Here is a 72,089-nt window from a genome sequence, read left to right as displayed (position 1 = left end):
GTCATGTTGAGATCTTAGTGGTTAAGTGCTTTTCTTGATTTTGGAGTTAAAAAGTAGCACTAGTTGTTCTTGATGATTCATGGTATGATTTGAGCTTGGTTTAAATGGTTTAAAGTGGTTGATGAGTGATATGGTCATATGGTTGTATTGGGATTGATTGGTGATGATTTGGTGTTGAATTGGTTGGTAAAATTTTGGGAAATCGCGTAAACATAGCCGTCGTAATGTCCGACTTACTTTAGGCTGTTTTTGTTCTTAACATTAGGACCCATGAACTCACTGCTAGGTTTCGACCATTGCCATGATTAGATAGTTCATGTTATGAGCTTCTTTTTGATATGTAGTTCGTTTGATTCCGATGTACGGTTTAGGAGAAACGACCGTTTTAAGTAACGGTGTTTCGCGACCGAACCATTACCCCTCGCCTTACTTTGAAACATAGGTTAAAGACCTTAAATGACTAATTGGGGTATGTAACAATTATGTTAAGTGGATTAGGCAGTTGGTAAGGTACTCGCGAAAGAATTGCCTTAAAACCCGTAATGGTTAATTTATTAAAAATGGTGGAGCCGAGAGTACTCGAGCGACTTAAGTGAATCGTTAAGCGCGAAAGCGAACGTTAGGACTCTAAATGGTTAAAGTCTAGTTTCTTAAGCGACCGGGGTTTAATTCCGACTTATGTTGTTGTTCATAGGTTATCAGACCCACTCTAAGCTTAAGTCTATCCGGGAGTACTCAGGCAAGTTTTCTACCCGCTATACTGTTGTTGTGATGTACATATGTAGATGCATTGTCTTGTGATAAATGCATGTTGGTTAATTAGCAAATTATTGCGATATATTGTAGCATGTGATATGGTATATATGCATACTTGGTTCGTAATCTTGATACATATATATGTTGATTCAGTTGCATAATACCTATGATAGAGATAAGCGGTATTTGAGTTTACCCTTAGTATAGTGGATCAAAAGGTGAACATATTTCTAAACCGGGAGTCGATGTTCCCGAGTATATTATATATATATATATTTATATATATGGATATAGTTTTTAAAAACTATTAATCGAATAAGGTTTAGTCGATAACTTTATTTTAGTTATTGAATATTATTTGAATATTCATTCGAGGACTTATGACTCTGTTTATTCCATTTAATAATTATTAATTGGATATTCATTTGAGGATGTATGACTCACTTTATTTTATTTAATGAATATTATTTATAATATTCATTCGAGGTATTATGACTCCGCTTATTATTTAATAATATTCTTTATTTTATTAAAGAATAATGTTTCGATAATCAAACTTATTTTCGATTATTCAAATAAAGATAGTACTTTCATATAAGTATATCTTTGGTTATTTAATATCCATTTCAAGTATGAGTTTTAAAACTTCTACTTCGAATATTTTTATAAGTATTATCTTTATGAGAATATTATTTAAATAATAATATTCAGATATTTCTAATATATCGGGACTGATTTATTTTAATAAATCAGCAATACTCCAAACATTCTTAAAAATGTTTTCGAGTCTTCAAAATGATTTTTAAAGTTAGAGTGGACCCCAAAACTCATTTTTATATTTAAGATCTTCCTTTCAAAGGGGATTTAAATACTCGCTCAAAACCTGGGGGATCCAGCTCTGTGGTGTATTTTACATTCGCAACGTGGTTGCTGTTTTGAGAAAACAATTTGATTACTTGCCCAACGTTCGGGAAGTAAGTCCATCTAATTGAGTCGGCATAAGCGACAGGCCGGGGTACGGTCTATCAAAGTTTAAGTGGCTGGGTGGCAGTCCATCAACGCGTAAGAGGCCGGGTGGCGGTCCAGCACAAGGTCCTTATGTGGCCAGGGTGATGACCGGTGGGGGATTCATCCATCTACTAGTAGAAAAGGTTACTTATTGGTATCTTTGCCTGATCAGCAAGATATCAGGTTTATGCCAAAATTCTTTTCTTTCCAAATTCATTGGATATTGCAACTCTGTTTATAATTTTCATAACAGAGGTTTTCAAGGAGTGTATGAAATGTATATATATATATAGGTGTATATATATATCTGGACTTAATGAAGTATCTTGTAACTTCATTATTTATAATGATGTTCAAAGATTGAATCTATTCAAATCTTGTCTTGTAGTCTCATCTATGTGATGAACTTTTGAAACTAATTATAACTTGAACGGTGGTAGTTCAAGTAGTATTTGGAAAAGATATAAGTATATTGGAGTATCTTGTAACTTCATCTTTTAAACTTATATCTAGTAAATGATTAGCTTATGCATGTCAAAGATTTCAGAAAAATGTTGAGACAAGGTTAGATATATGAGATCACCTTGCAACGGTAGTTTTATACAGTTATAAACTGGAACTCTGTATATATTATGCATGGAAGAGGACTTCCAAGATTTTGAAAAGTATATATGTATATATACTGAATATTTTGCGATTTCATCACATTAAGATATCAAACTTGGTTCATTTCTTTTGACCAAGACTTTCATGAGTACTATGAGAAGGCTCATATATTGTTAATCATTATACATATTATTTTGGTGGGCTTGCTGCTCACCCTTGCTTTCTTCTTTCATCACACAACAACAGATAGAAAAGATGAACAGGACCAAGCTCCCAATTCGCGAGCGGATAGGAAACGTTCTGCAGTTTCCTATAGGCATTGATGTCGCTGTAGCTGAGGTAGGAACTACCAATAGGCTATGCTTCAACTTTTGATGTACCAGATTTATGTATATTTATGAATTGTAATAATGGCAAAGAAATGTAAATTTATTCAGAAACCTTTTAAGGTGTATTGGCAGATAATTGTGGAATAAAATGACTTGTGATTATTTTTGGATATTCATCTCTGAGACTATAACTTGTGGTGTGTGTGTTATTGTGGGGTCACAGTACAGAGTAGTTGATTATTTATTAAGATTGGGCGTTATTAAGGGAAATGGAACTCGTGACAACCCGGATCCCCGACCCCGGATTTGGGGGTGTTACAGAAGTGGTATCAGAGCTAAGCGTTATAAACCTCAGAGATGATGTGACGTTAAGATAATAAGTTCACTAAGATAATAAGAACTCTTGCCAAGTTCATAGTCGGGCTACCTAATGTAGTACTGACAGTTAAAACCCTTATGGGAACCCTTATAAATATCGTGATAGAATCGTAGTTCGTTATCGTATATGGTAGCGGGACTCCGAACCCTGAGGTTGAGGAGCAACAACGCGATGATGTTTTATTACTTATTGGAGATCAGATTATGGATCCAATAGAGCGTCCTAATGCGGGATCGGATAATGTTCATATTGAGGATGTTGTCCTAGAAGGGATAGTTGCTGAGGAGGATCCCATGGAGGATCCTGACAAGAATGAATAAAGGACCACTGATGAATTGATGACCATGGTTAGGTCGACTACCAGAGGTAGGATTGGTCGGTCACTAACGGAGGTTCGTTCAAGTTTGTAAAGATAGTAGCCCCCTTTAACGCGGCTTACTCGTAAGACTGAAAAGTTCAAATGGACAGAGAAATGCGAGAACAGCTTTCAAGAACTGAAGCTAAGGTTGGTGACGGCTCCTATGTTGGCGTTGCCGGATGGAAAAGGAGATTTTGTGATTTGTAGTGACGCTTCGCATAAGGAATTAGGGTGCTTCTTATACAGCACAACAAGGTAATCGCGTACGCGTCAAGACAATTAAGGGAATATAAAATTCGATATCCCCACCCATGAGCTTGGGCTCGTGGCAATAATTTTGCCCTAAATATTGGAGGCACTACTTGTATGGGGAGAAGTGCGAGATTTATACAAACCATAGGAGCTCTAGTACATTTTTACGTAGAAAGAGCTCAACATATGCCAGAGGAGGCGGTTAGAGCTAATCAAGAATTATGATTGGGAGATTCTTTATCATTCGGGGAAAGCCAATGTGGTGGACTGATGCCCTTAGTAAAAAGGAGAGACTTAAGATGATAATGTCTTTGGGAAAGTTTATAAGAGATTTTGATAAAATGGAAATAGAAGTGAAGGTAACCGGAGCCGGTACCGAAAAGCTGTTTGAGATTGCAATACAGTCCGAATTATCGAAAAAGATCAAATTGTGCTAGAAAAAGTGATGAATGAAGGCAGAGAGCCAACAAATAGATATGAGATTAATACCAAGAAAGATGATAAGGGAATAATGAGGTATTCCTATAGAATTTGGGTTCCAAATGTTCAAGAGCTTAAAGATGAGATCTTAGATGAAAGTCATAGTTCAAGGAATAAGATTTAGGGCAAACCCTGAATGTGATAGTCAGGGAGGTCGCCATCAAGAAAGAAAGAACCCATAACATAATGAAATGGGAAACAAGGATTTTAACGTATAAGATGACCCTGATTATGGGAGAAGGATGAAACATTTCATACTGAGAAAACAGAAGTCGAGTAAGGAAATGAGACCCGAGACGGTACTCCTATACGGCAATTCATGGATCTGTCTAAAAAGAACTTAGACTATTATCCCCAACCACCACCTTGAGGAAACAATATGGTAGGAAATTCTTTCAGGACCTTTAAGTCTCTAAGCTCTCAGAGTTCCAAGGAACAGGTTGACCCAGTCGAGGCAAGAGCCTGGCTAAAGGAAATATAGGAATCATTTGAAATTCTAAATGATTGACGAATCACAAAAGACTGTTTTGTCACTTACCCTCCTAAGAGAGAGGCCACCCGCTGGTGAAAGGCCAAGGAAGGCACGGAGCAAGAGATTATAATAAACTGATTTAAGTTCAGTCAATTATTTTCAGGAAAGTACTTCCCAAGGTTATGGAGATAGTGTAAAAGCTTTAGAGCCTGAACAAAGGCAGACGAGTATGATGAATTATGAATCTAAGTTGTAAAAGTTATCGAGATTCGTTCTGAGGACACGAATCCAGAATGACGGGATGTTTGAAATCAATGCTTATGTTGTGTTGGTTCATGAAATAATGATAAGAGAAAGGAAAATAGAAAGAAACTGAAGTGGAAAGGAATATAAAGGCAATAGAGTTTGAGGTATGATGAAGGAGTTGGGTATGAGGAAACCCTAAAGACTCGTAGCAATAGAAATAGAAAAGTATGCTATCGTCAGGATGAGGGTGATTCACCATGAGTTAAAATTGATGGTTGAGGACATAAGAGATACATATTTTTTATCCCCTGTAAGTTGGGAGGATTCGAGGAAACCTTGAGATAATTCGAAGGATAAATAATGAGACGCGGATAGACTGAGGAGACAAGGAAGTAAGAAATTAGGAAAATTGGATGAAGGAAGTGACCTTCAAGAATGTGAAGTGTAAGATCGGTGGCTCGATACCCAGAAAGGGAGACGCCAGGTATGAAAGATATCCCAACATTGAGGTGACTGTTGAGATAAATAACAAAAGTAAATAAGGAATTATTAAGAAGAGGTTCACGTTGAACACGACCAATATCTTCCAGAACATCCTTGTTATCATTACCAAATTAGGCAAGAAAAGCGGATAACCGTTGTTATCTTTTGGAGGCCATATTGATCGACCTCATTTTGAATACAGATGTTATTGTGAAATTAGGCATATACTATCGAGGTGGGAATGATTGAATAAGACACCCTTATCAGGGATATATGACTTAATTTATCCATGGAAGGATGCATGTACCTTTTTAAAGGTGGAATTAAGGATAGAACATCGGTAACTTAAAACGAATCTTAGGGGAATGCATAAAGGTTGGCATTTCACCCTTAATAGGGATAGTATGAGTTTTGACAGTATGAATTGGAAAGTATTAAGGTAATAACAACCTTTAAGAATCAGTGGAGAATTTTTTTCAGAAGTATATAGTCAATGATTCTGGTATTAAGAAATGATATCTTGATATGCCATGTATCTAGGGAATACATGAGGAACGATTTAAGGATAACCTTAGAGGTTTTACAAGGAGAAAGGTAATATTCAAAATTCTCAAGAATAGAAATGTTGATAAAGGAAATATGACGTAATTATAATGATGCCAAGTGGGGCACGTGTTAAACCACGAGAAAGTATGGATCGAACCAGTAATGGTCGAAATTGTTCAGGGCAATTAGGACTTAAGATAAAAAGATGTTCTAAGTATGATTGAGAGTCAGTCGTGACAGTGATTAACCTCTAAAGACTGAGGCAATAACTTATGGAAAAATGGTGATATTTTTTTTTACTCATCAGATTTGAAGGAAAACATCTTCACATAAGCTGTGATTGAAATGAGGTAGAAAATTTATTTGGAGGTGGTTAAAATGACATTGACTGTAAGAAAATTTTACTATCAGGAAAGGCCAAAGAGGTGGCCGACACTTTAAAGGTATGAGGATAATTATAGGCGCTTGTGCCAAAGGAGTACAGTGATGATGGTTAAAGCTGAAGGTTGTATTATGGTTTGGAAGATTGACATTCCTTCTGATGACTGTACAATACCCAACTGTAATAGTAGTTGGTAAAGGTTTAATTCGTGTAATCACCATGAGCGGGCTTTCTATCTCAAAAGAGACTATCTTGAGATAAGCCAGGACCATGTTTAAAAAGGACTAAACGAACCTTTGAGTTAAGTCTTCTATCGAAGGCATATGATTAAGAATGGTATTAACCTGCTATCGTTGCTTTGATTGAAACTCTTCTGCAATTTTATCTGCTTCATGTCATGTATGTATGTCAGGATCAGGAGTGTTCTTCATGAATCATGAATGGTGATTATGTTACCTCCTTAGAAGGATTTGATACGACATGTATGGACTCCGTATGGTTAGATATTAAGATTTCATGGAAAGTGAATGACGACAGTAGGTCAGTGGTGGACCATAGTAATGCAGCAATGACTCTGCGAGTAATGAGTCAATTACAACCGTGAGAGTTGTATTGGATTGGATGCTGAGATTGAGTACCACTAATCGGGTCGTGGTGGTGTATAAGTTACCATTGAATAGACTAATTAAGTAAATTATTTACCTATTGAATATTTATTCCTCCTTATCAATAGAGGGTCGTATGACTATACAAGAAAGGTTGCGATGCAAGCATAGAATTCTAGTAACGATGATATCTAGAATGAAATCCCAAATTCGATTTTCGATGTCGAGGGAGCTTCAAAGGTGATTGTGTATATGCTCGAGGAAGAGCAAGGGTCCATAGAATGATGGACGGAATAGCAAAAATATTTAAGCATGTGAAATGCGATGCGATAATACTTGATATATATACACATATGTTTTATTCTCCTATGACAAACCTCTATAGTTCAGAGGTAGGTTCCAAGCCAGATATTTTGTGGCAGTATATTTTTTTTCATATATATAATTCTCTTCAATTCGTTCTTTTCTCTTCTTTTCATTTCATGTAAGCTGAGAAGAACAACCCTTCCAGAAGGGGAGGTATTGCCGAATGACTATCTATCTGTGTGATAGAAGCCTAGTAGGATACCACATGTTGTTTAAATTGCTTGTCAAGTACTAAAGGCTGGCCACCTTATGTACTAACTATGCAATAGAACAATTGTTCATGATCACAGTGATCTCTCAACAAATTCCTTTACTTTTATATGATTGATCAAATTTTGGAAAATGGAAACAGCTGAAAAAGGAGTAGTAAAGTTATGGTGGTATTCAGAATGGAAGCACATTCGTGATGCTAAGGTTGACGTGGTTATTAAAAGGTTATAGAACACTAACAAGCAAAAGTATAACCAGTATAATATTAGGAACGGAAGGTAGTAGCGATTACGAACTAGAAAAGAATGGGTATTGAGAAGCAAAAGCTCTAATGCTAAAAGCTATAATGAGAGTCTGTGCAATAGACTTGAAAGAATTTGGAATGATCACTTAACACGGATTGAGTTTTCTTACGACAATAGATCATATGTCAGTATTGATATATCGCCTTATGAGATCCTTGAGGGAAGACAATGTCGATATCCCTTATGTTAGGATGAAGTTGTAGAGCGCAAGATGCTCGGACCCGCAGTAGCCCAAAGGGCCAGGGATATAATAGATCTAATCAGAGGACGGCTGGTAGTAACCCAAGATGGACATAAGAGGTATCCTGATTTGACTCGAAAGGACAAAGAGTATGAAATAGGGGACCTAGTAATGTTATAGGTATCCCTTGGAAAGGATTGATGAGGTTCGGAAAGAAAGGAAAGCTAAGTCCACCAATTATTGGACCCTTGGATATATTAAAACGTTTTGGGAAGTTAGCATATGAGCTAGCCTTACCCCCGAACATGTAGCAAGTCATAACGTGTTCCACGTATCAATGTTAAGGAAGTGTAATTCGGATGCCAGATAAATAGGGGCATATGAGCGCATAGACATGCAACCCGACGTAAACTATATGGAGCAACCAGGAAGGGTTATAGAGTGAAAAGGAACAAGTGCTTAGGAGAAGGGTTATCAAACTATTCAGAGTTTGATGAAAGAACCACAATGTGGGAAAATTTACTCGAGAGTTAGAAAGTGCAATGTTAAGAGAGTATCCCTATTCATTTTCTATCTGATTCCGGGACGGAATCCTTTTAAGGAGGGGAGACTGTAATAACCCCAAATTTTGGAATTTTTGAAACCCTTATGAATAGTGATTTTACAGATTATGCTGAATGAGAAAACTTTTCATGCCACACTATGTAGGGGTTCTTCTATTGTTATTCTGAGATCTTATTAGTACTTTATATGGGATATAAGTGTATGCAAAGATCGTCAGAATCCAAATCCGAACACTTTGATTTTTCCTGAAAATCCACCAGATACCGAAAGAATTGAGTATAAGGTAACATGATAAAAAGGATTTAAATTCAAGGATTATAAGAGAGGATCATAAAAGGGATATAATGTATTGAGAAAGGTTAAGGGAACCCAAGTAATAAGATCTCGGGTATGATCCCTCAAACGAGAAACGAGAACGAAAGTTAAGCGAACCATATAATAGATCAGCGGTCATTAGGCAAACAATTAGGAGTTAATCAAGGAGGTTAGGGATGATGAGGTCATCCAACCAATAAGAAGAGGGCAAGTAAGGGATGATGACATCACAAGGTGACATAAGCATGACATAGGGGGGAAGGATGTGTGGATGAATGATAACCACACAAAGTTCAAGGTTAATAAGGTAATTAACCAAAATCAAAACAAAAACAACCAAGGCAAATCAAAACAAATCACAAAGAACACAAAACACTCCATTTTCTTCATGAAGCTCTCAGCTTCTTTCTTAGCAAAAGGGAAGTCCAAGCTCCTCTACTTGCTAATTTACAAGGTAATTATCCTAGCTTCTCCTAGTTAAGTTACATACTTCCTAGAAATCTTAGCTTCAAAATCCTTTCCTAGCATTTCCTATAAATCATTCAAGAAGATGGTGAATAGTACTTTCTTGAAATTAATTTTTGTGTTCTTGATTTCTTTGAAAGAACAAGCTTGTAGGAGGTTAGATTAAGGCTTCCATGGGCATTCCAAGGATCTTTCATGGATTAAAAGCTTCAAGGAAGGTATAACTCTTCATTATCTTAGCATTTAGTTGTTTGGTATAAATGATTATGATGATGGAATGAGAGATTAAGTGTAGTAGTTGTTTTGTCATGTTGAGATCTTATTGGTTAAGTGCTTTGTTGATTTTGGAGTTAAAAAGTAGCACTAGTTGTTCTTGATGATTCATGGTATGATTTGAGCTTGGTTTAAATGGTTTAAAGTGGTTGATGAGTGATATGGTCATATGGTTGTATTGGGATTGATTGGTGATGATTTGGTATTGAATTGGTTGGTAAAATTTTGGGAAATCGCGTAAACATAGCCGTCGTAATGTCCGATTTACTTTAGGCTGTTTTTGTTCTTAACATTAGGACCCGTGAACTCACTGCTAGGTTTTGACCATTACCATGATTAGATAGTTCATGTTATGAGCTTCGTTTTGATATGTAGTTCGTTTGATTCCGATGTACGGTTTAGGAGAAACGACCGTTTTAAGTAACGGTGTTTCGCGACCGAACCATTACCCCTTGCCTTACTTTGAAACATAGGTTAAAGACCTTAAAGGACTAATTGGGGTATGTAACAATTATGTTAAGTGGATTAGGCAGTTGGTAAGGTATTCGCGAAAGAATTGCCATAAAACCCGTAATGGTTAATTTATTAAAAATGGTGGAGCCGAGAGTACTCGAGCGACTTAAGTGAATCGTTAAGCGCGAAAGCGAACGTTAGGACTCTAAATGGTTAAAGTCTAGTTTCATAAGCGACCGGGGTTTAATTCTGACTTATGTTGTTGTTCATAGGTTATCGGTCCCACTCTAAGCTTAAGTCTATCCGGGAGCATTCAGGCAAGTTTTCTACCCGCTATACTGTTGTTGTGATGTACATATGTAGATGCATTGTCTTGTGATAAATGCATGTTGGTTAATTAGCAAATTATTGCGATATATTGTAGCATGTGATATGGTATATATGCATACTTGGTTCGTAATCTTAATACATATATCTGTTGATTCAGTTGCATAATAACTATGTTAGAGATAAGCGGTATTTGAGTTTACCCTTAGTATAGGGGATCAAAAGGTGAACATATTTTTAAACCGGGAGTCGATGTTCCAGAGTATATTATATATATATATATATTTATTTATATATATGGATATAGTTTTTAAAAACTATTAATCGAATAAGGTTTATTCGATAACTTTATTTTAGTTATTGAATATTATTTGAATATTCATTCGAGGACTTATGACTCTGTTTATTCCATTTAATGATTATTAATTGGATATTCATTTGAGGATGTATGACTCACTTTATTTTATTTAATGAATATTATTTATAATATTCATTCGAGGTATTATGACTCCGCTTATTATTTAATAATATTCTATATTTTATTAAAGAATAATGTTTCGATAATCAAACTTATTTTCGATTATTCAAATAAAGATAGTACTTTCATATAAGTATATCTTTGGTTATTTAATATCCATTTCAAGTATGAGTTTTAAAACTTCTACTTCGAATATTTTTATAAGGATTATCTTTATGAGAATATTATTTAAATAATAATATTCAGATATTTCTAATATATCGGGACTGATTTATTTTAATAAATCAGCAATACTCCAAACATTCTTAAAAATGTTTTCGAGTCTTCAAAATGATTTTTAAAGTTAGAGTGGACCCCAAAACTCATTTTTATATTTAAGATCTTCCTTTCAAAGGGGATTTAAATACTCGCTCAAAACCTGGGGGATCCAGCTCTGTGGTGTATTTTACATTCGCGACGTGGTTGCTGTTTTGAGAAAACAATTTGATTACTTGCCCAATGTTCGGGAAGTAAGTCCATCTAATTGAGCCGGCATAAGCGACAGGCCGGGGTACGGTCTATCAAAGTGTAAGTGGCTGGGTGGCAGTCCATCAACGCGTAAGAGGCCGGGTGGCGGTCCAGCACAAGGTCCTTATGTGGCCAGGGTGATGACCGGTGGGGGATTCATCCATCTACTAGTAGAAAAGGTTACTTATTGGTATCTTTGCCTGATCATCAAGATATCAGGTTTATGCCAAAATTCTTTTCTTTCCAAATTCATTGGATATTGCAACTCTGTTTATAATTTCATAACAGAGGTTTTCAGGGAGTGTATGAAATGTATATATATATATAGGTGTGTATATATATCGGGACTTAATGAAGTATCTCGTAACTTCATTATTTATAATGATGTTCAAAGATTGAATCTATTCAAATCTTGTCTTTTAGTCTCATCTATGTGATGAACTTTTAAAACTAATTATAACTTGAACGGTGTTAGTTCAAGTAGTATTTGGAAAAGATATAAGTATATTGGAGTATCTTGTAACTTCATCTTTTAAACTTATATCTAGTAAATGATTATCTTATGCATGTCAAAGATTTCAGAAAAACGTTGAGACAAGGTTAGATATATGAGATCACCTTGCAACGGTAGTTTTATACAGTTATAAACTGGAACTCTGTGTATATTATGCATGGAAGAGGACTTCCAAGATTTTTAAAAGTATATATGTATATATACTGAATATTTTGCGACTTCATCGCATTAAGATATCAAACTTGGTTCATTTCTTTTGACCAAGACTTTCATGAGTACTATGAGAAGGCTCATATATTGTTAATCATTATACATATTATTTTGGTGGGCTTGCTGCTCACCCTTGCTTTCTTCTTTCATCACACAACAACAGATAGAAAAGATGAACAGGACCAAGCCCAATTCGCGAGCGGATAGGAAACGTTCCACAGTTTCCTATAGGCATTGATGTCGCTGTAGCTGAGGTAGGAACTACCAATAGGCGAGGCTTCAACTTTTGATGTACCAGATTTATGTATATTTATGAATTGTAATAATGGCAAAGAAATGTAAATTTATTCAGAAACCTTTTAAGGTGTATTGGCAGATAATTGTGGAATAAAACGACTTGTGATTATTTTTGGATATTCATCTCTGAGACTATAACTTGTGGTGTGTGTGTTATTGTGGGGTCACAGTACAGAGTAGTTGATTATTTATTAAGATTGGGCGTTATTAAGGGAAATGGAACTCGTGACAACCCGGATCCCCGACCCCGGATTTGGGGGTGTTACAGCATTGTTCCTTCTAGTGAAATTCTGATACAAAGTCTGATAGTGTAAATGCTGATAAGAAAAATGTTAACATAAACTCTGATGCTAAATCCGCTGCAAATGTTAACAAACTTAATAAGGCCAAAGAATCCAAGCTAGTCTGGGTCCTTAAAACTAATCATTAGTGGTCTTTGTGATTACAGGGCAACAGGAAAAACATCCTAGTTCTAGACAGTGGATGCTCAGGACATATGACTGGAAATAAAGCCCTGCTATCAGACTTTGTGGAGAAAGCTGGCCCAAGTGTTTCTTTTGGAGATGGCAACATTAGAAAACACTAGGATATGGCAATATCAATCTTGGGAATGTCATCATTGAGAAAGTAGCACTGGTCTCAGGACTTAAACACAATCTGCTCAGTGTTAATCAAATGTGTGACAGAGGTTATCATATGGATTTCTTTGAAGAACACTGTGAAGTTGTAAGCAAATCTACAGGCAAAGTTGTTCTGAAAGGATACAGGCATGGTAACATTAATGAAGCCAAGCTTTCAACAAGTACTGATGGTTCTGCAATCTGTCTATTTTAGTAGAGCATCAATTGAAGAAAGCTGGAATTGGCATAAGAAACTCTCTCATTTAAATTTCAACAACATAAATGAACTAGTCAAGAAAGATCTTGTGAGAGGACTGCCAAAATCAGTATTTGCTCCTGATGGCCTTTGTGACTCATGTCAGAAGGCAAAACAAAGAAAATCTTCGTTCAAGAGCAAGACTGAATCATCAATTCTTGAACCTTATCACCTACTACATGTTGATCTATTTGGTCCAGTGAATGTCATGTCTATTGCAAAGAAGAAATATGCTATGGTCATAGTGGATGAGTTCACCAGATACACGTGGGTGTATTTCTTGCACACAAAAAGTGAAACTGCATCTATCTTGATTGATCATGTCAAGCAACTGGATAAATTGGTCAAAGATTCTGTGAAGATCACAAGAAGTGATAATGGCACTGAGTTCAAGAATTTAATCATGGAAGAGTTCTGCAAAGACCATGGAATCAAGCAGGAATTTTCTGCCCCTAGAACTCCACAGCAAAATGGAGTTGTTGAAAGAAAGAATAAAACTCTTATAGAAGCTGCACGAACTATGCTTGATGAAGCAAAGCTACCAACCTATTTTTGGGCTGAAGCTGTGCAGACCGCTTGTTTTACACAGAATGCTACACTCATTAACAAGCATGGAAAGACACCATATGAGATGGTGAAGAAAAAGAAGCCAAATCTGAAGTATTTTCATATATTTGGATGCAAGTGTTTTGTTCTTAAGACTCATCCTGAACAGCTATTCAAATTTGATTTAAAAGCTGATGAAGGAATTTTTGTTGGATATCCACTTTCCACAAAAGCCGTCAGAGTCTACAATTTAAGAACAAGGTTTGTCATGGAATCTATCAATGTCTTCTTTGATGATAAGGAGATTACTGGACTTGAAGATTTCGATGATCATGATCAGCTGAGATTTGAAAATGAAGATTTAAATTCTGATACTGAAAATCCTAACAGTCTAAATCCTGATACTGCAAACTCTGATGTTATTGAAACTGTGGTAACTACGCCAAATAAAGATGCACCTGTGCAGGGGGAGCATACTGAAGATACAACCACATCTCAAGAAGCATCAGAATCTAAAACTGGCTCTTCAAGTTCAGATTCATCAGGTTCTGATGAGCCAAGTTCTGATAAGTCTGGAAACTCAAATTCTGAAGGATCCAACTCAGAGAGCATAGTTTCAGGGGGAGCATCAGAAAATGTTGATGAAGATAACATGGATCATGGGAGAGCATCCAGTTCTAGAGAAAACCTTCCATCTGCAAGGAAGTGGACTAAATCACATACACCTGACTTAATTATTGGAAATCCTGATGTAGGTGTCAGAACTAGAACAGCTACATCAAATGAATGTCTCTATAATTCTTTTCTTTCTCAAACTGAACCAAAGAAAGTGGAAGAAGCTCTTCAAGATGCTGATTGGGTGCAAGCAATGCAGGAAGAGTTAAATGAATTTGAAAGAAATAAAGTCTGGACCCTAGTGTCAAGACCTAAGAACAGATCTGTTGTTGGTACAAAGTGGGTGTTCAGAAACAAAACTGATAGTGATGGCATAATAACAAGGAATAAAGCAAGGCTGGTTGCAAAAGGATATTCTCAACAAGAGGAAATTGATTATGATGAAACATTTGCACCAGTTGCTAGATTGGAAGCCATAAGGATATTTTTGGCGTATGCTGCTCACAAAAGTTTACAGTCTTTCAAATGGATGTGAAAAGTGTTTTTCTCAATGGAGAATTGGAAGAGGAAGTATATGTTGAACAACCTCCAGGCTTTGTAGATTCCAAATTTCCAAATCATGTCCACAGGCTTGATAAAGCACTTTATGGCCTTAAGCAAGCTCCAAGAGCATGGTATGAGACTTTAGCTCTATTTCTTCTAGAAAGTGGATTTAGCAGAGGAACTATTGACAAAAACACTGTTCTAGCTCAACCATGGAAAGGACTTACTTTTGGTGCAGATATATGTTGATGATATCATTTTTGGTTCTACAAATGACAGACTTTGCAAGAAGTTTGCCAAACTGATGCAGTCAAAATATCAAATGAGTATGATGGGGGAACTTAGCTATTTTTTGGGCCTTCAAGTCAAGCAGAATGAAGAAGGTACTTTTATTTGTCAATCCAAGAACACCAGAAATTTGCTGAAGAAATTTGGAATGTAAGATTTTTCAAGTGCATCCACTCCCATGGCCACTACAACAAAATTGGATAAGGATACTGGTATATCAGTAGATATTACTGATTACAGAGGTATGATTGGCTCACTACTCTATCTAACTGCTAGTAGACCTGATATCATGTATGATACCTGTCTTTGTGCAAGATTTCAAGCAGATCCAAGAGAACCTCACTTTACAGCTGTGAAAAGAATTTTCAAGTATCTTAAGGGAACAGCTGATCTGGGATTGTGGTATCCTAGAAAATCAGACTTTAAACTAATAGGTTACTCAGATGCAGATTTTGCAGGATGCAAAATTGACAGGAAAAGCACAAGTGGAAGCTGCCAATTTCTTGGAGGCAGATTGGTTTCTTGGTTTAGCAAGAAACAAAAGTCAATTTCCACATCATCTGCAGATGCAGAGTACATTGCTGCAGGAAGCTGTTGTGCACAAATTCTTTGGATGAAGAATCAGTTGCTGGATTATGGGTTGACATATTTTAAAATCCCTATTTACTGTGATAATCAAAGTGCTATTTCAATGACAGGTAGGAGAATGGTTCGTTTCAACTTGCTCCTGAACTATGACACTTTTACTATCAAGTTGAGTTGTGCTGATTGGCGGCAGGAGTGGCATGTAACTGTCATTCCTGATGAAATCTGGGACTCAGTTCCCCAAGAGGTCCTCACAGACCTCTTATTCTTCTATATGGACTATCATCGCCATTGTGAGCGTCTGGAAGAGGAAAGGAGAGTAGTTCTTTGTCAGCAAGAACGGATCATTCATCTTGCTGTTCTCTTTGTTGAAAGTAGGAAGAAGAATTAATTGTTATCCATCCGTTTCTCTTCACCGTCAACTTTGTCAGGCTTCTTAGCTTAGGACTAAAGCTGTTGATGTTAGGGTTTGTAGCTTAGGACAATCTTGTAATGTTAAGCATGTAATTTAAATTTCACAAAATGTATTTGCTTAATACATTAATGAAATTTTATCTTTTTGCAAGATTTTGTCTCTGAGTCGTTTCATATTCTGATGATATTTTAAATCCTGATACTAGCCATATCCTGATGACCTTTTTAGCTTTGATACAAATCAAGTTCTGATTCTGACGTGGCAGTATTTATTTACTTGGTTTATTTATGGTCATTATCTCACTGCTTATATTTTTACTGGATATTGGTAAAGCAGTAATAATAATTTATTTAGTGGGAACAGTTTTAAAATTTAAAATAAAATTGAACGTCCTTGATTATTGGGATTACTTGGTAAGTGGAACGGTTTTTCTCCTTGAAAAACTGCATGTGATAAATAATGATTACTGAATACCCATGCACATTAATTATCTTTTACAGCTGCATGTCTGACAGGTGTCACAACGGTTATTTTTTTTTCATGTATAAGTAAAAGAGAGAAAAGATTGTAAAATCTTTTATTTACTTTCATATTTTATCTCTCTCTTTTTACTTTTATTCTCTCTCATCTACTGACGATTTTTCATACAGACGTTTTATCAAACACCTTACAGGCAATTTTCTTTCTCACGTATTTCTCATGGCACCCAAGGACATAATTTTTTATGGAGCTACGTTTGTTCCTAATAACTTCACCGCTATTCTTAGCAAGTGAGAAGCCTCATTTGAACTTCCCTTCATTCAGGACTTTCTTGCTAGTTCTGATATTGGGTATGCTCTGACCGAACCCGAAGTAGTCTCTGATACTCAAGTACTGGAGTTCTGGAGAACCGGAGTATATGATGATGGTTGTAATAACTCCAAAAATTTTGAACTTTTTGTAACCCTTATGAATAGTGATTATGCTGAGTAAGAAAACTTTTCATGCCACACTTTGTAGAGGTTCTTTTATTGTTATTCTGAGATTTTATTAGTACTCTATATGGTATATAAGTGTATGTAAAGATCGTCAAAATCCAAATTAGAACACTTTGATTTTTCCCGAAAATCCACCAGATACCGAAAGAATTGAATATAAGGTAACAGAATAAAAAAGATTTAAATTCAAGGATTATAAGAGAGGATCATAAAAGGAATATAATGTATTGAGAAAGGTTAAGGGAACCCAAGTAATAAGATCCCGGGTATGATCCCTCAAACGATAAACGAGAACGAAAGTTAAGCGAACCGTATAACAGATCAGCGGTCATTAGCCAAGAAATTAGGAGTTAATCAAGCAAGAAGCTCTCGGCCCTTTTCTCTTTTCCAAGAAGAAAAAATCCAAATTCAAGTTCCAAGCTTTGATAATTTGTGAGGTAATTATCCAAGGTTCCTTAAGCATAGATATAGTTATCCTATGAATCTAAGCTTCCATTTCCTTTACAATCTCTTCCAATAATTCATGGAAGAAGAGGGTGAATAGTGTTTTCAAGATCTTAAAAGTTTTGATCTTGTGTTTTTGTTTAGATATAGCTTTGGTAAGGATTTTCAAGGGTGATTCCAAGCTCCTTAGTTACTTTTACTCACAAAGGAAGGTATAATCTCATACCCTAGCCCTACTTTTGTATATTTAGAGTTTTTATGATTGATATGGTTCATGAGAAGCATGATTCTTGTACTCTTAGAGTGTGGTTGGATTTGTAATACGTTTGAAGTTGTAAATCTTGATTATTGGTTAATGAACTTAAGTATAGCTTTTAGTTCATGATTGAGAGTAGTATAAATTGGAAATCTTGAGATGTTGGGGCTGTTGTAGTAAAGTATGGATGGAGTTTAGGTTGCAGTAATGATTGTGGGTTGATTGTGGATTGATTTGGAGTGGTATAAATTTGGTAATCGCGTAAACATAGCCGTTGTAATGCCCGATATACCTTAGACTGCTTTTGTTCTTAACATCAGAACCCGTGAACTCACTGTTAGGTTTTGACCATTGCCATGATTAGATAGTTCATGTTGCGAGCTTCGTTTTGATATGTTGTTCGCTTGAATCTGATGTACAGTTTAGGAGAAACGACCGTTTTAAGTAACGGTGCTTCGCGAACGAACCATTACCCCTCGCCTTACTCTGAAACCTTGGTTAAGTCCCTTAAATGACTAATTGGAGTATGAAACAATTATGTATAGTGGGTTAGGCAGTTGATAGGGTATTCGCGAAAGAATCTCCTTAAAATTCTTAGTGGTTAAATTATTAAAAATGGTGGAGCCGAGGGTACTCGAACGACTTAAGTGAATCGTTAAGCGCAAAAGCGAACGTTAGGGTCTAATTGGTTAAAGTATAGATTCTTAAGCGACTTTGGTTTAATTCCAACTTATATGATGTTTATAGGTTACCAGACTCGTCCCAGGCCTTTTATCACCCCCAGTCGCTCAGGCAAGTTTTCTACCCGTTATACTGTTGTTGTGATGTATATATGTATATGCATTATCTTGTGATAGATGCATGATGGTTATTAGCAAATCTTGCGATATATTGGAGCATGCTGATATGGTTTATATGCATGCATGTTTCATAATTTTGATATCTAATTGTTGATTCAAATGCTTATAAGTTGCATAATACCTATGCTAGAGATAAACAGTAGTTGCGTACACCCTTGGTATAGGGGACCCAAAGGTGAACATTTTTCTAAACCGGGAGACCATGTTCCCGAGTATATGATATATATATATATATAAATAGTTTCCAAAACTATTAATTGAATAAGGTTTATTCGATAACTTTATTTTATTTAATGAATATTATTTTGAATATTCATTCGAGGACTTATGATTGCGCTTATTTTGTTTAATGAATATTATTTTGAATATTCATTCGAGGACTTATGACTCCGCTTATTTATTAAATAATATTCTTTACTTTATTAAAGAATGATGTTTTGATAATCAAACTTATTTTCGATTATTCAAATAAAGATCGTACTTTCGTATAAGTATATCTTTGGTTATTTATTACTCATTTCAAGTATGAGTTTTAAAACTTGTACTTCAAATTATTTTTATAAAGATTATCCTTATGCGAATATTATTTAAATAATATTATTCATATATTTTCAATATATCGGGACTGATTTATTTCCTTAAATCAGCATTACTCCAAACATTCTTAAAAATGTTTTCGAGTCTTCAAAATGATTTTTAAAAGTTAGAGCGGATCCCAAAACTCATTTTATATTTAAGATCTTCCTTTCGAAGGGGATTTAAATACTCGCTCAAAACCTGAGGGATCCGGCTCTGTGGTGTATTTTATATTCGCAACAAGGTTGCTGTTTTGAGAAAACATTTTTGATTACTTACCCAACGTTCGGGAAGTAAGTCCATCTACTTGAGTCGGCATAAGCAACATGGGCACAGTGGGCGTCCATGAAAGTGTAAGTGGCTCAGTGGGAGTCCATCAATGCGTAAGTGGCTGAGTGGCAGTCCAGCATAGGTCCTAATGCGGCCAGGGTGATGACCAGTGGGGAATTCGTCCATCTACTAGTAGAAAAGGTTACTTATTGGTATCTTTTCCTGATCAGCAAGATATCGGGTTTATGCCAAAATTCTTTTCTTTCCAAAATTCATTGGATATTATAACTCTGTTCATACTTTACATGACAGAGGTTTCCAGGAAATGTATGAGAGATATATATGTGGATATATATATCGGGACTTAATGAAGTATCTCGTAACTTCATTCCATTCAATAATATTACAAAGATTGAATCTATTCAAGTCTTAACTTGTGGTCTCATCTATGGGATGAACTTTTGAAACCTATTATACTTTGAACAGTGGTAGTTCAAGTAGTTTTCTAAAATGGTATAAGTATAGTGAAGTAATTGGTAACTTCATCTTCCTTTAAGCTTATATCCAGTAAGTAATTACCTTACACTTGATAAATGGTTTTAGTAAGTTATCCATTTAGATACTTGCATTATTGTTTATAATATATATTATCTTGCGAGCTGTAATGCTCACTCTTGCTTCATTTCTTCATCACACAACAACAGTTAGGAAAGATGGCCAGACTCAAGCAGACCCAGCGCAAGCGCATGGGAAGCGTCCTGCGTCTTCCCGTTGATATCGTAGCTGCTATAGCTGCAGAGGTAGATCTATTTGTAGATCAGGCATTCTACTTTTGGGAATCAATTATGTATAATTATAACTTGTGGCAGATAATGGAAATTAAATGTAAACTTATCAAGTAATCATTTTGGGTTGTAATAACTTTTAAATTATGGATTCAAGGACTCGTACTTATTTCAATTTCATCTCTGAGACTATAACGGGTTGTGGTGTGTGTTATTGTCGGGTCACGGCATGAGGTTATTTATTTTTGATTAAGTTAAGTGTTAATTATGGAAAGAAAGACCGTGACGACCCGGATCCCCGACGCCGGATTTGGGGGTGTTACAGAAATGGTATCAGACCTAAGCGTTATAAACCTCAGAGATGATGCGACGATATAATAATAAACTCATAAAGATAATAAGAACTGTTGCCAAGCTCATAGTCGGACTACTTAAAGTAGCACTAACAGTTAAAACTCTTACGGGAACCCTTATAAGTATCATGATAGTAACTAGCTCGTTTAATGTGTAGGCACATGAGATAGAGGACCCAGAGATGTTCGAGCGTGAGCATGATGAGGGGGAGGAGGAGGAGGACCCCTCAGAGGAGTCAGAGACGGAGGTTATTACAATTTCAGATGAGGAGGACCCGGATGAGGTCCCAGTAGCTGAGGAGCATATCAGAGCTATGGTAGAGTACACTGGTACCCCTTTACCCTCACTTTCGGTGGTCAGAGCTCCTACCCCTCTACCACTATCTTGGAGACCCTATGATGACAGCTCTGAGACCCATACTCCTGATCCTAGGCATACTGAGGAGGCACCCCCAGCAGCTCCCGATTCACCACCTCTCGACCCTGCCCATAGGCAGTCTTTTTTAGCTCACGGCTATGTTCAGGATGTACTAAGGACTCGAGTGGCTGTTGCTGAGGCCCGGCTGGATGAGGTCAGGAGGGAGTTGGAGGTGGAGTGTAACACCCCCAAATCCGGGGTCGGGGATCCGGGTTGTCACGAGTTCCATTTCCCTTAATAACACCCAATCTTAATAATTACTAAACTACTCTGTACTGTGACCCCACAATAAACACACACACCACACGTTATAGTCTCAGAGATGAACATCCAAAAATAACCACAAGTCATTTTATTCCACAATTATCTGCCAATACACCTTAAAAGGTTTTCTGAATAAATTTACATTTTCTTTGCCATTATTACAGTTCATAAATATACATAAATCTGGTACATCAAAAGTTGAAGCCTAGCCTATTGGTAGTTCCTACCTCAGCTACAGCGACATCAATGCCCATAGGAAGCTGCGGAACGTTTCCTATCCGCTCGCGAATTGGGAGCTTGGTCCTGTTCATCTTGTCTATCTGATGTTGTGTGATGAAAGAAGAAAGCAAGGGTGAGCAGCAAGCCCACCAAAATAATCTATAATGATTAACAATATATGAGCCTTCTCGTAGTACTCATGAAAGTCTTGGTCAAAAGGAATGAACCAAGTTTGATATCTTAATGCGATGAAGTCGCAAAATATTCAGTATATATACATATATACTTTTCAAAATCTTGGAAGTCCTCTTCCATATATAATATACACAAAGTTCCAGTTTATAACTGTATAAAAATATCGTTGCAAGGTGATCTCGTATATCTAACCTTGTCTCAACGTTTTTCTGAAAATCTTTGTCATGCATAAGATAATCATTTACTAGATATAAGTTTAAAAGATGAAGTTACCAGATACTCCAATATACTTATATCTTTTCCAAATACTACTTGAACTACCACCGTTCAAGTTATAATTAGTTTCAAAAGTTCATCACACTGATGAGACTACAAGATAAGACTTGTATAGATTCAATCTTTGAAATATTTTGAAGGAAATGAAGTTATGATATACCTCATTAAGTCCCGATATATATATACACCTATATATATACATACGTTTCCTGAAAACTTCTGTCATGTAAAGTATGAACATAATTGCAATATCCAATAAATTTGGAAAGGAAAGAATTTTGGCATAAACCTGATATCTTGCTGATCAGGCAAAGATACCAATAAGTAACCTTTTCTACTAGTAGATGGACGAATTCCCCACTGGTCATCACCCTGGTCGCAATAGGACCTTATGCTGGACTGCCACTCAGCCACTTACGCATTTGATGGACTCCCACTGAGCCACTTACAATTTCATGGACGCCCACTGAGCCCATGTTGCTTATGCCGACTCAATAGATGGACTTACTTCCCGAACCTTGGGTAAGTAATCAATTCATTTATCAAAACAGCAACCTCGTTGCGAATATAAAATACACCACAGAGCCGGATCCCTCAGGTTTTGAGCGAGTATTTAAATCCCCTTTAAAAAGGAAGATCTTAAATATAAAAATGAGTTTTGGGATCCGCTCTAACCTTTAAAAATCATTTTGAAGACTCGAAAACACTTTAAAGAGTGTTTGGAGTAATGCTGATTTAATGAAGTAAATCAGTCCCAATATTTTTAGAAAATATCTGAATATTATTATTTAAATAATATTCCCATAAAGAATAATCTTTATACAAATAATTGAAGTAGAAGTTGTAAGACTTATACTTGAAAGGAGTATTAAATAACCAAAGATATACTTATACGAAAGTTCTATCTTTATTTGAATAATCAAAAATAAGTTTGATTATCGACACCTTATTCTTTAATAAAATAAAGAATATATCTCAGCAAATAATCGGAGTCATAGATCCTCAAATGAATATTCAAAATAATATTCAATAAATAAAATAAAAGGAGTCATAAGTCCTTAGATGAATATTCAAGTAATATTCACTAATAAAATAAAGGAGTCATAAGTCCTCGGATGAATATTCGAAGTAATATTCAATAATAAAATAAAGGAATCATAAGTCCTCGGATGAATATTCGAAATAATATTCAATAATAAAATAAAGGAGTCATAAGTCCTCGGATGAATATTCGAAATAATATTCAATAATAAAATAAAGGAGTCATAAGTCCTCGGATGAATATTCGAAATAATATTCAATAATAAAATAAAGTTATCGAATAAACCTTATTCGATTAATAGTTTTGAAAACTATAACCATATATATATATATAAAATCTACTCGGGATCCTCGACTCCCGGTTTTAGAAAATGTTTTCACCTTTGGGTCCCTATACTAAGGGTATATGCAAATTATTGCTATTCTCTAGCATAGGTATTATCAACTGAACCAACAGATATATTTGGCAAGAATACGAAACAGACATGCATATATATACCATATCAGCATGCTTCAATATATCGCAACATTTGCTAATTAACCAACATGCATCTATCGCAAGATAATGCATATACATATATACATCACAACAACAGTATAACGGATAGAAAACTTGCCTGAGCGACTGGGGGTTACGAATGGCTTGGGACGAGTCTGGTAACCTATAAGCAACAAGTAAGTTGGAATTAAACCAAAGTCACTTGTAAATCTATACTTTAACTAACTTAGACTCTAACGCTTGTTTTGCGCTTATTGATTCTCTTAAGTCACTCGGGTACCCTCGGCTCCACCATTTTTAATAATTTAACCTTTTCGAGTTTTAAGGCAATTCCTTCGCGAGTGTCTTACCAACTGCCTAACACACTTACCATAAATGTTTCATACATTAATTAACCCTTTTTGGTCTTTAACCTATGTTTCAAAGTAAGGCGAGGGGGAAAGTTTCGTTCGCGAAACGCCGTTACTTGAAACGGTCGTTTCTCCTAAACCGTGCATCGGAATCGAACGAACTACATATCAAAACAAAGCTCGTAACACGAGCTATCTAGACATGGCAATGGTCATAATCTAGCAGGGGTTTCTCGGGTCCTAATGTTATGCACAAAAACAGTCTAAAGAAAATCGGGCGTTACGACGGCTATGTTTACGTGATTTCCCAAATTTAAACCATTCAAAACCAACCACAATTCAACCCCAAATCAATCATACAACCAACATCCATCCAAACCACACTACAACAGCCCCAACAATTCAATATTTCCAATTCATACTTATTTCTCAATTATGAACTAAGAGTTTACTTAAGTTCATTAACTAATAACCAAGATTTCCAACTCCAAAAATATCACCAAATCAACCAATCTCTAAACACACAATAATCATGCCTCTCACCAACTAAACTACTCATAACAAGCTCTAAACATGATTACACACCCATTACACTAACCCATCATCTAAACATTAGGAAATCTAAACAACAAAACTTAAAACTAAGACCATGAAGAGTTATACCTTCCTTGAAGCTTTTAATCCATGAAAGGTCCTTGGAATGCCCATGGAAGCCTTAATCTAACCTCCTACAAGCTTGTTCTTTCAAAGAAATCAAGAACACAAAAATTAATTTCAAGAAAGTACTATTCACCATCTTCTTGAATGATTTATAGGAAATGCTAGGAAAGGATTTTGAAGCTAAGATTTCTAGGAAGTATGTAACTTAACTAGGAGAAGCTAGGATAATTACCTTGTAAAATAGCAAGTGGAGGAGCTTGGACTTCCCAATTCTTAAGAAAGAAGCCGAGAGCTTCATGAAGAAATGGAGGGTTTGGTGTTTTGTGATTTGTTTTTCTTGGTTGCTAGGTTTTTTTTTGTTTTGTTTTAGGTCAATTACCCATTTACCCTTGATTTTGTGTGGTTAATATTCCACCACATTTCCTTCCCTCTTATGTCATGCTTGCATCACTTTGTGATGTCATCACCCCTCCTTTGTCCTCTTTCTATTGGTTGGATGACACCATCCTCTCTAATCCCTTTGATTAACTTCCTAATTGTTTGCCTACTGCCTGCTGATCTGTTATACGGTTCGCTTAACTTTCGTTTTCGTTTATCGTTTGAGGGATCATACCCGGGATCTTATTACTTAGGTTCCCTTAACCTTTCTCCATACATTATATTCCTTTTTATGATCCTCTATTATAATCCTTTAATTTAAATCCTTTTTATCCTGTTACCTTTTTCTCAATTCTTTCCGTATCTAGTGTATTTCCGGGAAAAATCAAAGTGTTCGGAAATTGGATTCTGACGATCTTTACATACACTTATATATCACATAGAGTACTAATAATATCCCAGAAGATCAATAACAGAACCCCTACATAGTGTGGCATGAAAAGTTTTCTCATTCAACATAATCTGCAAAATCACTATTCATAAGGGTTTCAAAAATTTTCCAAAAATTGGGGTTATTACATGGAGAGGGCTGGTAGGCGTGCCCGAGCTCATGAGGCTAGAGCTACCATACCCCGATCTCTGAGGAGGGAGCTGAATGGGATAGAGCTCACGGCCCATACGAGACTCCTATCACTCTAGGGGGACAGGCATGGCAGGATCTCTAAGAGGCAGGCTGACTACATTTTCCGTCATGCGATGGAAAGAGTGTGGGAGCTGACCCGCTCCGGTGTGTGATTCAGGACCAGTGATGTGGTCGTCTAGTCGTCTAGTTAGTCGAGGCCATAGTAAGAGCCAATTTTCCGGGATAGTTGACTTGTATATAGTATCCCTTTCTCTGACTAGATAGATAGACTCTTGTATATCACTTTTGGGTAGATGACTGTAGCACTGTTGTACTTTTGACCAGATCAAACTATGTATTTCTGGCATTATGTATATATTTGTTTCCTTTTAGTTCAGTTCTTTAAGTGATGAGATCACTGTTTTTATCATTATTATTACTGCCCTTCTTTTAGAACTGTCATAATATAATAGAATTGCGAGATATGTTCTCCCCATTATAGAACTGTGCAAGGCACAATTTTATGTATGATTGTGACCTAACGTTGAATTTTCCCAAAAAATTATCAGTATCATGCCGCCAAGAAGATTTGGAACTAGGGCGAACCCTGGGTTTGAGGACCAGGAAAGCCATAACCAAGACGGTAGGAAGCAAGAACACAGTGAAGAGGAAGATGAGGATTATGTTGAACAGGATGACTCCCTGTATGAAGAGGAGGAGGAAACATTTGATGTTGAAGGATTTGAGATAGAGGCTGAAGAAGGAGAAACTGAGGTTGAGCATCCAGTACCAAACCCAGACATGGATCTCATGGGACAGTTCATGCAACTACTAAGGCAGAACTTGGAACGTCAACCCAACCCACCCCTTCAAGGAAATAACAATGTTGTGGCAAACTCTTTCAGGGCTTTCAAGTCCCTTAAGCCCCCTGAGTTCCACGGATCAGCCGACCCAGTTGAGGCAAGGGCATGGCTAAAGGAAATGGAGAAATCCTTTGAGATTCTAAGTACCGATGAGGCATAAAAGACTGTATTTGCTACCTACCTTCTGAAAGGAGAGGCTAACTACTGGTGGGAGGCCAAGAAAAACATGGAGACAGATGCTATCATAACCTGGGAGAGGTTCAGTCAGTTGTTTTTGGGAAAATATTTCCCGAGGTTTATGGAGAACCAGATGGAGCTCAAGTTCTTGGAGCTAAAGCAGAATAATTTATCTGTGGCAGAGTACGAAGCAAAATTTACTGAGTTATCAAGGTTTGTGCCGGAGTTTGTGAGCACCGAGGAAAAGAAAGCTAGGAGGTTTCAGCAGGCACGGAAACCATGGATTCAGAATAGGGTGGCAATCCTTGAGCTTACAGATTATGCCACTCTGGTGCAAAAGGCAACAATTGCAGAAGCCGGAAAAGAACAGATGCAGAAGGAAAGAGAGAAGAAGGGAATAAAAAGGAAAAATATGAGCATGGGTGGAGGTTCCGCAGGAGGGAGCTTCCCAACTAGATTTAATTGAGGAGCAGTGTCCCTACCAGGAAGGAGTACTGGGTTTAAGCGGCCCGTGAGTGTGAATGTGAGCCAGAGCGGCCAGAACTCAAGAATGTCCTATTCCAACCAGTCTCGACCCCCATTGCCATCCTGTAACACTTGTGGAAGGATGCATTATGGGGAGTATAAGGGAAAGCCAGTAACCTGCTTTAAGTGCGGTCGAGAGGGTCACTATTCAACTAAGTGCCCTTCATCAACCCCTACCGTCATTCCAACCACCACTTGTCATCAGTATGGACGCCCGGGTCATTGGAAGAGGGAATGCCCAATGAACAAACCAGCAGGCTTCAGGAACAAGCAGAGCTGCTTCTAATAAGCCACCTACTGCGAGGACTTTCAACATGACAGTCCAAGATGCTATGAAAGACTCAGATGTGATAGCAGGTACCCTTTCTCTAAATTCAGTTAGTGCAAATATTTTATTTGATTCTGGAGCAACTAAATCTTTTATATCAAAGGACTTTGCGCATAAATTAAGACTTAAGGCTGAACCCTTGATAGAACCCTTACAAGTAGAAATAGCCAACCATGAAATTATTCCTATTAAACAGATTCACCCCACCTGTGAGTTAGGCATAGGGGAACAATCTTTTAGTGTTGATCTGGTTCCTTTTATATTAGGGGAGTTTGATGTAATTTTGGGAATGGACTGGCTATCTAGCAATGATGCTCAGATAGACTATAAGGGGAAGAAAGTTAAGTTGAATATCCCAGGGAAGAAAGAAGTCATATTTAGAGGAAAGAGGCAGACGCAGAAATTTTTGACCATGGCCCAGGCCAATAAGATACTACGAAAAGGAAATGAGGCTTACCTAGCCTATGTGGTGGACACACAGAAGGAGGTGCCCAACTTGCAAGATATTCCGGTAGTCAAAGAATTTGAAGATGTATTCCCACAAGACCTTCCGGGACTACCACCCGGTAGAGTGATTAATTTGCTATTGAGTTGGCCCCAGGGACGGCGCCAGTTTCAAAGGCACCTTACCGGTTAGCCCCATTAGAAATGAAGGAATTGGCTACCCAATTACAAGAGCTTTTGGATAAGGGTATGATAAGACCCAGTGTGTCTCCGTGGGGAGCACCAGTGTTATTTGTTAAGAAGAAAGATGGGAGCATGAGGCTGTGCATCGACTACCGAGAGTTGAACAAGCTAATCATAAAGAACAGGTACCCGTTACCCAGAATAGACGATCTGTTTGATCAACTAAAGGATGCTGTTTACTTTTCCAAGATTGACCTGAGAACTGGATATCACCAACTAAAGATTAAACCCGAAGATATACCCAAGACCACGTTCCGTACCAGGTATGGACTCTATGAGTTCTTGGTAATGTCCTTTGGATTAACCAATGCCCCATCGGCTTTTATGGATTTAATGAACAGAGTATTCAAGAAGTACTTGGACAAGTGTGTGATAGTTTTTATCAATGATATTTTAATCTACTCAAGGACCGAGGCAGAACATGCAGAGCATTTGAGGATAGCTCTAGGAATACACAGAGAGGAACAGTTATTTGCCAAATTCTCGAAGTGTGAATTCTGGAGGAATGAAGTACAGGTTTTAGGACATGTGATCAATAAAGAAGGAGTATTGGTCGACCCCTCCAAGATAGAGGTGGTCTCAAATTGGGAAAGGCCAACCACACCCACAGAGGTAAGGAGTTTCATAGGATTGGCCGGCTACTATCGTAGATTTGTACAGGACTTTGCGAAGATCGCAGCCCCTTTGACACGACTTACTCGTAAGACAGAGAAGTTTGAATGGACGGAAAAATGCGAGAACAGTTTTAAAGAATTAAAGAAAAGGTTGGTAACTGCCCCGATGTTGGCATTTCCAGACGGAAAAGGAGATTTTGTGATATATAGTGACGCGTCGCACAAAGGATTAGGGTGTGTGCTTATGCAGCACGGTAAGGTGATTGCGTATGCGTCGAGACAACTGAAGGAATACAAGATTAGATATCCTACTCATGACCTTGAGCTCGCGGCAATAGTTTTTGCCTTAAAAATTTGGAGGCACTACTTGTATGGAGAGAAGTGCAAGATTTTCACAGACCATAAGAGCCTCAAGTACATATTTACGCAGAAAGAGCTCAACATGCGCAAGAGGAGATGGTTAGAACTAATCAAGGACTATGATTGTGAGATTCTCTATCATCCAGGGAAAGCCAATGTGGTGGATGACGCCCTTAGCAGGAAGGAAAGACTCAAAATGATAATGACTTTGGAGGAATTGATAAGGGATTTCGAGAGAATGGAAATAGAAGTAAAGGTAACCGGAGCCGGAACTGAGAAGCTGTTTGAGATCTCGATGCAGCCAGAGTTATTGGAAAAGATTAGATTGTGCCAAGAGAAAGTAATGAATGAAGGCAGAGAGTCAATGATTGAAGAAGAGATCCATACTGAGAGAGATGATAAAGGGATAATGAGGTATTCCTACCGGATTTGGGTTCCGAATGTTCAAGAGCTTAAAGACAAGATTTTGGATGAAAGCCATAGTTCAAGGTATTCCATTCACCCGGGAAGCACCAAGATGTATAGGGATTTGAAGGAGTATTACTGGTGGCCCAACATGAAGAGGGACGTAGCAGAATGGGTAAGCAAATGTTTGACTTGCCAAAGAGTAAAGGCAGAGCACCAGAGACCCAGTGGACTTTTACGACCCCTAGAGATTCTTGAATGGAAATGGGAACAGATAGCCATGGATTTTGTTGTCGGCTTACCAAGGACGAAAGCCAATCATGATGCCATATGGGTGATTATAGACCGACTGACAAAGTCAGCTCATTTCATTCCTATCAATGAGAGATACACGGTCGATAGACTGGTATACATTTATCTTAAGGAAATAGTGACGCGACATGGAGTCCCAGCGTCCATTGTCTCAGACCGAGACCCCAGGTTTAACTCCGGATTTTGGAGGAGCTTTCAAGAATGTGCGGGGACCAAATTAAATATGAGTACCGCTTACCATCCCCAAACGGATGGGCAAAGTGAAAGGACCATCCAGACACTAGAGGATAGGTTGAGAGTCTGTGCAATAGACTTTAAAGGAAGTTGGGATGATCACTTGCCGTTGATCGAGTTTTCTTATAACAATAGCTTTCATGCCAGCATCGGAATGCCGCCTTATGAGGCCCTGTACGGAAGAAGGTGTCGATCTCCCTTATACTGGGACGAAGTTGGAGAGCGGAAGATGCTCGGACCCGAAGTGGTCCAAAGGACCAAAGACATAGTGGATCTCATCAGAGGACGGCTGGTAGCAGCCCAAGACAGACAGAAGAAATATGTAGACCTAGCCTGAAAGTACAAGGAGTATGAAGTAGGGGACTTAGTACTGCTAAAAGCATCCCCTTGGAAGGGATTAATGAGGTTCGGAAAGAAAGGAAAACTAAGCCCAAGATACATTGGACCTTTTGAGATACTAAGACGGATTGGGAAGTTAGCTTACGAGCTAGCCTTACCCCCGAACCTACAACAAGTTCATAATGTGTTCCATGTGTCAATGCTAAGGAAGTATCATCGGGATGCCAGACACATAGTGGAGTACGAGCAGGTGGATATGCAACCAGATCTGACTTACGTGGAAAGATTATAGATAAGAAGGAACAGGTGCTTCGGAACAAAGTGATCAAGCTAGTCAGAGTGCTATGGCAGAATCATAATGTGGAGGAATCAACTTGGGAATTAGAGAGCGCAATGCTAGAAAATTACCACTAATTGTTTTCTATCTGATTCTGGGACGGAATCCTTTTAAGGAGGGGAGACTATAATAACCCCAAAAATTTTGAACTTTTTGTAACCCTTATGAATAGTGATTTTGCTGATTATGCTGAGTAAGAAAACTTTTCATGCCACACTTTGTAGAGGTTCTTTTATTGTTATTCTAAGATCTTATTAGTACTCTATATGGTATATCAATGTATGTAAAGATCGTCAGAATCCAAATTCGAACACTTTGATTTTTCCCGAAAATCCACCAGATACCGAAAGAATTGAGTATAAGGTAACAGGATAAAAAAGATTTAAATTCAAGGATTATAAGAGAGGATCATAAAAGGAATATAATGTATTGAGAAAGGTTAAGGGAACCCAAGTAATATGATCCCTCAAACGAGAACGAAAGTTAAGCGAACCGTATAACAGATCAGCGGTCATTAGCAAAGAAATTAGGAGTTAATCAAGGAGGTTAGTGGGTGATGATGTCATCACACCAACAAGAGGAAGATAAGTGTAACAAGATGACATAAGTGGATGACATAAGCATGACAAAATGGGAAGGATTTGTTGGTTGATTATAAGCCACACAATTTTTACCATGGTAACAAATTTTATTAACAACAAAAGAAAGCAACCAATCCAAAACAATTTATAACATAAAAACACAAGTTGACTTTCCATTTTTCCAAGCAAGAATCTCTCGGCCCTTTTCTCTTTTCCAAGAAGAAAAAATCCAAATTCAAGTTCCAAGCTTTGATAATTTGTGAGATAATTATCCAAGGTTCCTTAAGCATAGATATAGCTATCCTATGAATCTAAGCTTCCATTTCCTTCACAATCTCTTCAAATAATTCATGGAAGAAGAGGGTGAATAGTGTTTTCAAGATCTTAAAAATTTTGATCTTGTGTTTTTGTTTAGATATAGCTTTGGTAAGGATTTTCAAGGGTGATTCCAAGCTCCTTAGTTACTTTTACTCACCAAGGAAGGTATAATCTCATACCCTAGCCCTACTTTTGTATATTTAGAGTTTTTATGATTGATATGGTTCATGAGAAGCATGATTCTTGTATACTTAGAGTGTGGTTGGATTTGTAATAGGTTTGAAGTTGTAAATCTTGATTATTGGTTAATGAACTTAAGTATAGCTTTTAGTTCATGATTGAGAGTAGTATAAATTGGAAATCTTGAGATGTTGGGGCTATTGTAGTAAAGTATGGATGGATTTTGGTTGTAGTAATGATTGTGGGTTGATTGTGGATTGATTTGGAGTGGTATAAATTTGGTAATCGCGTAAACATAGCCGTCGTAATGCCCGATTTACCTTAGACTGCTTTTGTTCTTAACATCAGGACCTGTAAACTCACTGTTAGGTTTTGACCATTGTGATGATTAGACAGTTCATGTTGTGAGCTTCGTTTTGATATGTGGTTCGCTTGAATCCGATGTACGGTTTAGGAGAAACGACCGTTTTAAGTAATGGCGTTTCACGAACGAACAATTTCCCCTCGCCTTACTTTGAAACCTTGGTTAAGGCCCTTAAATGACTAATTGGAGTATGAAACAATTATGTAAAGTGGGTTAGGCAGTTGGTAGGGTACTCGCGAAAGAATCGCCTTAAAATTCTTAATGGTTAAATTATTAAAATGGGTAGACCCGAGGGTACTCGAGCGACTTAAGTAAATCGTTAAGCGCAAAAGTGAACGTTAGGGTCTAATTGGTTAAAGTATAGATTCTTAAGCGACTTTGGTTTAATTCCAACTTATATGATGTTTATTGGTTACCAGACTCGTCCCAGGCCTTTTATCACCCCCAGTCGCTCAGGCAAGTTTTCTACCCGTTATACCGTTGTTGTGATGTATATATGTATATGCATTATCTTGTGATAGATGCATGATGGTTATTAGCAAATCTTGCGATATATTGGAGCATGCTGATATGGTTTATATGCATGCTTTTTTCGTAATTTTGATATCTAATTGTTGATTCAAATGCTTATAAGTTGCATAATACCTATGCTAGAGATAAGCAGTAGTTGCGTACACCCTTGGTCTAGAGGACCCAAAGGTGAACATTTTTCTAAACCGGGAGACGATGTTTCCGAGTATATGATATATATATATATATATATTTATATATATATATAAATAGTTTCCAAAACTATTAATTGAATAAGGTTTATTCGATAACTTTATTTTATTTAATGAATATTATTTTGAATATTCATTCGAGGACTTATGACTCCGCTTATTTTGTTTAATGAATATTATTTTGAATATTCATTCGAGGACTTATGACTCCGCTTATTTATTAAATAATATTCTTTACTTTATTAAAGAATGATGTTTTGATAATCAAACTTATTTTCGATTATTCAAATAAAGATCGTACTTTCGTATAAGTATATCTTTGGTTATTTATTATTCATTTCAAGTATGAGTTTTAAAACTTGTACTTCAAATTATTTTTTTAAAGATTATCCTTATGCGAATATTATTTAAATAATAATATTCATATATTTTCTAATATATCGGGACTGATTTATTTCATTAAATCAGCATTACTCCAAACATTCTTAAAAATGTTTTCGAGTCTTCAAAATGATTTTTAAAAGTTAGAACGGATCCCAAAACTTATTTTATATTTAAGATCTTCCTTTCGAAGGGGATTTAAATACTCGCTCAAAACCTGAGGGATCCGGCTCTGTGGTGTATTTTATATTCGCAACGAGGTTGCTGTTTTGAGAAAACATTTTTGATTACTTACCCAACATTCGGGAAGTAATTCCATATACTTGAGTCGGCATAAGAAACATGGGCTCAGTGGGCGTCCATGAAAGTGTAAGTGGATCAGTGGGAGTCCATCAATGCGTAAGTGGCTGAGTGGCAGTCCAGCATAGGTCCTAATGCGGCCAGGGTGATGACCAGTGGGGAATTCGTCCATCTACTAGTAGAAAAGGTTACTTACTGGTATCTTTTCTGATCAGCAAGATATCGGGTTTATGCCAAAATTCTTTTCTTTCCAAAATTCATTGGATATTACAACTCTATTCATACTTTACATGACAGAGGTTTCCAGGAAATGTATGAGAGATATATATGTGGATATATATATCGGGACTTAATGAAGTATCTCGTAACTTCATTCCATTCAATAATATTTCAAAGATTGAATCTATTCAAGTCTTAACTTGTGGTCTCATCTATGGGATGAACTTTTGAAACCTATTATACTTTGAACAGTGGTAGTTCAAGTAGTTTTCTAAAATAGTATAAGTATAGTGAAGTAATTGGTAACTTCATCTTCCTTTAAGCTTATATCCAGTAAGTAATTACCTTACACTTGATAACGGGTTCTAGTAAGTTATCCATTTAGATACTTGCATTATTGTTTACACTATATATTATCTTGCGAGTTGTAATGCTCACTCTTGCTTCATTTCTTCATCACACAATAATAGTTAGGAAAGATGGCCAGACTCAAGCAGACCCAGCGCAAGCGCGTGGGAAGCGTCCTGCGTCTTCCCGTTGATATCGTAGCTGCTATAGCTGCAGAGGTAGATCTATTTATAGATCAGGCATTCTACTTTTGGGAATCAATTATGTATAATTATAACTTGTGGCAGATAATGGAAATTAACTGTAAACTTATCAAGTAATCATTTTGGGTTGTAATAACTTTTAAATTATGGATTCAAGGACTCGTACTTATTTCAATTTCATATCTGAGACTATAACGGGTTGTGGTGTGTGTTATTGTGGGGTCACAGCATGAGGTTATTTATTTTTGATTAAGTTAAGTGTTAATTATGGAAAGAAAGACCGTGACGACCCGGATCCCCGACCCCGGATCTGGGGGTGTTATAATGGTGGTGCTCAAGGGTTCCCAAGTATTATTTTTTCATCAGGGGAGGATGAGTATGTTGTGACATTATCTACGGTTCGATAAGCACTGCAGATACCTGAGAACTGTGTCTATTCTACTGTTGAAGAGCCAGTTCTTCAAAACATGATGGCCAATCTGGGATATGAGAAGACATTGGAAAAGTTGGGCCAGTTGAAGAGATCTTTCATAAGGAGGGAATGGAGTTTCTTCTTTGATTGCATAACCAAGGCTTTTGCAAATAAATGTTCCAATTTCGATGCAATTCCCATATTCAGCCAACAAATTGGGTATGCTCTCATAAATCAAACTGATTTTGACTATGCAAGTGTTGTCTTAGGTTTTATTGGGGATAGAATGACAGAAGATAGAACTACTGTTTATTTTGCTAGATTCTGTCAGCTTATCTATAGTTTCTGTTGTGATAATAAGCCCCAATCTGCTAGTGAATTAATTTCATCATTCAGACTAGCTAAAAGAGCTTTTAATGACTTATTATCTACTGATAATAAGAAGGCTTTGTTAAGACCCCTCTTAATTTCTTTATCTGTCAAACAAGCCTTAATAACCTATGATCCAGTTAAATACACTGCACTATATCCTGATGTTCAACCATCTGAACCTCATCCATCAGCACCTACCACCTCTACTCAACCACCTCAAACTTCCCAACCTCAACCTTCAGAACCTACAGTGCAGCCTTCATCTTCCAAACCTAAGAGGACTAAGAAAGTACCTCAGACACAACAGAAGAGAAGGAGATTTATTCTGCGAGATGAATCAGATGCTGAGGAACAGGTTCCTGTATCAGAACCTGTTGTTGTAGAAGCTGAGAAGGTCTCTTCTCAGAAGGATGTTGATATTGGGAGTTCTAGGCCCTAACAAGGCTTAGAAAGTGTAATTATGATGATACAGCTCCTACAGCCTCCTCAAAAGCTAAAAGATTCAAATCATTGGAAAAAAGGCCCGAAGATTCTGGTAAAGGAATGGAAGCAGTAGCTAAGGAAGGGGTCAGGAATTTCTGATCTCACAAGACCCTGTTGAAGCTCACAATTCTCCTAGTGTTGATCCAGACCTTCATGCAACTCATCTCTCTCCACTACATGAGCCAGAAACTACTCACATTCCCACACCTCCAGTATCTCCAGTACATGCTGATAACCAGGGGCCAAGTGATGAAATTGACATCCATAACTTGGAAGTGCCTCAGGTTTTGAATCTAGAAGCTCCACCAACTCAAGTCACTCCACCAACAACATTAATTCCTGATGCTGATTTTAATCCAGAATTACCTACAACACCTTCTCTGCATTTAGATACTGAAGATCAGATTTTAGGTGAGCATCAGAATATGGCTGTTGATCAGAACTTAGTTGGAGATCAGCACTTAGAGGATGATGTTGAAGCCTTCATAGCCTCTCATACTGTTCTTTTATCAGAGGATGCTGAAGATGTTGACTCTGTAAGTTCTGATGCTGCAAATGTTGATGATAATGGTAATGTTGCTACAAATATAGATGCTGATGCAGCTGGTCCTTCTGGACATGCACCTCTACAAGCTCCTTCAAAAGCTGAGATAGTCAAGAAATTTGTTACAGGGGAAGCACCAGTACCTTGGATTGAAACTCCTAGAGGACAAGAGTGGACTAAAGAATGGAACTTAGTCAGTTTTGTTCCTTCTGAAAAGATTCTTGCTCAGCACTTGGCAAAAGCTGATGAGATGCTAGTCAATGATGATTTCAAGACACAGTTAAGAGTTACTGCACTTAGTACAAGGCACCTTCAAGGTCAACATTCTGTAACTCAGACCAAGGTGGACAAGATTCAAGAATCCTTGAATCAGCAAGATACAGTTGTCAAGCTGGACAAGAAGATATTTTTCAAACCTACCTTTGACAGAATTGCCTACATTGAGAAAACCCAAGAGAAGCAACAGTCTCAGATTGATGAAATTTTGAAAAATCAAGCTTCTCAGCAATCTCAACTCAATGAGATCCAATCCTCAGTGGAATTGCTTGTCTCTCTTCTTTTACCTGCTGATGCCAAAAAGGGGGAGAAGGTAATTAAGTCCAAATGCAAATCTATTAAGACACTGAAGGGAAAGGATGATGGTAATGACCCGGGAAACTCTGGAATGGGTGGAGGTCATGGTCAAGGTGGAGGTCTATCATCAAGTAGAACTGGAACTACAAGTCAAAGAATAAGTTCTGATACTGGGAGAAGAATAACTTCTGATACTGGTAAAAGGATAAGTTCTGATGAACTTTTGGAACTTGATGAAGAAATTTCAAGACAGTTATTTCTAAAAGAGAATCCAGGAATGGACTTTGAGAGTCTAAAGGAAGAAGAAGCTAGACTTAAGTTAGAAAAAGTCATCTCCAAATCTGAAGATTTTGTTGAAAAGAAACTTCCTACGGCTAAAGGCATTATGACAAAAGAAAGGACAAATCCCGTGGCAACCAAGGCCAAATCATAATTGCAGATAGATCCAAGGTCCAAGGGAAAATAAAAAGTTGGTGAACCTGTAAAGATTTATGTGCCTCCTATGGATGAAGAAATATCTGATGAAGATGCTAATCTTACTCTGGTTTCAAGAAAGATTTCTCAAACAACCTCTGACATGGCTTAAGTTGTTCAGAGTCAAAACATAGTAAGTTCTGATATGACACTGAATCAAGCAACCTCTGACATAGCTCAAGTTGGCTTGATATCAGAAGATAAGTCAAAGGAAACCTCTGACACTGCTCATGTTAAATTCTCAAAGTTACTCCTACCAGGATTCCCTAAAGCCAAACAGACTCAACCTTTGAAGACTGCAGCAAGTGGTTTTGAAGCAAGAGTAGTTACAGGAAAGGAAGCAAGAGATAAATCTGGATTGGGTAGTGCTGATGAAAGAAGAGTACATAACACAACCAATGATCCAACTTTCTTAAGTGAACCAGGTGTTGGAGCAACTCTTGAAAGATTGAATCAGCTTGAATCTGTGCAGATGGTTTACCATACCTTCTTGAAAGAACACATCTTGTTATATTTCATGACAGATGGAAGGGTTTACCATATTACGCAGAATGCCATACCACTGAAGTACTATGAGGAACTAGAACATGTTCTATTTCTACTTCAAGTGAAGAACAGATTAATAGATAGTGCTGTAAATTATTTGAAGACTCAAATTTAGAGACAGAAGAAGCTTTATTCTGTTAAGTCTTACAACACATATTATCCAAAGTACAGAGATCACAAGGGTGATATTGTTGAGATGAAGCCTAACTCTGCTAAGATTATAACTACCTTTCTGGGTTATAAGGCTGTAGAATTCAATCTTGAGTCTGACAAGGCATATTTGATCAGACTAGATCAGGAGATAAGGAAAGCTAAATAAATGATCTCAGGGCTGCTATCTTTCAAATTGGTGAAGATACAGTTGAATTGAAGAATACTAAAAGGAGAATGATTGATGAACTCAAATATATTGAGAGATGTATGTTAAAGAACTATCTCAGAACAACTCCTGACATTGAAGAGATTAGAAATTGAAGCCAAGTCAAGATCTACACCTGGTTAAATTCTGATATGTATACAGACTAAAGTTGTTATCAGAAGTTAAAGTTGGTAAAGCTTTAAGGACTCTAAGTTGTAGTTATCTAGTCAAATTCTCATGCATTTGTACTTAATGTTTTTGACATCATCAAATATTTGTTAAACTTGTATATTATGCTAATTTACAAGTTGGGGGAGATTGTTAGATATATTTGATAATGTCATGTCTAATATGATTTGTGTTTAGTTTTCAGACCTTACTTAAACAAGACAAATCAGTACTTAACTGGAAATCAACACTTATACTGAAGTCAGAACTTAAGTTATCAGAACTTAAGGTGCAGGAGATATTTATCAGGAGATAATATCAGGACTTAAGGAGACTTTCAGATAAGGAAGGCGGCTGATTGAAAGGAAAGAAGATCAAGACAAACGCAAGAAGAGATATGCATGAAGAAGGAATTCTATGAAGAATAGAATACTTGGAAGAAAAGATATTTGATTGATATATTTTAGGAAGTAGAATTATATTCCATGTCAATTAGTGATTATCTTGTAACTGTGTAGTATATAAACACAGATATATGGTTTACACTATGTGTGTTATCATTATCGAGAATAATATTTATTGTAACCCTAGCAGCTCTCGTGATATTTTGTTCATCACTGAGAGAGGACAGTTCTACATTGTAACAGAGTTTAATAAAGTTTTTTTTTCTGTTACTTGTGTTCTTTGAATTCGATTTGATTGTGCTATACACTGTATTCAACCCCCCTTCTACAGTGTGTGTGACCTAACATCCTCCAAGGAACCTGGTAGGATAAGGAATCAGCTTCCTACTTCCTATGATTCCAAAGTCCATTCTAATTCTGAGACTTGTTCACCAAGTCTCATAACCCAAGTCCAATTCAAGGACTCCCAATATCTATATAAGGGGCCTCACCCCACAAATCAAAACTACGTTTTTTGACTTGATCATTGGTAATCAACAAGGTACGTAGGCATCTTGTTAAGGCAGATTGAGTCACGAAACACAAGAGCAGTCAAATCGAGCCTCGAAACTCACATTCCTTAGTAATAAACACAGCAATTATATACCTTAGTTTTTAAACAAAACATTATATAAAAAAAATATTAAATACATACAACAACATTTAATACATACACCAACATTAAACACACACACACATTAATTACAAAATATGGAAAGAACTTACAAATTTCTAAAACTCCTCCACTTCAATCATCAATCACTTGTGTCTTTTTTATTTTTTTGCCCAAAATCAAGAAATGAGGGATATAACAAAAAAATTAAAAACAAATAGGTTAAAACCGACCGCTGATGGTCGGTTTTAGGAAGAAGAATAAAACGACATTGTTTTCTCTGTAACAGGTTTTTTTTGTACTTAAAATTAATTTTTTATTATTCTACAAAACCGACCACCATATATGGTCGGTTTTAACCTGCGGAATTTGTGGATATAACCGATCACATGTAGGTGGTAAGTTTTAAAAGTGACATATCAGCAAAACAGTGTCGTTTAGTTGGCATATGTGTGCCACGTCATCGATACGGTGTCGTTTAGTTGGCATATAACCGACCACTGACGTCGGTCGGTTTTAAGGTGACCAAATCGACGTCGGTCGGTTATGTCCGATCGATTTTAGCATGTTTTCTTGTAGTGTTAAGAACCTGTAATTATAGGTAGAATTCATATTTACCATATTATTGACACGTCATTTATGATGTCATTGATTTGAATTATTTGACATTGACGTGGTATTTATGACGTGGCGAGTGATTCAAGATTTTATTATTTTAATAGATAATAATATATTTGAATTAGAATTAAAGAAAAAGGAAATGATCAGAGAAGAGAGATGAGATGTGTAAAAAGGGAGAAAAAAATATTTTTTTTTGAATGAAATGATATAAGGGTCATGCATAATGGTGCCTTAAAAATGAGACACATGATAAATGTTTTAATATTTTAAAACACCATTGGAAAATTGTTGAAACACTTATTGAGTCAAAGTATCTCAAATTTGAACTTAGAACAATATTTAAAACACTACTGGACTTACTCTAAAATCACATTTCTATTCGAGGACCCTAAAACTATCAGGCTTGCAGTTATGCCTTTCTAATTTGTACTTTAATTGGCGCATGGTGTCATATACAACCAGCCGGTTAACAACCCGATCTTAGTATTTCATTTTAACTGTCTCTTAACTTTTCTTCTGCATATATTTTAAGATGTTTTGACCACATAGTAAAATTTATTATTTTTAAAAAAAAAAATTGTAAATAAAAGTTTAAGTTATAGATTTTTATTCAGAAAAAAAATTTAAAAGTTATTATTTTAACTATGCGGTCAAAACCCTTCGAAATGAGTACAGAAAAGTCAAACGACTATTAAAATGAAACAAGGGAGCAGATAAAAAGAATTTATATCGTGGGTGACACTGAGGAACTCTATTAAAAAATATGAACAATATATAATTTTCGGCTTTTCCAACTTGCATTAATCTCACAAAGATTGTTCGTTAATAAGCGTGGATAAATTTTTTAGATTAAATTTTAAATTAAGAATTCTAAATCATTTTTATTCTTATTCTTTTCATTATTTAATCTGTAATAACATATTATTAAACAGTTATCCACAAGTGATAATCCTTCGTAAAGCTAGTTCTGGGCGCTCTAAACAGAACTCATAAACGAAGTTGAACAACATTTCGAAGAACAATATACGTAATAGAAATGAAGAAAAACATATACGAAATGCTATATCATTTTAATAATACGTATTCTCAGTTTCTTGAGATTGTAAAATTTATTGCCTAAAATGGCCAATCTATAATAATAGTAGCAATTGGAAATGTTTAATTATCTTCACAAGCAAATTTGAAGCAGTTCTCCAAGCAATTAAGTTTCTCCATTTCTGTCAATCAAGTAACAAACAAACAAATTTTGAAAAGTATAAGAAAATAATTTGGATATATTATCATGAATTTGAAAATAATGTGGCAATTGAGGTTAACCTGTTTGGATACTGGTACAGTCTCGAATTGCACATTGAAAATTACATGATCTCATCAACCCGGATCGTGAAGGCATAGTTACTGAAACATGGGAGGTTGGTGGCGTCGCTAGTTGTTTTTGCGGCATCGGTGGTTTGGGAGGAGAGGGTGGTGGAGACGGTGTTGGGCAAGATTTTATACATTGGGTAAGACACTTTACGGTTCCCCCTCTTAAGGTTGAATCACTTGAAGTAGAATTTTCAAAACATTTGGTTGCACATTTAAAAAAGCATTTAATGTCCAAATCTACGGCTTGTGCATGGCTTTGAGACACTAACATGACCATTACAGCTATCATAATTATCGTCAAACTAGTTACTTTTATCCCCTCCATTTTTGCCATATGTAACTCAATTATGTTTATTGTCTATATGATATTGACTTGAATTAGTGTGTGTCTTATATATAGACTACGGATCCTTAGTTAGGTACTTCTTCTTTGTTACGAGAAATATGATTACGTATCAGATATCGTCTTGCCTTGTGAAAAGATTCAGGTAGAATTGGTACAATCGTGTGAAACCTCTTTCTCATCTAAATACAGAATGCGTAAATCATGATTACATGAAATTCTTATGAACTATATGCATTAACTTATACACAATCTTTCCTAACAAACAAACTCTTACATTTTTCTGCACTTTCATCAGCATGGTTTTGTAATCTCTTTTGATAAACCATATATTTTGTTTTGAAAATTTTGGCATGTCATAAACTACTGGAAGAACACAAAAAGCCATTTTAGTAGTGAATTTTACATGTTGAGTTGGGAGACGAAATTTGGAACAAAATATTTTAAAATGAAAATGAATGTAATATTCAAGATTTTTAAGAACAACACCATGAAATTTTGTGCATAAAAATAAAGAATATAAGTGTTTTGTAAATATATTTGGGGGATCGTTAAAAATTTGCTAGATTAAGGGACTATATCCACCACTTAACAAAATTCTATACGTAAAATTAGAATTAAATAAGTAAATATGTCAAAACAGACCTTACAACGAACGAGATGTGACAAAAGAAAAATATTTATAGAATTGCAATTGGCTGCTGTTTTATTTATGATTAGTCATTGCTTATGTTTAAAGGTTCACTAATTGTTGTTCAGTCCTGCTCTTTATTTTACTTCGTCTTTAGTCATAGGTTTAGGATATTGAATCTTGTTAATTAAGCAAGTGCATAGTGATTTTAGTGTAGTATTATGGTGACTACTCTACAGAGCTAACTTTGCAGCATGTGTCTAAGAGAGGGAGTTGTGAGGCCTGGCTCCTCTCATCTAAACAAACTCGACATTTGCTTAAGGGACTTTTTTTTACATAATCTTTCATCCATTTTCATATATGTGAGCAAGAATCGAATCGGGACCTGAAATGACAGAAAATAAATGTGTATTGAGAGGTCATGCCATAACGCTCAAGCAAGGGACATTTTACACAAACTAATAAAAATAATTGTTGCTGCACTTCTACTCCATAAAAAACACCTTTGTTTGTAACTTGTTAATATTTTGGGCAACTGCTAACTTGGAATGAAAGGCCCCATAAGTTTTTTTGGATTTAAACACCCCGTTAACTAATTGGGACACCTGAGAAATTAAGATGATTATATGTGAAAGCCATTTGCAGTGGTTTATGACAGTATTAGCATTTGGCAAGAGAAGATACAAGAAGGTGACCCTTTTTTTTTTCTTTCTATTCACTGGTAATGAAGTCCCAGTTTAGTTTTATTAGTAGGTTTTTCTTTAGTTATCTTGTTCTGAGTCATGGAGTCTGATCGCAGTACCCGATAGCCTCTGTAGATTTCACATCTCGAACTGAAATAGAAGAAATGCAATTCTTTTGCTCCAAGGTATTAATAAAGCTAAAACTACAGCGTTCATGAACACTTTAACATAATTGGTGCAAGCCAGAATTCAATCTTTTTCCGAGTTTAGCTTGTTCAGAAAGGTAATTTTTCAGAAAGAACTATAACGACTGAAATTTGTGATTTTTCAGAAAAAACTATAAGGAGCAAGGCAACTAATGGCAGCTGAAGTAAAGATTAACAAGCATGATCAGATGTGTAAGGAGAATGAACACAGTTTTATACCGTTTATTTTTGATACATTTGAATTTCGACTTTTGATGCAATTGAATTTCTAAGAATGTAATGACTACATGGTCGAATACGTGTTTCGACGATAAGGTTTTGTGATTCAACCAGGTCTAATGCACAATTAATTACACGTTGGCCTCACACATTTGTAACTTGATTGCTTGATTTCTTGTATATATTTGATAATATATTAAGAAAAAATTCATCTCGAGTTTGGTTCGATTTTTAAAATAAATCGAACATGAAAATAATTTGAAGTTTTTGTTTATTAAATGAGCTGAAATTTAGCACAATACAGTTCGGCTCAAAAATTTGTGAAAAAGTTTGATTGCAATATTCATGAATAAGTTAGTTAATATAATTCGTGAACAAGTTTGTCGGTACTATAAATGAACACATTCATTGATATATCTCATAAATAAGTATATTAATTACTAGTTTATGCTTGTAAACAGGTTATGAACACATACCTATCCCGTAATATATAATAAATGATTGTGTATCTGTCTATAAATAAATTTACCGTTTTTAATCTATTTATTGTTTTTATTAAATTTATATATTTTTAATATTTATATGATTAAGTCGCAATACATGCTAGATTGTATAACTGTTTTATTTAATTTATTGTCATGTATTCAATTATTTTGTATATATCTTTATTTATATAAAAATAACGTAATTTAATTAAAATTAGAATATCAAATACTCAAATTATTTATCTTGTTTGTAATTTTTTTAAAATCTTTTTTTAAATTTCTTTATTTATTTATTTTATAACAAAGAAAGAAATGAAAATCATGCAAAAATTCGGGAATCCCGAGAAAAAGTTCGTACATTGAATTGTTTGTGAATAATATTCATGAATTGTCGTTGAATCATATGGGAATAATATTTTTTTATGAGTCGTACGCTACCAAAAATTTTGACTAATAAAAATTTGAGTTCAAATTTGATATATTTTTGAAGAGGTGAAATATGTAGGCTTAAAAATTCAGTTTGGTTCACTCATTTAGGGCCTAAAACTACTACATTTTTAAAACCAAAATATAGGAATATTTAATAAATATTTTAGTTGTACAAGTTTGATAAAAACAAATGCTATGCTTTTTGTTCTGCACTTGCAAGTGAGAAGCTTTGTTTTTCTTGTCCGAAATCAAAATACAAGTCGGTCGGGTTGGGGTGAGTCAGACCACTGTGTTTCTCCATTTTTGAGAGCGTCAAACTGTGTCAATCAAATACCAGTTGATTGCTTCAGGAATGTGCTGAAAAACGAGAATAAGGTTTCTAGTAGACTTTACTCCTCAGAACACATTATTCGAAAATATAATTAAAATCATTGTCCACACTTGTAGACTCACACACAATTGTAAACAAAAATCGAGTAGCAGTTCATTTCACCTCCCTTTTGACTCTTCTCCGCTCCATGCAACACATGTAAATCATTTTTACAGTTCTTAAGCATATTATGTTACTCTATAATTATATTTAATTGGTACTAACATTCATCGGGCGAAAAGGATACCAAAGATTTAGCAATATCGAAACCAACGCGAGTCCCCTGCTGCTGAATATTCCCAATAATCGACAATGACCTAGGCGTCGGAGCAAACGCAAAACAATACTTCCCGTGCTCATCAACCGCCACTAAATAATTTCTCGTCTTCAGCTGCAGCGTTCCACCTCCCGCCAAATCAAACCACATCGTTGGCACATCAACTTTTTTCAACTTCCCGAAATCAAAACACGTATCGAATATCTCAAATTTACTTGACCTCGGTAAATTACTCGCCGCTCTAACAAACGCGTCACGAACCGCATTATAAACCGGAGTCGGAAACCGAGTCACCGCGGTCCCCGAATCAAGTATAATTCCACCGTTTCCATACTTATCGATATTAAAACATCCTTTTGGCAACACAACTTTTTTGTCTCCGACACTAATTCCCGACATTCCAACGTAAAAAAATGTCGGTAATTTAATATTCTTCAACAACGGAGCCTTCACCGAGTCAGTTGGGCTCACCGAGTTAAACTCGAGTGTCGATGAGTCAACCGAGTCACGGTTAACTAAACAATACGATATTGTTTTGGCATTAATTTGAGAAGGTAACGACAATGCCGTGCAACCAAGGCCAATTAGCCCTGCAGCACCCGTAAATAATCCTTGATTTTCATGTCCACATCCAATAGCAACATTCGAAACGGTGCCAGAGCGTCCGAATGACACCGTTTCAGTTGCTAAATCACCAACTGTTATGGATCCATCACCGTAATCAACCTGGTAAAGACACGTGTCAGTTAAGAACGTGCATGAAGATAGGTCTAATGAGTTACACTTTGGTGAGTTGCATGAAACTGTTTGATAAGTTGACGAGTCAGCTGGATCAAATATTGGGTCAGATTGTTGGTAACAATTCGAACAAGGCTCGCATTGTATCCAGTTTACGTCACTACCCGTGTCGATAACCATGTAGTATTGTTTCGTCGGGGTTCCGATACCGATACGTGTGAAGTACTCGCCGCTTCCTTGATTGACACCGGATGTGAGCGGGGTTTTGAGGGTTTTTTGGGCTTTGATCGAGTTGACTCGGACTGAGTCATTACCGAGTTTGGAGTTGATTAAGTTGACTCGGGCTAAGTCACGAGCGAGTCGGGACAGGGTGAGTTGTGTGTAGTTTTTGTGGGGGGGTTTGTGGAGAGAAAAATGAGGGTGGAGAGGGAGAATGACATGTGATGGGGTGGTTTGGAGTGAGTGAGTAGAGTCGGACCGAGTTACGAGCGAGTCCGGGACCGGGGGTTGTGAGTTGGAGAAGAGGGTTTGGGTTTGATGCAGTGAAGACGAGACATCAAATGTGGTGGTTTTAAGTGAAAAAACGGAGGGAATGAAAAGGAGCAAAATGATATGCCAAATGGTCATTTTTCTTGCTTATTTGTTCGATTATTGTTGAGTTTATATTTAGAAAGAGCACACAATGTGACAAATTTGGGGACGAGAACCATCTTTGTGATTTGGAAATATTAGAAAATTGAGCTACTTTATTATTTATACTAAAACAAAATTTATTTAAAATAGGAAAAATATACTTTCTCGGTCCCATTAATTTATACGTTTTTCTTTTTTTGATATTATATTTAATTTTATATATTTGAAATATTATCAAAATTAGTAAAAATTTTATAATATTAAATTTAGCTACAATTATTACTTATTTCTACTATACTCACTTTATACATATAATATTAATTGTTCACTACAACTTTATCCAATTTTTCTATTTTTTCACACTAAATTATAGTATATTCTTTCTTAAGATCCGTGCCCATTTTATTCATACAGAAATCAACGAGACAAATGAAGTATTAAACTAAATGAACAATGAAAGCTTGTGTATCAAATATATTAAAAATTATACTTTGAACTTCTTTTTCATGTAATAACTAATAAGTCAAACAATGGAACTATGCAATGACCGTGAAAATATTGTTTTTTTCGTGCATGATAAATAATAAATACTCCCTCCGTTGGATATATACATTTAATTTCGACACGAAAATTTAAAAATGGTTAAATGTTATAAGAAAAAATTTGAAAAGTGAATAAAATGATGGGAATCAATCAATATTTAATATATTAAATAAGTGTAATAGAATAAAGTAGTGGAGATAAGTGTGTAGTTAATTTTTATATTATAAAATATTTACTATTTTTGGGAAGTTTTAAAATGTATAAAATTTAAAGCACATCCCAAAAATAAAAGTAAATAGAAATGAATAAAAGATAAGGAGTATGTCAAATATCAAATTCTATACTGGGATTCTAAGTTCAAAAATATTCTTTTTCATGGTGACATCAAACAAATTTAGAAGCTAAAACTTCACATTTTTCTCAAATTTCGAGCAAAACAAGAATCGGAAAGTAATGCTTCACTTGATACTCTTACCTTCAACTTACGATCGTAACTTAAACAGAATTATTTTTAAGTTAATAATATCAAAACACAAAATTAATGATTTCTTTCCCAGTGAGGAGATGATGTCTGTTTAGTAGAGCGTTTTAGCGGAGCTGTAATTCGGGTATAGGGGCTCACGAGCCTGCCCGCCCGCCCGACTCGAACTTATTTAAGTAGACTTGATTAGGCTTATTTAGTTAAATTAGTTGAGTTCGAGTAAAATTTTCGGTTCATTTATTTAAATGAATCAAGTTTGAACGATTTAATAACAGTTAACAAGTAGAAACTGAAAACATCATTTGGTACAGTTTTGGGTAAAAATTGAGTCGAAATGTTCCCGTTTATACTAGAAAAAATAAATACATTTATTTTGTTGCGCTTTTTCGCCTTAATATTCTCTTGGCCTATGATTAGGGTTAACATCGGGCGATTTCAAGAGTCCAAACCAAACCAAACAGAATTTCTCGGTTTCCCTAAATTTTAGTTCTCAATATATTAAGATACTTTTATATGTTTAATCTTTTACATATTTTGGAGATTACATTTTTATTATTATTATTATTATTATTATTATATTATTATTATTATTATATTATATTATATATTACTCACACATGTATAATAATGTTTAAATAAAAATATTCGGTTCGTTTCGATTTTTTCGGTCGGTTTGGAGGTAAAAACCGAAACAAGCCGAAAATGTTTGTTTTTAAATGTTAAAAGAAATTGATGATATCAGTATTTGATATCATAGTTTGACAAAGATGATGTCATCAGCATTTATCGTCAGTATTTGTTGATCAGTATTTGTCGTCAGTATTTGTCAAGCTGGATATCAGGAGATATTAAATAAGGATATATTTGCAGAGATATGTTGGTGTAGAACTTTACTTATTGTAGCAATCAATAGATGGATATGTAATAGGATTTCTTATTCAATTGTAACATATCTTCTAGATTGATTGTGTAGATGGGCAGTGTATAAGCACATGTTAGGTTTACACTATATGTGTTAGTTCGAATTGATATATCATTCACATAACTTAGCAGCTCTCAAGGATATCTGTTCATTCTTTGAGAGAGTATTGTAATCATTTTTTACTCATTAATATAAAAACTGTTCATTCTGTTGAGTTGCTTAAATCGATTTGATTGTTTAATTTGTATTCACCCCCCTCTACAGTTGACTTAAGGCCTAACAATTGGTATCAGAACTTGTTGTTCATACAAAAACAATTTAAGATCCACAAAATAATCATTAACGGCAGACAAAGAAACTCAACAAAATCCCCCCCACCACCAGCAACAAACCATATCAACCACAACATGAACATATATGATGCTATCAAGGTTTCAATCTTGAAGGTACATGAATATCCAAAATGAAAAGTCAAGATGGTCATGTGTCTGTAAGCAACAGATCCTGAATATCTGAACAAAATTTATGATGGTCCTCACAGGCCCATGAAGCTAGCTGTTGCTATTCCTGGTCAAGAGGAAAAGCTGGTTGACAAGGACAAAAGGACTACTCTCTTGAGGATCTTTCATCAATTATGAAAGATGCAAAAGTTAGACATCTTTTGCATAGCAGTCGTGATAGTGTTACGTCCAATGGGTGATTGGATGCAAAACTGCCAAAAAAAATTAGGACACTTCGGAGGTTAAGTGTCAAGACACTACTGCTATTAAGAAGAATAGGAGGACAATACTCACTCAGGAATGTGAACACTTTGACTCAAAAGCTGATGAGTCCTTGACTGAAATCTATGGCAGATTTCAGAAGTTGTTAATGACTTGTCACTGGTTGACAAAGAATATGATCTACAAGATTCTAACTTGAAGTTCCTTCTTTCACTTCCTGAAAAGTGGGACTTGAAAATCACATCTCTGAATGAGATATATGGTATTTGAAGACTCATGAACTGGAGATAGAGCAAAGAAGCAAGAGGAAAAGGGCCTAGAGCAAGACAGGTTGCACTCAGGATTGAAGAGAAAACAAAGGAGAAAGCTGAGAGAAAAAGCCATTTTAAAGGGAAGGCCATGATTGTAAAGTCTGATACTTAGTCATCAAACTCTAATGATGACTCAAACACTGATAATTATTCATACATAGAAAGTGATCATGGTAATAGTGAAGAAATTTTACAGATGGATGCTCTATTAGTATAAAGCTTCGAGAGAATGGCCTACAAAGACTTCAAGAAAGGCAAAAGGTTTTCCAAAAAAGGCTCAAGTTGTTCAAACTCTGATAGGAGGAACTACAGAAGAAACTCTGATGAGAATGAGACAAAGTCTGGAAAATTTGAAAAGTCAATTATAAAGTGTTAGGAGTTGGACACTTTGTAGATGACTGCAGGAAGCAAGAGCTAAGAAGAAATAAGCCTTAATTACAAAGAAGAAGAATTGGGATGATACATCAGAATCTGATGAGGGTGTCAACTATGCTCTCATGGCAAATGCTGATAGTGAGATTGAAACTATTAAGATGAAAGTACCTCAAATTACTCATGCTTTTGATACTAATGCTACTGTGAATTAAGGTCATTTCTTAAAACACTACATGTTAGTTATAGGGATCAAACACTTGAAAATACTAGAATCAAAATTGAAAACTCTGTCTTAAAGAGAAGAAATGATCATTTAGAAGCAGAGTTAGTTTTCATGTTAGAAACTCAAAAAGAAAGAGATGGTGATTTGTATGTTAAAGAAAAACTATTAGAAAAGCATGCTTATCTTGAAAAAGAATTAGCTAAAGAGAGATTATTAAGCTTTGAACTAATTCAGGAAAAACAACTCAGGGTTTAATAGAAAATGGTTGTTGGGTATCTATATTAGGTTATGCTAATAATCTAATTCTGATGAGATAACTGAAAAAGAAACTGAGAAGGTTAAACCAATAAATACTGATAAAAATTTAAAATTGAATAAGTCTCGGTTAAAGCCTATTAAGTTTAATTTAAGTGTTGATGCTGTTAAGTCGTTAAATGTTGGTTTAATGACTCAGAAACAGCTTAAGGAAAAGTTGAAGGAAATTGAAATGAAAAACAAGGGAAAACATGTAAATAGTATCACAATTTGTATTATGATTATTATGAACTGAAACCCTCTTTAAATAAAATAAAAGTTATTTTTGCATGTGTGAACTCTGATATTAAGAATGTTAGCATAAACTTTGATGTAAAGTCTTCTGCTGCAAATGTTAACAAATTTTAAAAGGTAAAACGATCCAAGCAAGTATGGGTCCTTAAAAACACTAATTAATTATTTATCTTATTGCAGGGTGACATGAAAAATTCTCTAGTTTTAGACAGTAGATGTTCTGGACATATAACTGGAAATAAATCCATGTTATTAGAATTTAAGGAGAAGGTTGGCCCCCGTATTTCTTATGGAGATGTCAACTTAGAAAAAACTTTGGGATATGACAAAATAAAACTTGGAAATGTCATCATTGAAGATGTAGCTCTAGTTGCAGGACTCAAGTATAATCTGATCAGTGTGAGTGAAATCTGTGACAGAGGTTATCATGTGACTTTTTATGAAGAACATCATGAGTTTTTCAGTAAGTCAGATGACAATGTTGCAATAACTGGTTACAGACATGGTAACTTATATGAATTAGGGTCTCCACAAGTACCGATGGTTCTGAAATATGTCTATTAGTATACTAATTGTGGAAGACAACTGGAATTAGTATAAAAGACTTTCTCATCTCAACTTCAACAACATCAATGAACTTGTGAAGAAAGATCTTCTTAGAGGATTTCCCAATGAAGTGTTTACTCTTGATGGCCTATGTGACTCTTTCCAGAAGGCCAAATTAAGGAAATCATTTGTCAAAAGTAATACTAAATCCTTAATTCTTGAACCATATCACTTACTTCATATTGATCTTTTTTATCCAGTAATGTAATGTCTATTCCAAAGAAGAGGTATGCACTTGTTAATGTTGATGAGTACACAAGGTACACATGGGTGTATGTTATGCACACCAAGGATGAGACTCCATCCATTCTTCTTGATCATGTATGGGAACTAAAAAAATGATCAACTAACAAAGTAAAAATCATTATAAGTGAGAATGGAACTGAATTCAAAAATAGCACTATGGAAGAATTCTGTAAGTACAAGGGTATCAAACAGGAATTTTCTGCCCCTGGAACTCCACAGAAAAATGGAGTTGTTGAAAAAAAACAGAATTCTTATAGAACCTGCAAGGACCATGCTTAAAAAATGGCAACTGTGCAAATTGTATGCTTCACACAAAATGAAACACTGATAAACAAGCACGGAAAAACACCATTTGAGATGATGAAAGGAAAGAAGCCAAGTTTGAAGTACTTTTCACATCTTTGGCTACAAATTTTTTGTTGTCAAAAATTATCCTGAACAGTTTATAAAATTTGATCTAAAAGCTGATGAAGACATTTTTGTTGGATACCCACTGTCAATAAAAGCTTTCAGAGTTTATAATCTGAGAACAAGAGTGGTCATGGAATCTATTCATGTATCTTTTGATGAAAAAAATATTACAAGTCTTGAAGATGTAGATGATCATGAAGAGTTGAGATTTGAAAAAAGTACCATTTGCTGAACAGTTAAATCCTGATGATCTGACAAACTCTGATACTGCAAATCCTGATATCACTTTAAACTATGATGAACCACCTGCTAGTGGAAAATTTACAAATGTTAAAGCACATGTTGAGGGGGAGCAACAAAATCCACATCAAGATTCAAGTTCAAGTGATTTAGATCAAGAAATATTAGTAGATACTCTATCAGACTCTGATTCCTTAAAAACTGATGAAACAAATACTGATAATGGTGAAAGCACTAATTCAGGGGGGTTTTAGGAAATAATGATGGTTCACAACAAAGTGAGACTAGAGACTTCATGGATCAAGGGGGAGGCTCTACTTCAAGAAGTCAATTTTCTTCTACAAGAAAATGGACTAAGTCACACACACTTGACTTAATTAGTGGAAATCCTGATAGTGGTGTCAAGACAAGAAAAGCCACTCAAAATGAATGTATCTACCATTCATTTCTATCAAAACTGTACCTAAGACAATGGAAGAAGCTCTTCAAGATTCTAACTGGATCACAGCAATGCAAGAGGAGCTCAATAAATTTGAAAGAAACAAAGTCTGGACATTGGTACTGAGACCAAAAAATAGATAAGTAGTTGGTAGAAAGTGGGTGTTCAGGAGAAGAGGGCACTGATTATGATGAGACTTTTGCTTCAGTTGCAAGGCTTGAGGCCATCAGAAGTTTTATGGCCTATGCTGCTCACATGAAATTGAAGATGTTCCAAATGGATGTGAAGAGTGCATTTCTAAATGGTGAACTTGATGAGGTAGTTTATGTTGAACAACCTCCAGGGTTCATTGATCCAAAATATCCAAACCATGTCTACAAGTTGGATAAGGTACTCTATGGACTAAAACAAGCTCCAAGAGCCTGGTATGAAACACTTGCTCAATTCTTATTGGAAAGTAGTTTCAAAAGAGGTGCCATTGATAAAACTCTATTTTATAAGTACCATGGTAAGGACTTGTTGTTAGTTCAGATATATGATGATGATGATATCATTTTTGGCTCTACTAATGATAAACTCTGTGAGAGATTTGCCAAGCTAATACAGTCTAGATATCATATGAGCATGATGGGAAAATTAAGTTATTTTATGGGATTACAAGTCAAGCAGACTAAAGAAGGGATCTTCATCAATCAAGCAAAATCTACCAGGAATTTACTTAAAAGATTAGGAATGCAAGATATTTCAACTGTTACAACTCCCATGTGTGGCGCCCTCCAAACCCGGTTCAGAAGTTTGGGGTCCACACACACACCTTTTTTATATAAACCTGCTTATAACAATAATAAAGACAATAATAATAATAATAATAATATGCAGTGACCCTACTTACCAACTACCACGGATCGCAACAGGTTAAATTATGCACACAAGCCACGCACACACACTTATATTACAAACGACCAAATCCCAACTATTCAAACTTACAACTGAATAATAAATATTCTTACAAACTTCACAAGCTTAAACTATCACAAAAACCTTTAGCTAGCTTATCCCGATCAACCTGGAATTCTAGCTCTCGCACTGGATTGGGGATCCTCACTACCAACAGGTTCCTTCTTAACTGGAAAAGAATATAAAGAAAATCGCACAAATGAGCTAACTAGCTCAGCAAGTCACATTGACAATACCGAGATTAAATAATGATCAAGCGAAATGATTTAAGGTATCAAGTGAAGAATGAATAATGATTTAGAATTGGATATTATATTTTCATTTTAAAAACCAAGGTTAGGCTGCTGATCAGTCACGCACTAACCCCGAGCAAGGCACACAACTCTGCTCTAATTACTGGATCCAAGGCACACATTGGCCTAACTTGACCACCAATCTGGTCTGACCACGAATCTGGTCCACAATTTTATAAAACAATCCAATTTTATCACAATAACAGAATAAACAATGTAAAGCAATAAACAGAATCATAAACAATATTGGTTTTCCAAGCATGAGAGGATTTCAATCTTCACAAGGAAACAATATGGCAGTTACAAGGAATGGCTATCAGCCGGTGCAAGAATCGGATAACAAAAGAATCGAAGTTTCAGAGTTACAAGGATTTGGTCTTGCAACGTATAAGGTACAATGGTTTGAGTATGTAAGCAATCTTGGTTCAGTGTTCGGTATTTAGTTTGTATGTATTTGTGGAGTAATATCGTAAGTTTGCGATTTGTATTTGGGTATTCAATAATCAATGGTTCCGAAAGAATAAAGTTTACAGCTCAAAGATCAATAACTGGAATCAAGGTTTAGGGTTCAGTGCTTCAAAGCACTTGCAATATAAACAGAACTATCAATTATATGCATCATATTGTGAGAAGGTTTAGAACACTTGCCTTGTATTAACTTGCTATACTTCACTAGCTTTCAATTACAACCTCTTATTCCTTGACTAGTTGCTTCCCTTTCCTACGCCTTGCCTCTTCTGCTCACATAGCATAAGTAACTATCAATACTCATCTTGTATGATTCTATTCGATATAAGCTTCTATCGACCCTTCGTTTTACCCAAATTCGATTTACAGATTGAAAGATACGATTAAAATAGTCATATGATATACACATACGCATTGAACATGTCAATTAATGCACATATAACACATAACACGTAAGGTGTTTGATGAAAATAATTTATCAAGGAAGATCTGATGTTAAAATGATTTTTCGGATATATAATATGAATTTTTAAACATTTTTCGGAATTTAAACAGGTCGTTGAATTATTTTAAAACATTAAATAGGGTTCGATTGGCCGAATCTGGCTTCAAAATAATTTTATAATAATTATCGAGCCTTGAAAACAATTTAAAATAATATTTTAAAGCTCAAAACTATTTTTGGGAATTTTTAAATCAAAAACAAATAATTAACTCTAATTAAATAATTAATTAAAATCAACTAATAATTAATTAAATCAATTAATCAATTAATTTTAGAATTAATTGACCAGTTAACTAATTAATTATTAACTAAAATTAATGAACTAATTAATTCAGATTTATTTTTAAATTAAAAATAATTTCTGGAATTAAAATAATTATTTTTAGGATTTTAAATAATAATAAACGAATTTCTATAATTAAAATAAATAGGAAATATGATTTTGAAATATTTTTAAAACAGGAATCCTAAATTTGCAAAGTCTGGAAAGTTCAGGGACCAAAATCGTTTTCAAAACAGCAGGGACCAAACTGCAATTTTCCAACCCTTCGCCGAAAAACACCCCTGTCTCGCCGGAGAAGACGAACTAGGGATGCTCAGGCCACCATCACCTCCAGATCACACCTACTAATCACCAGGAACTCAACCATGCAATCAAATCGTTCTAATATCCCCTAAGTTGGCTGGAAATTGGCCGAGAAACTCGCCGGTTCCGGCGAGTATTGTTTGCTTTGATTCGAGCAAACCAGGAATCGTCTGTTGATGTACTATACATGAATCAATTGCAAATTCAACAAGGAACATGATGCAATTAACAAAAACGTCTAATAACCCCTAGAACAGAAACCTCCAAATTTCAATTAAGAACATTCATACGGGTAATAAACCCTAATTTTAAAATTCGAAAATCAAACTCAATTTTGAACATGTTATTGAACTCTTAATCAATTATATAATATATCAAAATTATCAGGAGGAAAAGCTCTGCAACATGCAATCATCAAATCATCCAAACAATCACTCGAACAAAAATTCATAATTTAAATCAAAATAGTTTGAAAATAAATAAAAATATAAAAAATAAACCTTGAATTATGCAGTAAAACCAGTCCTGGAATCTGATAGTACTCCTCAAACCCTTCATTTTGGTTACTCAAGCTTCCCAAATAGAAATCAATAACACCTTCAAAAGCTTGTTTGATTCTTGAAAGTTTATATGAATATCTGTATTTTCTCTGTAAAACTATATAATTAACTGTTTGTAAATGATTTTCTGTACAAAATAAAATATGGTAAGGGATATTTATAATTACGGAATATTGGTACCTCATTGGATCATACTGTATATAAAATAGTATGTTTATTTGAGAAAATAGATCCAAAACGATACCGATTTTGGGATAATAATCCAAATCTGTACATTTTGTACTGCGGTCTTGATCTCAGCGCTTTGGTTACACGTATTATGAGGTGATAATTATAATTATAATAGTTTAATAAAAAGATCCTGTTTATCGAAAATACGAGTTTTATTGATTTACCACAATAATTTTGTATCGAAAATATCGCGTCGAGTCCCGCACGGGGAAAACCGTACGCCGGATCGAAAAAGTCAAAACATGGAAAATGCTCGGAATATTGCAATTAGGTTAGGAAGGAGTTCTCGGAAGAGTTTCGGGTTATAAAAACGTAAAAATGGGTGAGGTTGGCTGGTTCCCGATTATACAAAATAGTTTATAAATACTCGGAAAAATAATTTATTAAATTCATAAATTTTCTATAAAATCATAAATCAACATAAAAATTAATAGGAAAAAATGACAATTATCTATACTTTATTTTGGACAAATAAAAATTAAAATACTCAAATTATATCATATTTAAACATCCAAACACATATACCACTTAACAAATAATTCACAGAATAAATACTGAACATGTATAATATTAATTTATTAGCAAAAATAATTACACGATATATCCCAGATATTACATCCGCCCCCCTTAAAAGGATTCTGTCCTCAGAATCTCCTAAGAAAACAGATGAGGGTACTTTTCTCTCATATCACTTTTAACTCCCAGGTTGATTATTCAATCTTTGGGTTTCTCCACAATACTCTTACTAACTTTACCACTTTATTTCCTAACACTTTCTCTCTTTCTTCTAGAATCTCTATTGGACTCTCTACATATGACAAGTCTGCATGAAGTTCTATTGGCTCGTACTCAATTACATGCATGGAGTCTGGATTGTACTTCTTAAGCATCGATACGTGAACAACATTATGAGTGTGCTCCATATACGGGGGTAACGCCAACTCATAAGCTACTTTGCCAACACGCTTCAAAATCTCAAAAGGTCCGACATATCTAGGGCTCAGTTTTCCTTTCTTTCCAAATCTTGTCAGTCCTTTCCACGGTGACACTTTCAGCAATACTAAATTCCCTTCTTCAAATTCCATATATGTTCTTAATTGGTCTGCGTACTTCCTATGACGGTCTTGTGCTGCCATTAATCTTTTCTGGATAACTTTAACAACTTCCTTTTTCTGTTGCACCAATTCAGGCCCAAGTATCTTGCGTTCTCCTACATCATCCCAATATACTGGAGATCGGCATTTTCGTCCGTAAAGAGCTTCATAGGGTGGAATCCCGATACTGGCATGGTAACTGTTGTTGTAAGCAAATTCTACCAAGGGTAAATGCTCGTCCCAACTTCCTTTAAAATCAATGGCACAAACGCGTAACTTGTCTTCAATTGTCTGGATTGTTCGTTCAGTTTGGCCGTCCGTCTGTGGATGGTAAGCTGTACTCATATTCAATCTCATTCCCAAACATTCTTGAAAACTTTTCCAAAATCTTGAATTAAATATTAGGTCTCGATCATATACGATAGACACAAGAACTCCATGACGAACTACTATCTCTTTCAGGTACATATGGACCAATTTGTCTAGTGAAAATCTTTCATTTATAGGCAGAAAATGAGCTGACTTGGTAAGTCTGTCCACTATAACCCAAATGGCATCGTGATTTGCTTTTGTCCTTGGTAATCCAACTATGAAATCCATGGAAATGTACTCCTACTTCCATTCTGGAATCTCTAATGGCTGCAATAGCCCACTTGGTTTCTGGTGCTCTGCCTTGACCATCTGACATGTATAACATTTACTAACCCATTCTGCAATCTCTCTCTTCATATCTGGCCACCAATAAGTTTCCTTTAAATCTCTATACATCTTTGTACTTCCTGGATGAATCGAATACCTTGAATTATGAGCTTGCTGTAAAATTTCATTCTTCAACTCCGTTACTGGTGGAATCCAAATTCTAGAAGAAAACCTAAGAATACCTTGATCATTCTTTTGTGTGCACAACTCTTCACCTACCAAACGGTTGATGTTCTGATCCATTATCTCCTCTTGACACTTTTTTATCTTTTCTAACAACTCTGGATGAAATGTCATACTATACATCTTTGCTTCATCAGACTTGCAAACTCTGATTTCAAATTCTAATTTCTGAAATTCCTTGTATATCTCCTCGGGTATTGATAACACATTCAACTTCTCTTTTCGACTTAATGCGTCGGCCACAACATTTGCTTTGCCGCGATGGTAGTTAATCGTACAGTCGTAGTCCTTAATCAGCTTTAACCATCTTCTCTATCTCATATTAAGCTCCTTTTGTGTGAATATGTACTTTAAACTTTTGTGATCCATATAAATCTCACATTTTTTTCCCATATAGGTAATGTCTCCAAACCTTCAGAGCGAATACTATGGCCGCTAGCTCCAAATCATGAGTAGGATACTTCTCCTCATGAGGTTTCGGTTGCCTCGACGTATACGCAATAACCTTATCGTGCTGCATCAGAACATAACCTAGTCCCTTATGAGAAGCATCACTATAGATTACAAAATTTCCTTGGTCATCTGGAAGTGACAAAACGGGCGTCGTAATTAATCTCCGCTTCAATTCCTGAAAGCTTTCTTTACATTTGTCGTTCCATATAAACTTTTTATTCTTCCGTGTAAGCTTTGGCAATGGCGTCACAATCTTCGAGAAATCTTTAATAAATCGCCGATAATATCCCGCTAATCCCAAGAAACTTCTTACTTCTGTTGGTATTTTCGGCCTTTCCCAATTTGTAATAGCTTCAATCTTTGTCGGGTCCACTTTGATCCGTTCATTACAGACTATGTGCCCTAAGAACTGAACTTCCTATAGCCAAAACTCACACTTCGAAAATTCAGCATATAACTTTTCCTTCCTCAAAATTTCCAAAGATGTCCTCAAATGCTCTTCATGGTCTTCTTCTGTCTTCGAGTAAATAAAAATATCATCTATAAACACAATGACAAACCGTCCAAATATTCCTTGATAATTCTGTTCATCATATCCATAAATGCAACTGGGGCATTGGTTAATCCAAAAGACATCACTAAGAATTCATAATGTCCATACCTTGTTCTGAAAGCTGTCTTTAGTTTATCTTCTGCTTTAATCTTCAATTGGTGATATCCCGATCTCAAATCAATCTTGGAGAAGTACTTGGCTCCTTTCAACTGGTCAAACAAATCATCGATTCGACGTAATGGATACTTATTCTTGATTGTAAGCTTGTTGAGCTCTCGATAGTCGATGCACAATCTCATGCTTCCATCCTTCTTCTTTACAAATAGTACCGGTGTACCCCATGGGGATACACTGGATCTAGTTACACCTTTCTCTAACAACTCTTGTAATTGCTTTGCTAATCCCTTCATTTCACCGGGATACTAGTTCCGTTCCGGGTACTAAGTTGATTGCAAACTCAATTTCTCTATCTGGAGGAAATCCTGGTAAATCATCGGGAAACACATCTGGAAATTTATTGACTACCGGAATATCTTCAAGTTTTGCTGGCTCCTGACTTCTATCAACCACATATGTAATGTCGCATCCTTGCCGTAGCAACTTTTTAGCTCGAATCATCATTAAAAACTTCTTTGCTTTCTTCTGGCCATTAAAAGTTACCATTCTCTCGTCTGGCGTCTTTACAATTACCTTCTTATTACGACAGTCTATCTGAGCATCGTGCTTAGATAACCAATCCATTCCTAAGATAATGTCAAACTCTCCTAGCTTAAATGGTATCAAATCTACACAAAACTTATTACCAGAAATCTCAATTTCACAGTTCACACAAACTTGATTAACAGATACACGTTCTTGATTTGCTAATTCTACGGTCATTATTTCATTTAAATACTCAACTGGACAGTTTAACTTACTAACAAAATCTTGAGAAATAAACGATCGAGTTGCTCCCGAATCTATTAACACTTTGGTACATAAAGAATTCACATTAAGCGTACCTGCTACGACATCAGTATACTGGATAGCGTCCTTAACAGACGCATCAAAAACTCTGGCCCTTGGAGTCTCCTTCACTACTGGAGTAGATCCCATAATTCTCAATGCATTACCGACTGGGGCTGGTGTCTTGCAATCCCTGGCTATGTGTCCGGGCTTTCCGCACTTAAAGCATGTAAATCCAATGGATGGAACCCTAACTGCTGGATTCCGGGTAGGCTGGTCCTTGTTCACTTGCTCTCTAGCTGGCTGGTTACGGCACTCCCTTGAATACCCCTTCTGATTACACTTGAAACAAACCACATTCAACTTATTACAAACTCCTCCATGCTTCTTCCCACATAGATAAGTGGCATTTTATACCACTTAGAGCATCTCATAACGACTTGAATTGGTGTCTTGAACTCAAGTATTTTGTGTATTTGACGCGTTTTCTAGTGTTTTTGCATTTCAGGGTATAACTTGCTTAGATAGGTGGTTTTTATCAAATAAATCTTAAGGAAGTGCTTGGAATCAGTCTAGGGGTGATGAGCGAAGAAATCAGCAAAACCAGAAGCAAAATAAAGTATTTTCCAGAAGGGTAGCAGGCGGCCTCGCGCCAGAAGCAGGCGACCGCGTGCTAGCAAGCGGCCGCGTGGAGGCAGCAGGTGACCGCCTGTGTGCGGAAATTTAGAATCTAGATTTTATTAATTCTAGTACAATTGGGCTTCTGTTGGCGCTGGTTTTCTTGGGCTATTATATAAACCTTATGGGAAGACATTTTCTCCATCAAGAGCAAGGGCAAGAAGAATGAGAAGTCCGTTTTAGCACGCAACAACGAAGAAGAGGAAGCATACATTTATCTAGTGATTCTTTTAATTCGTTGTAACAGTGGATGCTAGTTTTCTTTATGCTTTGAACCTTAATACTCTTGTGACGTACTTCATTATTTATTAAGTATTTTTATTAGCCTTATATCGTTGTGTTATTATCATGCTTTCATATGAACCCATGGTGATGATGAGTTCTATTATGGGCTAATCGTGATCATGGGATCCTAGCGTATTTACTATGAAATTCTTTAGTTAATTGTTAAATACCTTGGTATGTGGTGATTGTATGATATCTAGTATAGGTTGTGCTTATTCGTCTTATATGCTTCACGAACATGTAAGATAGCCTGTTAAACTCTTATGAAGCGGCAGTGAATCTTGAGATTCAGAACTTGCCATGCTAGTATAGGTTCATGTATTGTATGCATGATTAGTGGGTAACTCTAACCGTTTTACTTGCCCTGTGTAATCATCATGAATAACTTGCACTTAAATCGTTATGTTGTCAAATTCTGTAGACATATAGGGTCTCAATATAATTGATGCCTATTCAACTTCTATCTTAATTGTGGATGATTGGTAGAATGGAATTCGTACAACGAAAGTTGGTATTTATCAGTTTCGTGTTGTTCGATTAGTATCATCACTATTACATGCTAAGGTTAATAACAATAACTATTGAATGGAGTAGTAATGAATTTATGATATAATGTGTGTTTAATATTGTTAATTTAAATGTTTAATTCTCGTAGTAATTATTAGTTAACCAACCTTAATTTTTATTATCTTGACATTGAAGAATATTCATACATTGGTGAGTAAGTGTTAATTAAATATAATTAATCAGAGTCTTTGTGGGAACGAACTAGAAGTCATTCTATATTACTTGCGAACGCGTATACTTGCGTGAATTATTTAGCGCCTGCTTTATGCCTAACAAGTTTTTGGCGCCGCTGCCGGGGACTCGGTGTTAATTTATTTAGTTTATGTACTTGCCATCAGTGGTCATTAGGATTCATTGATTAAGACTTGTTACTTACTGCTTCCGGTTGTGTTTCAGGTACTCTAGCAAGCGTTTATGCAAACACATTCTCGCACTCGCAAGAGAAATCTGGATGAAGCTGAGGAGACAGATAAAACTCTTGACTTTCCAGAGAAGATAGTTTTTGAAGATTCGGATAAAGAGAGTGAAAAGAAAGAACCTGAAATAATGGGTGATCGTCTAGCTCAAGCTGATCCAGCTCTTATGGACTTTACTTGGCCTAAAATTGATGACATTTAGTCCAGCATCATTCATCCGGCTATTCCGGGCAATACTTTTAAAATCATGTCGGGCACTATTCAGATGGTGCAGAATTCTGTTTCTTTCGGAGGGGCTGCGACTGAAGATCCCAACATGCATGTCAGGAATTTTGTCGAGATCTGTAGTACTTTCAAATATAACGGTGTTACTGATGAGGCTATCAAGCTGAGGCTTTTCCCATTCTCTCTGAGGGACAAAGCTAAGGACTGGTTACATTCTTTACCAGCTGGGTCCATCACTACTTGGGAAGATCTTGCACAAAAGTTTCTGGTAAAATTCTATCTAATGGCAAAAACTGTAGCTATGAGGAGTGCTCTTACTCAGTTTACGCAGCAACCAGGAGAATCTATGTGTGAAGCTTGGGGGAGTTACAAGGAGATGTTGAGAAAGTGTCCACATCATGGGATGCCTGACTGGATGGTGATCACTGGTATCTACAATGGTTTGGGGGTCCAATCTCGACCCATGCTCGATGCAGCTTCTGGAGGCACCTTGTGGGCTAAAAGCTATACTGAGGCCTATAATCTCATTGAAACTATGGCTGCAAACGAGTATCAAAACCCAACTCAAAGGATGATGCTTGGGAAAGTAGCAGGTATTCTGGAAGTTAATGCAGCTACAGCTATTGCAGCACAGCTCACGGCGCTGACTATGAAGGTCGATTCTTTAACTAACTATGGCGTAAATCAATTATCAAGTGTTTGTGAGCTTTGTACAGGCTCTCATGCTACGGATCAGTGTTCTCTTATTAATGAATCTGTTCAGTATGTGAACAATTTCCAGAAACCGCAACAGCCTATGCCCGCTACTTATCATCCTAATAATATAAATCATCCCAATTTCAGCTGGAGCAATAATCAGAATGTTGTTCAGCAGTCATATCAGCAAGCTACAAATAAACAGTTTAATCCACCTGAATTCCAGCAACCTCATCAATTTGCTCAAAGGCAACCATATCCTCAACAAGGAGGTGCTGCTCCACCTTCCAGTGTTGATTTCGAGGAGTTAAAGCTGTTGTGCAAAAGTCAGGCTGTTTCTGTCAAGACCTTGGAAAATTAAATCAGACAAAGAGCCAATGCCTTGCTCAATCATCAACCTGGCACACTTCCCAGCGATACTAAAGTGCCAGGTAGGAAGGAAGCTAAAGATCAAGTCAAAGCTGTCACCTTAAGGTCTGGAAAAGTTGTTGATGCTGAAAAAGCAAAATATGTAGAAGTTGAAGTTGTAGATGAAGAAGGAATGCAAATAGAGAAAGAGGGGGAACCAAGGAAGACTAATATTGAACACACTCTGCCTGAGGGTAATACAGGGGAGAAATAGCTCTATCCTCCACCACCTTTTCCTAAGCGATTGCAAAAACAAAAGCTGGACAAGCAATTTGGTAAGTTTCTGGAGGTGTTGAAGAAACTTCACATCAGCATACCTTTCGCTGAGGCTCTTAAGAAAATGCCTAGTTATGTGAAATTCATGAAAGGTATTCTTTCGAGGAAGGTGAAACTAGATGATCTTGATACCGTTGCTCTGACGGAAGAGTGCAGTGTTGTGCTACAACAAAAGTTACCCCCAAAGCTTAAGGATCCAGGTAGCTTCACCATTCTTTGCACCATTGGCAAGTTGTCATTTGACAAGTGCCTTTTCGATTTGGGAGCAAGTATCAATCTGATGCCGTTGTCTATCTTCAAAAAGCTGAATTTGCCTAATCTGAAGCCCACCTACATGTCTCTACAATTGGCTGATCGTTCGATTACATACCCATGAGGCATCGTGGAGGACGTGCTAGTAAAGGTGGACAAGCTCATCTTTCCTGCAGATTTTGTCATTCTGGATTTCGAGGAAGATAAGAAGATTCCCATAACCTTGGGAAGACCTTTCTTGGTTACAGGCCGTACCTTGATAGATGTGCAAAAGGGTGAACTCACTATGAGGGTGCAAGATCAAGATGTGACATTCAATGTGTTCAATGCGATGAAATTTCCTACGGAATTTGAGGAGTGTTTCAAGGTGGATTTGGTCGATTTTGCAGTTACTTCAGAACTTGATCATGTGCTAAGGTCTAATGCCTTAGAAAAAGCCTTATTGGGGGATTTTAACAGTGAAGATGATGAAGGCAATGAGCAGTTACAATATCTGAATGCTTCTCCTTGGAAACAGAAGTTAGACATACCATTTGAATCTCTTGGTAATACTGATCTCAAGAATGCTGAGGGAAAGCTCACACCATCTATTGAGGAAGCACCTACTTTGGAGCTTAAACCACTGCTTGGACACTTGAGGTACGCTTTTTTAGGTGATGCATCTACTTTGCCTGTCATTATGGCTGGATGCAGGAATCATATATCCTATTTCTGACAGTTCTTGGGTGAGCCCCGTGTAATGTGTACCTAAGAAAGGAGGAATTACTGTGGTAGAAAATGAGAAGAATGAGCTCATCCCCACTCGAACAGTCACAGGATGGAGGATATGCATGGACTACAGGAAGTTGAATAAAGCCACGAGGAAGGATCACTTCCCTCTTCTATTCATTGATTAGATGCTTGACAGGTTGCCTGGTCATGAGTATTATTGTCTTCTGGATGGCTATTCGGGCTACAATCTGATTTGCATTGCACCAGAAGATAAAGAGAAGACTACTTTCACTTGTCCATTTGGCATGTTTGCTTTTCGCAGAGTTTTTTTTGGCTTATGTAGTGCACCTGCCACTTTTCAGAGATGCATGATGGCCATATTCTCTGATATGATTGGAAATAATGTCGAAGTGTTCATGGACGACTTCTCCGTATTTGGACATTTGTATTATGAATGCTTGAATAATCTCTGTTTGATGCTCAAAAGGTGTGTTGAGACCAATCTGGTGCTCAATTGGGAAAAATGTCACTTCATGGTGCAACAAGGCATCATTCTTGGGCATAAGGTCTCTAGTAAAGGTCTTGAGGTAGATAAATTCAAGGTGGGCGTCATTGAAAATCTTCCGCCACCTATTTCTGTGAAAGGAATCCGTAGCTTTCTTGGTCATGCGGATTTTTTTATCGACGTTTCATCAAGGACTAATCTAAGATATCTAAGCCGTTGTGCAACTTGCTCGAGAAAGATGTGCCTTTCCAATTTGATGATGATTGCTTGGTAGCATTCGAGACTCTCAAGAAGAGTTTAAATACCGCCCCAATTATTACGGCACCTGATTGGAGAGAACCTTTTGAGATGATATATGATGCAAGCAATTATGCAGTGGGAGAAGTTCTTGGGCAGCGAAAGACTAATATCTTTTATGTGATCTATGCTAGTAAGACGCTAAATGGAGCCCAATTGAACTACACCACTACTGAGAAGGAGCTCTTGGCTATAGTTTTTGGTTTCGAAAAATTTTGATCTTATCTACTTGGGACAAAGGTGACAGTGTTCACTGATCATGCTGCCATCCGCTATCTGGTCTCAAAGAAGGATTCGAAGCCTAGACTTATTCGTTGGGTTCTCTTACTACAGGAATTCGAGTTAGAGATCATGTGTTGAAAAGGTACTGAAAATCAAGTAGCTGACCATCTCTCTAGATTGGAGAATCCCGATTCTACTTCACATGATAAGACATTGATCAACGAATCTTTTCCGGATGAGCAGTTGTTCGCAATTCAAGAGGAAGAGCCATGGTTCGCAGACATTGTGAACTATCTTGTTAGCATTATAATGCCTCCTAATATGAATGCGGCTCAAAAGAAGAAGTTTATACATGAGGTGAAGCGGTGTATGTGGGATGAACCATATTTGTTTAGACAAGGAGCTGACCAGATCATCAGGAGATGTATCCCATTCTATGAGACGGAGGGGATATTACGAGACTTTCTGTTGTGCATATGTTGTGTACTTGATGATGATATAAACAAAACACCTAAGTAGATTTTACTTAGTGAAATAATGTAGCACTCGACGGATAAGAATTATAGTCCTGACGGATAACTCATTATAGTCCCGACGGATGATGACTTATTATCCATCGAGTGAGTTGATTATGTAATAATAAGTCTGTAGCACATTTCTGCATACACCTTTGTATAAATTCTGTAGTAGCATATAAGTCATGTTGACTTTAACCAGATATGCAGAATAGGTTGATTAATTGTACATAAATGATGTCTTGTAATTCTGCATAAATGAAATGAAGTCAAGTGCCAAAATAGCTACCGACGGATGATTAACAAAGCCATCGACGGATGATCAAAGCGCTATCAACGAATGTTTAATATAGCAGTCGACGGATGATCAATGAAGCCATCAATGGATGATCATAAAGTCGACGGATGATCATGTACCCAACGGATAAAGAATTCAAACATCAGTTGACAGTAACAACTGGTCACATGCGTCGAGATGTATGCAAATGGAATGTGGAAGCCTATTAACTGGGTAATAGAGAACAAAGTAGCAAAGCATAAAAACTGATAGTTTTTATGATGATTCTATCTTTTGACTTTGTAATCTTGGTAATATATAAACCAAGAAAGTAGCAAATAGAAACTAAGATCTGAGCATTCTTGCACACAGAGTTCTCTCGATATAATATATATATATCTCTGGTGGAATTGTTTAAATCCACTAGAAAGTTTTTAAAGACTCTTGTTTTTAATTACTTATGTTTTGATTCACGTAAGTTTTTATTCCGCATTGTGCTAATCAAAACACTTATATTTGTATTCGAGTTTGAATATTTTTATTTTAAGAAAAAGGTTCAAGAATTCCATTCAACCCCCCTTCTGTAATTCTTGCTATATTGTTAAGGGACTAATAATTGGTATCAGAGCAAGCTCTTAATCTACAAAGAGTTTAAAGATCAAAACAATTCAGCAAGATGAACAAGAAGGATGTTGGAGTCAAGATTCCTTTTTTAGATAAAGATAATTACCATCATTGGAAGGTAAAGATGCATCTTCATATGCTTTCTCAAGATGAGGCCTATGTGGACTGCATAGAAAGAGGCCCTCATGTTCCAATGAGAGCTGCAATCGGAAACGAGCCATCAGTTCCCAAGCCAAGGCATGAATGGTCTGATCCTGACATTGAACAAGTCAGGAAGGATAAAAAGGCAATGAATATTCTATTTAATGGAGTTGATGCAGACATGTTTGACAACATTATCAACTGCAAAACTGCCAAGGAAGTCTGGAATACTATACAGATAATCTGTGATGGCACTGAGCAAGTTAGAGAAAATAAGATGCAGCTCTTGATTCAGCAATATGAGCATTTTCACAATGAGGAAAGTGAGTCTCTCACTGACATTTTTAGTAGGTTTCAAAAACTACTAAATGCTCTTAAGTTGCATGGAAGAGTCTATCAGACTAAAGACTCTAATATGAAATTCCTTAGATCTCTTCTAAAGGAATGGAAACCAATGACAGTCTCATTAAGAAACTCACAAGATTATAAGGAGTTTACTTTGGAGAGACTATATGGTATCCTGAAAACCTATGAGCTTGAAATAGAGCAGGATGAAAGGATGGAGAGAGGAAAGAAGAAAGGAGGATCCATTGCACTAGTTGCTGATTTAGAAAAGGAGAAGGAAGTGAAGATGGAAGCTGTTGAATCAACTTCTAAGGTCTGTGAGAACAAGGGCAAGGGGCTTGCAGTAGAAACTGAAGATTCATTGAGCCAAGATGACATGGAGGACATTGATGAGAACCTAGCATTTCTTTCCAGGAGATTTTCCAAGCTCAAGTTCAAGAAGAACTTTGGAGCAGCCAAACCAAATAGAAACATGGTGGATAAGTCAAAATTCAAATATTTCAAATGTGGCTTGGCAGGGCATTTTGCCAATGAGTGTAGAAAGTCAGATTCCAGTAAGAAAAAGTTCGAGTATGTGGATTATAAGCAAAAATACTTTGATCTACTCAAACAAAAGGAAAGGGATTTTATTACACAAGAAAATGACTGGGCAGCAAATGGTCTGGATGAAGATGAAGATGTCAGCTATGTCAATATAGCCCTAATGGCTAAGTCTGATGAGACAGAGACAAGTTCCTCAAGCAATCAGATAATTATTACAAACCTTGCACATTATTCTAAAGCTGAGTGTAATGATGCCATAAATGACATGTCTACAGAATTATATCATTTGCGTGTTACACTTAAGTCTCTTACTAAAGAAAATGCTAAAATCAAAGAAAACAATTTGTTTTTAAGTGAGAGGAATAATGTGCTTCAGTCTCAGTTTATTGATTTTGAGAAATTAGGAATTGAGTGTAAGATTGCCAAGGAGGAATTAACTGAGTCCTTGAAAAAAGAAGAGATTTTGAAGAAGCAGCTCGAGTGTGAACAAGAGGTGATTAAAGCATGGAAAACATCCAGAGATGTCCATGCTCAAATCACCAAAGTTCAAGGAATTGAGTCTTTCTGTGATAAAGCCCGGAAAAAGAATAAAGAGAAACTAGAACCTAATTTGGTAGATGGACTGCTAATAGATGTAAACTCAACGGATGATGAGGACTATCCATCGGATAACAAAAAGTGTTATCCGTCGAATGTTGAAAATCCTCATCCCTCGGCTGTGAGCAAGCCCATTAGCAAAGCCAAACTAATCAAGCTGAATGAGAAGTATGGGTCTGTTTCCAAGAACTTTGTTTCAAGAGAGTCAAGTCAAGTTAAGAAAGGGAAAAAGGCTAATGTTGGTCACATGATTGTCAAACAGTGAAGTGACAGACTTGAGAAAATTGAGGTAAACACAGAGACTAAAAGGAAAAACAATAGGAATGGTAAAGTAGGGATTAACAAACACAATAACTACACACCTGATAAATATGCTCCTAAAAAAATCTGTGTCAAGTGTGGTAGTGTAAATCATTTATCTGTTAATTGCAAATCTGCCATGCCTACTCCCATGTCTGTTCAGTCTCAATTTCCTAACATGAATGTCATGCCTCCCATGCCTGTTAATGTTATGCCTACACAGAACATGAATACACAGTTTGCTAATATGCCATTTGCACCTAATCCTTATTATGCTGCATATAGTATGCCACAAATGCCATTTAGCATGCCTTACTGGAATAACATGTTTACACCAAGCATGCCATTTCCTGTTAGTCATAATATGCATGATAATTCTGTTGCAATGAATTGTTTCAAAGGTCCAATCCAAATGACTAAGGATGAATCTAAAATTCCTAAGTCAAATGAGATAAGACCTAAGAAACAGAAAAAAAAATAGATAACAAGGTAGGACCCAAGGAAACTTGGGTACCAAAATTAACTTGATTTGATTTTGATGTGTGCAGGGAAACATAAAGAATCTTTGGTACTTGGATAGTGGTTGTTCAAGACACATAACTGGTGATTCTACCCTGCTCACAGAGTTTAAGGAGAGAGCTGGTCTAAGTATTACTTTTGGAGATGACCAGCAAGGGTTATACTATAGGATATGGATTGATTTCAAAGGACAATGTCATTATTGAGGAGGTTGCCTTAGTGGATGGTCTCAAACACAATCTGTTGAGTATCATCCAGCTTTGTGACAAAGGCAATTCAGTAACCTTCAACTCAGAAGCCTGTGTTGTGACTAATAAAAGAAGGAACAAAGTGGTTCTCACTGGTGTGAGAAAAGGAAATGTGTATCTAGCTGATTTCAACTCATCCAAAGCAGAGTCTATAACTTATCTTCTCAGTAAAGAAGTCAGGATGAAAGTTGGCTATGGCACAAGAAGCTATCCCATTTAAACTTCAAGACCATGAATGAGCTGGTAAAGAAAGAACTGGTAAGAGGCATTCCTCTAGTGGAGTTTTCAAAGGATGGACTGTGTGATGCCTACCAAAAAGGGAAGGAGATCAAAGCATCATTCAGGAAGAAACTTGATTCAACAATTGAAGAGCCTTTGCAACTGCTTCACATTGATTTATTTGGACCAGTCAATGTATTGTCAATCTTAAGGAAAAATTTTTGCCTAGTAATTGTAGATGATTTCTCAAAGTTCTCTTGGACATATTTCCTAAAATCTAAAGATGAGGCTAGTGAAATCATCATCAATCACATAAGGCAAGTCAACAATCATCCTGATTTCAAAGTTAGAAGAATCAGGAGTGACAATGGAATTGAGTTCAAGAATTCTGTCATGAGAGCATTTTCTGAAGAAAATGGGATTCTGCATGAGTTTTCAGCAGCAAGGACTCCACAACAGAATGGAGTAGTGGAAAGGAAGAACAGATCACTTATTGAAGCTGCAAGGATAATGCTTGAAGAATCTAAACTACCAACATATTTCTGGGCTGAAGCTGTAAATACTGCATGCTACACTCAGAACATTTCTCTGGTTAATTAAGCAAGATGCATGACTCCCTATCAATTATTCAAGAACAAGAAGCCAACTCTAAACTTTCTTCATGTCTTTGGCTGCAAATGCTATATCCTGAGAAATCAAACTGATCAAAATGGGAAGTTTGATGCTAAAGCAAATGAAGGATTTTTTGTTGGATATGTTGTTGGTAAAGCATATAGAGTCTACAATCTAAGAACCAACATTGTTGTGGAATCTATACATGTTGTGTTTGATGATAAAAAGATTGAAGGACTGAAAGATGGATATTACCATGAGAGCCTCAAATTTGACAATATGGAGATGGTTAGTGATGACAGTGATGATGAAAGTGATCAAGAAACAGTGTCTAAGGATAATGCAGACAAATCTACTACCAATGAGGCACAAAACTCAACCTCTGTTGAGTTACATAATGCTTCATCCGTCGGAAGGCAATCTGCGTTATCCGTCGGGAGACAACCTACTTCATCCGTAAATACTCAAAATTCACCATCCGTCGGGTTATCAAAAGGTGCAGGAAATCAAGACAGATCACCTACAAAAAGTCCCCCTTTCTCAAATTAAAGATTCACAAACTCAGGGGGAGTTTCTAGCAATCAAAACTCAATCACACATCAAGACAACAATGAGGTCTCTTCATCTAGAGCTAATCTACCTCAACAAAGGAAATGGACAAAAGATCACCCCTTTGAGCTTATCATTGGTGATGTTTCTTCTAGAGTTCAAACAAGAAGAGCAACTCAGGAAGAATATCTATACAACAGCTTTCTGTCAAAGGAAGAACCAAAGAAGGTAGAAGAAGCTCTATTGGATCCTGATTGGATTTTAGCTATGCAGGAGGAGCTAAACCAATTTGAAAGGAATAATGTATGGAAGCTAGTACCCAAGCCTAAAGGAAAGAATCCAATAGACACCAAGTGGGTATTCAGAAACAAGATGGATGAAAATGGCATAGTAGTCAGGAACAAAGCTAGATTGGTTGTTAAGGGCTATTGTCAGCAAGAAGGAATTGATTTTGATGAAACATTTGCTCCTGTTGCAAGACTTGAAGCCATCAGAATCTTCTTAGCCTATGCAGCCCATGCCAATTTCAAGGTCTATCAAATGGATGTCAAAAGTGCCTTTCTGAATGGAGATTTGGAGGAAGAAGTATATGTCAGTCAACCTCCTGGTTTTAAAGATCCAAATTTTCCAGATTATGTCTATTATCTTTTAAAAGCACTTTATGGACTGAAGCAAGCACCTAGAGCCTGGTATGACACTTTATCAAAGTTCCTTTTGGAAAATCACTTCACAAGAGGTACTGTAGATAAAACTTTATTTTTCAGAAATGTTAATGGCTCTAGTATACTTGTTCAAATTTATGTGGATGATATTATTTTTGGCTCTACAGATGAGAAACTTTGCAAAAAGTTTGCCAAATTGATGCAAAATAAGTATGAAATGAGTATGATGGGAGAACTAACTTATTTTCTTGGTTTACAAGTTCAGCAAGTTAGTGATGGAATATTCATTAGTCAAACTAAATATATTTTTGATCTTTTAAAGAAGTTTGATCTAATGGATTGCA

General features: G+C 36.2%; 1 protein-coding gene, 1 long non-coding RNA gene and 1 other non-coding gene across 3 annotated transcripts; all 3 read right to left on the bottom strand.

Moving 5' to 3' along the window:
* Window positions 1-41,131: 41,131 nt before the first annotated feature.
* Window positions 41,132-41,823, bottom strand: LOC141710988 (uncharacterized). The gene is made up of 2 exons (XR_012571175.1): window positions 41,400-41,823; window positions 41,132-41,299 (listed from the first exon to the last, which is right to left on the bottom strand). It is a non-coding gene; the product is annotated as an uncharacterized LOC141710988 (long non-coding RNA).
* A 3,079-nt stretch (window positions 41,824-44,902) lies between these two features.
* On the bottom strand, window positions 44,903-46,604 carry LOC141713157 (protein ASPARTIC PROTEASE IN GUARD CELL 1-like). Its single transcript, XM_074516445.1, has one exon. The coding sequence runs from the start codon at window positions 46,453-46,455 to the stop codon at window positions 45,034-45,036; it is 1,422 nt and encodes a 473-aa protein (XP_074372546.1). The 5' UTR covers window positions 46,456-46,604; the 3' UTR covers window positions 44,903-45,033.
* A 15,920-nt stretch (window positions 46,605-62,524) lies between these two features.
* On the bottom strand, window positions 62,525-62,632 carry LOC141715533 (small nucleolar RNA R71). Its single transcript, XR_012572292.1, has one exon. It is a non-coding gene; the product is annotated as a small nucleolar RNA R71 (small nucleolar RNA).
* Between the last annotated feature and the right edge of the window lie 9,457 nt (window positions 62,633-72,089).

This window comes from Apium graveolens, chromosome 3, assembly GCF_009905375.1.
Source record: "Apium graveolens cultivar Ventura chromosome 3, ASM990537v1, whole genome shotgun sequence".
In the NCBI taxonomy this organism is placed as follows: Eukaryota; Viridiplantae; Streptophyta; class Magnoliopsida; order Apiales; family Apiaceae; genus Apium; species Apium graveolens.
The sequence above is the reverse complement of the archived record's forward strand: the minus strand, read 5'-3'. Positions and strand labels throughout refer to the sequence as shown.

Excerpts from the sequence above, each read along its gene's own strand:
- LOC141713157 (XM_074516445.1), bottom strand. The coding sequence starts at position 46,455 with ATGACCATTTGGCATATCATTTTGCTCCTTTTCATTCCCTCCGTTTTT.